The sequence below is a fragment of the Pistacia vera genome, unplaced genomic scaffold (genome assembly GCF_008641045.1).
Source record: "Pistacia vera cultivar Batoury unplaced genomic scaffold, PisVer_v2 Contig289, whole genome shotgun sequence".
NCBI lineage: Eukaryota > Viridiplantae > Streptophyta > Magnoliopsida > Sapindales > Anacardiaceae > Pistacia > Pistacia vera.
The window spans coordinates 121,073-182,020 of record NW_022196100.1 but is presented as its reverse complement, the minus strand read 5'-3'; the positions used below and the strand labels follow the sequence as shown (position 1 = coordinate 182,020).

The 60,948-nt window shown below is 33.7% G+C and overlaps 7 protein-coding genes across 19 annotated transcripts; 2 read left to right on the top strand and 5 right to left on the bottom strand.

Annotated features, from left to right (window-relative positions):
* Window positions 1–246: 246 nt before the first annotated feature.
* LOC116134475 (isocitrate dehydrogenase [NAD] regulatory subunit 1, mitochondrial) lies at window positions 247–5,184 on the bottom strand. 2 transcript variants are annotated; one of them, XM_031420164.1, is made up of 4 exons: window positions 4,522–5,184; window positions 3,252–3,479; window positions 2,308–2,386; window positions 247–873 (listed from the first exon to the last, which is right to left on the bottom strand). In XM_031420164.1, exons 1-4 carry the CDS (start codon window positions 5,041–5,043, stop codon window positions 599–601), a joined length of 1,104 nt encoding a protein of 367 aa, XP_031276024.1. In that variant the 5' UTR covers window positions 5,044–5,184; the 3' UTR covers window positions 247–598. The 2 variants fall into 2 exon arrangements, with proteins under 2 accessions (XP_031276024.1, XP_031276023.1); XM_031420163.1 differs by having other exon boundaries at window positions 3,252–3,491; window positions 4,522–5,182.
* A 2,256-nt stretch (window positions 5,185–7,440) lies between these two features.
* On the bottom strand, window positions 7,441–10,352 carry LOC116134500 (isocitrate dehydrogenase [NAD] regulatory subunit 1, mitochondrial-like). Its single transcript, XM_031420196.1, has 3 exons — window positions 9,690–10,352; window positions 8,420–8,659; window positions 7,441–7,554 (listed from the first exon to the last, which is right to left on the bottom strand). Exons 1-3 carry the CDS (start codon window positions 10,209–10,211, stop codon window positions 7,441–7,443), a joined length of 876 nt encoding a protein of 291 aa, XP_031276056.1. The 5' UTR covers window positions 10,212–10,352.
* Window positions 10,353–12,727: 2,375 nt separating this feature from the next.
* On the top strand, window positions 12,728–16,619 carry LOC116134482 (serine acetyltransferase 2-like). The gene is made up of 10 exons (XM_031420172.1): window positions 12,728–13,285; window positions 13,643–13,840; window positions 13,922–13,981; window positions 14,261–14,356; window positions 14,438–14,462; window positions 14,663–14,757; window positions 15,361–15,527; window positions 15,619–15,695; window positions 16,196–16,255; window positions 16,352–16,619. The coding sequence occupies exons 1-10, from the start codon at window positions 13,022–13,024 to the stop codon at window positions 16,384–16,386; spliced, it is 1,077 nt and encodes a 358-aa protein (XP_031276032.1). The 5' UTR covers window positions 12,728–13,021; the 3' UTR covers window positions 16,387–16,619.
* Window positions 16,620–17,689: 1,070 nt separating this feature from the next.
* LOC116134485 (protein GRIP) lies at window positions 17,690–27,611 on the top strand. Of its 8 annotated transcripts, none has more exons than XR_004128746.1 (23): window positions 17,690–17,851; window positions 18,186–18,680; window positions 18,937–19,052; window positions 19,929–20,098; window positions 20,697–20,790; window positions 21,378–21,464; window positions 21,579–21,659; window positions 21,930–22,055; window positions 22,970–23,078; window positions 23,160–23,239; window positions 23,494–23,622; window positions 23,722–23,822; window positions 24,018–24,151; window positions 24,247–24,344; window positions 24,430–24,549; window positions 24,664–24,697; window positions 24,788–24,846; window positions 25,108–25,179; window positions 25,251–25,298; window positions 25,821–25,926; window positions 26,023–26,081; window positions 26,949–27,168; window positions 27,251–27,611. XR_004128746.1 is itself a non-coding variant. In XM_031420181.1 (23 exons), exons 2-23 carry the CDS (start codon window positions 18,209–18,211, stop codon window positions 27,057–27,059), a joined length of 2,376 nt encoding a protein of 791 aa, XP_031276041.1. In that variant the 5' UTR covers window positions 17,691–17,851; window positions 18,186–18,208; the 3' UTR covers window positions 27,060–27,609. The 8 variants fall into 8 exon arrangements, 6 of the variants coding, with proteins under 6 accessions (XP_031276040.1, XP_031276039.1, XP_031276038.1 ...); XR_004128745.1 differs by having other exon boundaries at window positions 27,236–27,611; XM_031420181.1 differs by having other exon boundaries at window positions 17,691–17,851; window positions 18,186–18,435; window positions 18,466–18,680; window positions 26,949–27,609.
* Window positions 27,612–28,265: 654 nt separating this feature from the next.
* LOC116134487 (phosphoserine aminotransferase 1, chloroplastic-like) lies at window positions 28,266–29,889 on the bottom strand. The gene has a single exon (XM_031420184.1). The coding sequence runs from the start codon at window positions 29,808–29,810 to the stop codon at window positions 28,527–28,529; it is 1,284 nt and encodes a 427-aa protein (XP_031276044.1). The 5' UTR covers window positions 29,811–29,889; the 3' UTR covers window positions 28,266–28,526.
* Window positions 29,890–32,872: 2,983 nt separating this feature from the next.
* Window positions 32,873–35,828, bottom strand: LOC116134491 (G2/mitotic-specific cyclin-2-like). Its single transcript, XM_031420186.1, has 10 exons — window positions 35,614–35,828; window positions 35,368–35,500; window positions 35,184–35,240; window positions 34,833–35,031; window positions 34,607–34,732; window positions 33,961–34,050; window positions 33,641–33,862; window positions 33,427–33,525; window positions 33,157–33,335; window positions 32,873–33,057 (listed from the first exon to the last, which is right to left on the bottom strand). Exons 1-10 carry the CDS (start codon window positions 35,666–35,668, stop codon window positions 32,913–32,915), a joined length of 1,305 nt encoding a protein of 434 aa, XP_031276046.1. The 5' UTR covers window positions 35,669–35,828; the 3' UTR covers window positions 32,873–32,912.
* A 1,318-nt stretch (window positions 35,829–37,146) lies between these two features.
* On the bottom strand, window positions 37,147–40,960 carry LOC116134460. Of its 5 annotated transcripts, none has more exons than XM_031420136.1 (7): window positions 40,802–40,960; window positions 40,436–40,553; window positions 40,142–40,333; window positions 39,848–39,938; window positions 39,141–39,201; window positions 38,439–38,710; window positions 37,147–37,668 (listed from the first exon to the last, which is right to left on the bottom strand). In XM_031420136.1, the coding sequence occupies exons 3-7, from the start codon at window positions 40,171–40,173 to the stop codon at window positions 37,612–37,614; spliced, it is 513 nt and encodes a 170-aa protein (XP_031275996.1). In that variant the 5' UTR covers window positions 40,174–40,333; window positions 40,436–40,553; window positions 40,802–40,960; the 3' UTR covers window positions 37,147–37,611. The 5 variants fall into 5 exon arrangements, with proteins under 5 accessions (XP_031275996.1, XP_031275997.1, XP_031275998.1 ...); XM_031420137.1 differs by having other exon boundaries at window positions 40,436–40,501; XM_031420138.1 differs by having other exon boundaries at window positions 40,436–40,491.
* Window positions 40,961–60,948: the final 19,988 nt, after the last annotated feature.

Below are 60,948 nucleotides of genomic sequence, written 5' to 3'. Positions count from 1 at the left end.
TTCGGCTGTGCATTGAAATCTTTGTCATGATTTTCCCTCATCGGATCTGAATGTAATGTTCATAACTTTATGTTTCAACCGTTTCAATGCATAGAATACAGATCTTGTACAGTTTGAATTCAAGATCCAAAGTGGTTTTTTACTGTCTTGCTTTGAAAGCCGGGATGTCTAGAAGAGAACAGCTTTGAGGCCCCTGCACAAAAACTTGGATAAAATTCATATCACAATAAGTTTTTAATCAAAATGTATCAAAATATTTAAGGATATACATAGCCAGATACCATAAATCAAAACCAGATTTGAATCACAGTCATCCTTTCACAAGGCGAGAGTTAATTGGACCCATTCTAGCACTGCTCAATCAGTATACAAAAAACTTGACCGCTTCCCTCCAAAGGGTTGAGTTACAAAACATTGTTTTATTCTTGAATTGGAGATTATTTAGATATGCGAGGTATTTTCAATTTTAGTTCAAGGAAAATTGAACAATAAATAAGATCGACGGGTGAAATGAAGAATATATGTGGGCATGGTTAAAATCCCACGATCAATCCAGAAGTACTCCCTTGGAAAGGAGTAAATAAAACTATGTTCTCAATCAGTCTATAGCAGCTATAACTGCATCAGTCACCTCTTGGGTGGTGCTGGTTCCTCCAAGATCTTTTGTCATGTACTTGCCTTCCAATATTACTCTTTTGACAGCGGTTTCTAACCGATCAGCAAATGACGGAAACTGGAGATGTCTCAGCATCATAGCGGATGAAAGAAGCAATGCTACCGGATTTGCTTTCTTTTGTTCAACTATTTTATCGTTGCCCACATTTCCCGCTGAAGCACCTTGCTCAAATATAGCATGATCGGCCCCAACATTGCCTGCAAACCACAATGCCAATCACTAATACATTTCAACCAGAAATCTAATTCCTAAAATGTAGTGACATATTTTTCTCTATATAAATGTTTGGAGGGAAGAAAGGAAAGGAAGATAAAAAAAACACACGATCTCCCATTACCAAAAACCAAAAGAACAAAATAATCAACTTCTCAATAACTAGTATATATGTTATAAGCAAAATGAAAGAAGAGAAACAGTATCAACCTCTTGAAGATGAGGCATAATAAAATCTGTTAGTGAAGCTTGATATCATAATTTTACGATGATTGCAGTAGGGTTGATTAAAGGGAACTGCATTTTGTACACTAAATACCACTATACCAGTTAGACAACTTCATATGCAAAGTTTATTCATAACTTGGATTCTTCCCAGGATGTTTCCAAGAGGTGGCACATTACAATGCAGACTATCTTTTATTCTTTAAAGAAGCAAAGTGAGCAATAGCAAGCAAGCAAGGAGACTTGTCCAGTTTTGAACATTGAGAATTGTGTTAGTCTTTGACAAAAGAGAGGCCAAGAGAGATGTCGTCTACTCTTTGAGCATAAAATCTCTGCGACAGGGAATCAAAGCCTCTAGGATCGGCTACAGTTTTCAGTCATTGCCAAGACTCAGACAAAGTTTCTCTTCACATATCTTTCTACAGGAGGTAACTTATGGTATGATACTAACATATAAGTGAAATTTTGAACCAACAAATTGGCCAATTTTACTCTTATACTTCATATCGCCACTTTGATTTTAAACTCAATTTTACTTCTGCCATACATTGTTTAAACCATTGATCTCTATACCCAGGGACCGATGCTAATGGTTTAACAACATAGCACTCTTGATTGGATATGGTATTATGTGTAAGTTAAAGCTTTATTGCTTTGATTACTTGTATCTTATTTTTTTAATTATTGTCAATACATCTTTAGTTTCTCATAGAAGAAAACACTTGATCCCTCTAATCAAAGTAACTCCTTCTGATCTTCCATTCCTAGATAGATCTCTAGTCATGGTACAGTGAGCAAAACACTTTACATTGTTACACATACACAGACTAAACTCTATTCGCAATTCTTTAAAAGTACCCTGCGTTCTGTAATATAAATATGTACTCAATTACTTCATGAGAATTTCTCATGCCGCAAACAGTTACCAGTTATTAGAATTCCACAACACTCAATGAACCCAAAGCTTCTTCATCGAATATATTGAATTTAACCTTCTTTTTTTTTTTTTTTTTTTTTTTTTTTTTTTTACAAAATACAAGCTTAATACACATTACAATGCAATCAAATCAACTGATTTTAGATAACTTAGCTTCATGTTCCTAAGTTTCTGAGGGTCATCAATTGCCATATACTGGAAAATTAGTATGATTCACCACATTCAAATAAGAGTGGAAAAAACTCAGTTCTCTTACCTCCTGGCATGACTCCTGTACCACCAGCAATACCAGCTGCTGTATTTGCGACTAGGTTGCCATAAAGATTGGGAGTCACCTGAAAATTTGGAGATCCAATGCATCAGCTGTAGAATTGACCATTGAAATAGGAGGTAATGGAGAAAGTCAAGACAGAAAGCAGTCACTAAAGTTGCAAGAGACCACAATCAAACAACAACAACAACAAGACTCCAGGTATGGTAATTATTTTCGCACAATAATTATCAAAAGAGCCACCATTTTGAACACATTTCAGCCCAAGTTAATGACAAGCTGAATTCACAATGACAAACATATATTATTCATTTCTAATCTTCTACGGTCTTAGCAAAATAGTGATCCATTATTCACAGTTCAGAAATGGATATAAGGTGTCCTAAGATAACAAGACTAACCCTCCACTCTTAAGGTTCTGATGTTGAGAATATCTAATTTTTACAGCTATCAATAAATCACACTTCATAGAAGATTCTTTCTTCAAATGCTCTGCCAAAGAAATACTACAACCCACATTTTTTGAAGTACTAGAGCGTCGAATCATAATTCAATATCCAATCCCACCAATATGAAGTATCTCTCTTACTCATTTTCACCAATACCTATTTCTTGGTTGGTTTCTCTTACATGGATGTATACTTCAACATACTTATAAATTGTTAATTATTACGAGTTAGTTAAAAATGAAACACTATTGATCTAATAATTCAAGCAACTTGGTCTCATCACCAAAAAATAGATTAAAAAAGACATGAAATTTATAAATGACAAACAGAAAGCAAAACCAAATTTGCAGTATATCTTAGAATTCAAATAAATGTTGGGCAGAAACTAGCCACGCAAGCTGATATCACCATTGGCATTATTACCCATCAAAACAAACAAAAATGTTCCATTTATAGTATCATTTGAATGTAACTGCATACCATGACATCAAATTGCTCAGGCTTGGATACAAGCTGCATGCAGCAATTGTCCACAATAACTTCGTTGTACTTGATCCCAGGATATTTTGTGGCAACTTCTCGACAAGATTCCAAGAATAGACCATCAGCAAGCTTCATAATGTTTGCTTTATGCACGGCAGTCACCTTCTTTCTGTTGTTCAGGTATGCATACTCAAAAGCGTACTTTGCAATACGCTCCGAACAAAACTTTGTTATCACCTAGCAAAAAGGGTAGTATGAGATACAAACAAAATCACGGTCTATGCACCACTAACAAGAGAAATCAAGGAATTGGCAGTAAATAAACCAAAGAACAATGTTTACATTTACCAACCAACAATTTTTTGCTAAAAACTCTACTTTCTAAAAATTTACTTGAAGATATCACACGACACAGGTCATATTCTATTTAAGGCACTTCTAACAATACCAAAAGTACTTCCACAGGTCCCATTATTTATGTTTGTTCAAAACAGGCAAACCAAACTAATGTTAACCATTTTGGTAACCACCATCATCTTAATGATACGAAATGAGAAATCCTTAAATGGGACAAGCATGCCACATTATCCAAAATTCGTACACTCATCTACTAAAAGGAAAAAACTTATACATGGAACAAGCATATCACATCATTCATATGTCCATTTAATGAAAACATGTCACATTCACTTAAATATATTAATTTCCTTTCATCAATAACCACTACCACGATGTGTGATTTTAGAAACTAACACCTAACAACGTGTTGCATCCGTCCCATCTAAAACTTTCGATTATGTTATAGAGGAACAAGAAAATATAAAGCAAATGTGGTAGACTGTTTCTAAAGGGACATATGAGTGACTTGATATGCCAGTACCACCTAAAGTTTTTTCGAAAGGTAATATTACTAACATTCAGCTAAAAGCAATATAGTAAACATAACTATTTCAATAAAAATAATATCTAGACCAATACACTTGTATCTTGTTGCCTCAGTTCCATGTAAGACTTTCTCTTAATTATGTAAAGAAAATATAAAGCATAAGCGATATATTTTCCGAACTGGCATACGAATGAATGACTTCATACGCCGGTCCCGCCAAGTTTTTTCGAAATGCAATATCAATGACAGTACACGCAACACTAGTAACATTCAGCTAATAGCAATATTGTAAACATAATCATTTCAATAACCTAAATTTCTGAACCAATCACCTAATTTGATAAACAGACAATGAAATAAACAGAGCTTAACAATATATACCTTAAGGCTTTCAACAACTCCAGGAACCACCTCGTGTTCGAGACCGGCGTACTCACCCTCAGTATTCTCTCTAATTACGACAATATCCACGTTCTCATGGCGCGTAGGCAATCCCGGCAAATTAAAACAATTAACCAAGGACGCGTACAAATCCAACTCCTTTCTTAACTGCACGTTCAACGAACTCACACCACCGCCCATGGGCGTTGCCAAACCTCCCTTCAAACAAACCTTGTTCTTCTTAATCGAATCCATCACTTCTTCCGGAACTTTCTTCATGTCCCCGTGCACTTCATACTTTTCAAAGTACACCGGCGCGTGCATCGCTTCCATTACTTGCTCGACGGCGCCGGTTACCAGTGGACCGATCCCGTCTCCTGGAACTAGAGTTACCGGGCGTGGAGCGCCGTCGCCGGGTCGCGGCATGTAGGTTACGGATCGAGTCGAGATGAGCGATCCGGAACATTGGTTTGTGGATTTCTTAAGGAGTTCTTTGAGGGCCGGTAAGGAACACCGAGCCATCGGGTCGGGTTACAAGGTTTTGGATTGACGAATATGAAAAGTGAGAGGCGCTTGCGTTGTGCGTTTACGCGATCAGAGCGGCAGCCATGAAAGAGCTGGTAGAAGAGAAAAGAACGAATAATTGTGTGAGTGGTGATTGAGTGCGGTCGGCATCATGGAAAGGGTTTTGACTAGTGGAACTGAAACGCGGCGTTTCGATTTTATTCTAGAAAAAATTTTATATACCTCCCTTGGTTCTGCATGAATAGCTATAGTCCCCATAATTTTTAAAATCATTACCAAATAACCTGATTTAATTGTTAAATTAAACATACTACAATCGTGAATTACTATTGAATTCAAGTAAAGCAGACATAATCAAAATTATATTTAGCTAATAATCACTTACAACTGGTATTGAAGTTGATACAAAAGCAAACCCGTTAAAGAAAATGAAAGCAAATTTGCAGTAAAGTCATATGATTTAACATAGACTATCAGCATAATCTAACATGCTTTAATTAACTGTCAAACTATAATATTAAATGTTAGACTATTGAGTCTCACATTATATATTAATAATATAACATTTATTATTTTATTAAGGGTATAATTGTTAAATCCTTGAATTTTAAGACTAGATTTATACTTTAAATAAAACCAACACATTTTAAAGATTATAATTATTGAGTTATTTATATATGTCCAAACCCCTAAATTAATTAGTTCATATATATGATATTCATGTCATATTATATCTTCAAATTATGATCAATCAATTTATTGGATTTAAGTAAAAAAACTTGGAAGTTCTTTTAATATTCAATAATATTTTACTTATAACTGAGTCATAAAAACAGATAAAAATTATATAAAATTTATGTAAAATGATTACTCTATCTTTTATTTTTTTATCTATTTGTATGATACAATTGTAAATATAACATTGCTTTTTAACATTAGTAATATAACATTTATTATTTGTATAATTCGCAAGTTATTGAATTTTAAGGTTGAATTTGTACTTTAAATTCCAGCCTCAAACATTGCGGATTCCTGGATCATTTTTAAAATTATAGGGATCTTAAAAGTTATGATGTAATTATATGTCTGCGTTCTTTAGCCGTCAACGCGGCGCCGGAACAGTAATCAGACACGTGTAAATTTTTATTGGGTAGAAAAGTCAATGATAGCTCTAAACAGTTTTGAGTAATCATTGACTTCAAACTACTATTCCATTTCAAATTTTTAAATTTTTTTTTTTAAAAAATATTTTTTTTATTAATGTATTAATACAATTTTTTAATATAATAAACCTTGAAAATAAATATCGTGGTAATACAATTTAATTTTTTTTAACTATAATTTTAACTGTCCAATATAGATTCTTTGATTTATTATTCAATAAATTTTAAATTTGATTTTTTTAATTACTAATAAAAATAATAGTTAAATAAAGTTATCTAATTGTTAACTTTATTCAACTGTGTGTATTGTGATAAGATCGAGTTTGTCGTATATATTTGCACATGAGATTTGTTGGCAGACAACAACTGAAAAGGAAAACAATTTATACATTAACAAAAAAGCAAAAAAACAAAAAAAAATGGGTGCATGATTTTAGGAACAAATGATTCGATGAAGAAATTTTATAAAATAAGTGAGAATGTCCCTGGCCGTTTAATTGGCCATATTCAATTGGATCTGTCTTCACTCTTTTTACATAATAAAACAAATGCTCTTCAACTTTATACTTAATATTTATATATCTTAAAAAGCATATGTTAAAAAAAATATTATTATTATCAATTTAATAAAACTAATCTTTACTTATGAAACTGTTTTTGTTCATTTACTACTTTAATTATTTCTGTTTAAATATTCTAAAAATGAACCTTCTGTAAATATTGGTTAATGGTTGCAGCATGTTGGCAAATTGCACTAACTGTTTTTCTGTCAATTTTTTTTTTTACATTTATATAAATAATGGATATAGATATTATTATTTGTAGGCCTGGATCCACTTATATTTTTTTAAATGGTAATAAATTTATTAATTTTCTTTAAATGACAGGATATTGTTGATTCCTTTCCATATTTATAAAGTAATCTTGATCTGGCTACATATCCAAAATTAGCTAAACTAGGTTAAGAAATTAATATCACAAACATAATATTGTATTAATTCTTTAAAAATATTCTCAACAAGAGTTAGTTTAATTTCCTTTAAAGCTCTAAAAATAACAAGTTACCCCCTTTAGGTATTTTAAATAACAAATTACTGCATTTTGTCAGTGTTCCATTAAATATAAGAGTAAAAATTTTGGAAGTAATTAATTATTTTTTTAGCTGCATCCCGGAACTTTCTCATGTCCCCGGGCACTTCATACTTTCAAAGTACACCGCGCGTGCATCGCTTCATTCTGCTCGACGGCGCCGGTTACCACTCTTACCTCCTGGCATGACTCCTGTACCACCAGCAATACCAGCTGCTGTATTTGCGACTAGGTTGCCATAAAGATTGGGAGTCACCTGAAAATTTGGAGATCCAATGCATCAGCTGTAGAATTGACCATTGAAATAGGAGGTAATGGAGAAAGTCAAGACAGAAAGCAGTCACTAAAGTTGCAAGAGACCACAATCAAACAACAACAACAACAAGACTCCAGGTATGGTAATTATTTTCGCACAATAATTATCAAAAGAGCCACCATTTTGAACACATTTCAGCCCAAGTTAATGACAAGCTGAATTCACAATGACAAACATATATTATTCATTTCTAATCTTCTACGGTCTTAGCAAAATAGTGATCCATTATTCACAGTTCAGAAATGGATATAAGGTGTCCTAAGATAACAAGACTAACCCTCCACTCTTAAGGTTCTGATGTTGAGAATATCTAATTTTTACAGCTATCAATAAATCACACTTCATAGAAGATTCTTTCTTCAAATGCTCTGCCAAAGAAATACTACAACCCACATTTTTTGAAGTACTAGAGCGTCGAATCATAATTCAATATCCAATCCCACCAATATGAAGTATCTCTCTTACTCATTTTCACCAATACCTATTTCTTGGTTGGTTTCTCTTACATGGATGTATACTTCAACATACTTATAAATTGTTAATTATTACGAGTTAGTTAAAAATGAAACACTATTGATCTAATAATTCAAGCAACTTGGTCTCATCACCAAAAAATAGATTAAAAAAGACATGAAATTTATAAATGACAAACAGAAAGCAAAACCAAATTTGCAGTATATCTTAGAATTCAAATAAATGTTGGGCAGAAACTAGCCACGCAAGCTGATATCACCATTGGCATTATTACCCATCAAAACAAACAAAAATGTTCCATTTATAGTATCATTTGAATGTAACTGCATACCATGACATCAAATTGCTCAGGCTTGGATACAAGCTGCATGCAGCAATTGTCCACAATAACTTCGTTGTACTTGATCCCAGGATATTTTGTGGCAACTTCTCGACAAGATTCCAAGAATAGACCATCAGCAAGCTTCATAATGTTTGCTTTATGCACGGCAGTCACCTTCTTTCTGTTGTTCAGGTATGCATACTCAAAAGCGTACTTTGCAATACGCTCCGAACAAAACTTTGTTATCACCTAGCAAAAAGGGTAGTATGAGATACAAACAAAATCACGGTCTATGCACCACTAACAAGAGAAATCAAGGAATTGGCAGTAAATAAACCAAAGAACAATGTTTACATTTACCAACCAACAATTTTTTGCTAAAAACTCTACTTTCTAAAAATTTACTTGAAGATATCACACGACACAGGTCATATTCTATTTAAGGCACTTCTAACAATACCAAAAGTACTTCCACAGGTCCCATTATTTATGTTTGTTCAAAACAGGCAAACCAAACTAATGTTAACCATTTTGGTAACCACCATCATCTTAATGATACGAAATGAGAAATCCTTAAATGGGACAAGCATGCCACATTATCCAAAATTCGTACACTCATCTACTAAAAGGAAAAAACTTATACATGGAACAAGCATATCACATCATTCATATGTCCATTTAATGAAAACATGTCACATTCACTTAAATATATTAATTTCCTTTCATCAATAACCACTACCACGATGTGTGATTTTAGAAACTAACACCTAACAACGTGTTGCATCCGTCCCATCTAAAACTTTCGATTATGTTATAGAGGAACAAGAAAATATAAAGCAAATGTGGTAGACTGTTTCTAAAGGGACATATGAGTGACTTGATATGCCAGTACCACCTAAAGTTTTTTCGAAAGGTAATATTACTAACATTCAGCTAAAAGCAATATAGTAAACATAACTATTTCAATAAAAATAATATCTAGACCAATACACTTGTATCTTGTTGCCTCAGTTCCATGTAAGACTTTCTCTTAATTATGTAAAGAAAATATAAAGCATAAGCGATATATTTTCCGAACTGGCATACGAATGAATGACTTCATACGCCGGTCCCGCCAAGTTTTTTCGAAATGCAATATCAATGACAGTACACGCAACACTAGTAACATTCAGCTAATAGCAATATTGTAAACATAATCATTTCAATAACCTAAATTTCTGAACCAATCACCTAATTTGATAAACAGACAATGAAATAAACAGAGCTTAACAATATATACCTTAAGGCTTTCAACAACTCCAGGAACCACCTCGTGTTCGAGACCGGCGTACTCACCCTCAGTATTCTCTCTAATTACGACAATATCCACGTTCTCATGGCGCGTAGGCAATCCCGGCAAATTAAAACAATTAACCAAGGACGCGTACAAATCCAACTCCTTTCTTAACTGCACGTTCAACGAACTCACACCACCGCCCATGGGCGTTGCCAAACCTCCCTTCAAACAAACCTTGTTCTTCTTAATCGAATCCATCACTTCTTCCGGAACTTTCTTCATGTCCCCGTGCACTTCATACTTTTCAAAGTACACCGGCGCGTGCATCGCTTCCATTACTTGCTCGACGGCGCCGGTTACCAGTGGACCGATCCCGTCTCCTGGAACTAGAGTTACCGGGCGTGGAGCGCCGTCGCCGGGTCGCGGCATGTAGGTTACGGATCGAGTCGAGATGAGCGATCCGGAACATTGGTTTGTGGATTTCTTAAGGAGTTCTTTGAGGGCCGGTAAGGAACACCGAGCCATCGGGTCGGGTTACAAGGTTTTGGATTGACGAATATGAAAAGTGAGAGGCGCTTGCGTTGTGCGTTTACGCGATCAGAGCGGCAGCCATGAAAGAGCTGGTAGAAGAGAAAAGAACGAATAATTGTGTGAGTGGTGATTGAGTGCGGTCGGCATCATGGAAAGGGTTTTGACTAGTGGAACTGAAACGCGGCGTTTCGATTTTATTCTAGAAAAAATTTTATATACCTCCCTTGGTTCTGCATGAATAGCTATAGTCCCCATAATTTTTAAAATCATTACCAAATAACCTGATTTAATTGTTAAATTAAACATACTACAATCGTGAATTACTATTGAATTCAAGTAAAGCAGACATAATCAAAATTATATTTAGCTAATAATCACTTACAACTGGTATTGAAGTTGACAAAAAAGCAAACCCGTTAAAGAAAATGAAAGCAAATTTGCTATAAAATCATATGATTTAACCTAGACTATCAAGTCTAATATAATCTAACATGTTTTAATTAACTGTCAAACTATAATATTAAATATTAGACTATTGAGTCTCACGTTATATATTAATAATATAACATTTATTATTTTATTAAGGGTATAATTGATAAATCCTTGAATTTTAAGACTAGATTTGTACTTTAAATAAAACCAACACATTTTAAAAATTATAATTATTGAGTTGTTTATATATGCCCAAACCCCTAAATTAATTGGTTCATATTATATGGTATTCATGTCATATTATATCTTCAAAATATGACCTATCAATTTATTGGGTTTAAGTAAGAAAACTTGAATTTTTTTTAACATTCAATAATATTTTGCCTATAACTGATACAAATAGATAAAAATTACACAAAATTTATATAAAATAACTATTTTATCTTTTATTTTTTGTTTTTTTGTATGACTTGGTTGTACAATTCAGTTGTAAGTATAACATTGCTTTTTAACATTAGTAATATAATATTTATTATTTCATTAAGGGTATAATTGGCAAGTTATTGAATTTCAAGGTTGAATTTGTACTTTAAATTCTAGCCTCAAACATTGCGGATTCTTGTGATAATTTTTAAAATTATAGGGATCTTAAAATGATCTGATGTAAGTGAAATTATCCTTTATTCTAATATTATATGTCTGCGTTCTTTAGCCGTCAACGCGGCCCCGGAACAGAAATCATACACGTGTAAATTTTTGATTGGGTAGCAAGTCAATGATGGCTCTAAACAGTTTTGACTTTTGAGTAGCCAAATCATTGACTTCAAAATACTATTCCATTTATATATTTTTCTTAAAAAATTATATATATTTTTATTAATGTATTAATACAATTTTTTAATATAATAAACCTTGAAAATAAATATTGTGATAATACAATTTACTGTTTTTTAACTATAATTTTAACCGCCCCAGTTGTGTACGTGATCGAATACAGACTCTTTAATTTATTATTCAATAAATTCTAAATTTGATTCTTCTCAATTACTAATAAAAATAATAATTAAATAAAATTATCTAATCATTAACTTTATTGAATCGTGTATTGTGATAAGATCGAGTTTGTCGTATATATTTGCACGTGAGATTTGTTGGCAGACAACAACTGAAAAGGAAACAACATATACATTAACAAAAAAGCGAAAAAACAAAAAAATTGGGTGCATGATTTTAGGAACAAATGATTCGATGAAGAAATTTTATAAAATAAGTGAGAATGTCTCTGGCCGTTTAATTGGCCATATTCAATTGGATCTGTCTTCACTCTTTTTACATAATAAAACAAATGCTCTTCAACTTTATACTTAATATTTATATATCTTAAAAAGCATATGTTAAAAAAAAAAAATATTATTAATTTAATAAAACTAATCTTTACTTATGAAACTGTTTTTTGTTCATTTACTACTTTAATTGTTTCTGTTTTAATTTTCTAAAAATGAACCTTCTGTAAATATTGGTTAATGGTTGCAGCATGTTGGCAAATTGCACTTACTGTTTTTCTGTCAATTTTTTTTTTACATTTATATAAATAATGGATATAGCTATTATTATTTGTAGGCCTGGATCCACTTATATATTTTTAAATGGTAATAAATTTATTAATTTTCTTTAAATGGCAGGATATTGTTGATTCCTTTCCATATTTATAAAGTAATCTTGATTTGGCTACATATCCAAAATTAGCTAAACTAGGTTAAGAAATTAATATCACAAACATAATGCTGTATTAATTCTTTAAAAATATTCTCAACAAGAGTTAGTTTAATTTCCTTTAAAGCTCTAAAAATAACAAGTTACCCCCTTTAGGTATTTTAAATAACAAATTACTACATTTTGTCAGTGTTCCATTAAATATAAGAGTAAAAAATTTGGAAGTAATTAATTATTTTTTTAGCTGCAAAATATTATCCAAAGAAAGTGAAAAAAAAAAATAAAAAAAATAAGGAGAGAGAGAAAGGGCGGAATCAGAACCGCTCAAAGTGAATAGACCCACTGGAGCCACATGTGATGTGAGGCATTCATAAACTGTCTTCGACTCCTGTTCGAAGACGAGTTTCATTATCATCAGTATCAACTTTTTTGTTTATCGACGAAGAAGAAGAAGAAGAACGATGGAAGAAAGGGAATAAGAGCGTCTATAAATACACTCACTAAGGACCACATCCATTATTTATCTCTCTCTCTCTCTCTGTCTGTCTTTATATTAATGAAGACACCTCTCACTTCTTCTTCTTCTTCTCTGTCTCTCTCTTCTTTATCTCCCTCTCAATCAAACAAACACTTTCTTTCTTCTTCTTATTCTTTCTTTCATGGCTTGTTTGAGAGATGAGCCCCGGGGTTCACTCTCCAATATGCTCTCTAGACGTCTCTCTATCACTGAAGAGGAACAAAAACAAGAAGATGCAGAGCAACCCAAGCAACCCAATACTCTCTTTGTTCAATTCCCTTTCGAGAAGGTCTTTCCCGTTTACGCAATGGGGTTTCTCAGCTCCGACTTTGACCCGCTTTTGTCCTTCCCCTATTCCCGTGCTGACCCGATTTGGGACGCTGTTCGACAAGAAGCCAAGTTGGAGGTCCCACTTTGTTGTTATCTCTTTATTATTTTACTGCTTTTGTCTTTTGTTACTTAGAGTTTACAAGTTTAATGATGATTTCTCTATTTGATTTCTTAGTAATTGTCTAGCATGCATGAAAGTTACAACAGTTTTTTCAATCATTGGTATGTTAAATCAAATGTGGAATTTTGTTTGTTTCTTTCTTGCTGTTGTGGAGGATAAACAAAGAGAATAATTTAAACATTGCTATTTGTTTGCTCCAAAAATTCTCTTTTCAAGTGATGAATTATGGGCATTTTAATATGTTGTTAATGGGAGTTTGGAATGTTTTTGGATTTAATAGGTGCTAATAAACTGCCACAATGCATATTGCAGGCAGAGAAGGAGCCGATTTTAAGTAGCTTCTTGTATGCTAGTATTTTGTCACATACTTGTTTAGAGCAAGCTTTGGGGTTTGTTCTTGCCAACCGACTCCAAAATCCCACACTCTTGGCGACTCAACTTATGGATATATTTTCTAATGTAATGATGCATGATAAAGATATTCAATGTTCCATTCGGTTAGATGTGCAGGTACTAACTCTAATTTATAGAATCCACTGCTTGACATCGTATTGTATGGGTTTTAATGTTACCACTCATCCTCTTCCACAGGCATTTAAAGACAGAGATCCTGCTTGTTTGTCATATAACTCAGCTCTTTTGTATCTCAAGGTAATGTGTTTGCATTTGTGAAGGGAATGTGTTTTGGGCTCAACTTTTCGAAACTACTTTTGTGGCATTATATATGAGTGATGTTGTGCCTTTTTTTTCAATTCATTTGATTGGGTATGATCATGTCATACTTCGTTAAAACAATTATGCCTCACATTCAATGAAAAAGAAAAAGAGATTTATTTGTCTTCGCCAATTTTTTTCCTTTTCTTACAATATGCAGTGAAAACAATATTCAGAAATGCACCCATAAGGTCATCAGTTCTTTCATTTTTGCAGGGTTACCATGCTCTACAATCATATCGAGTAGCACATTCATTGTGGAAGCAAGGACGTAAAGTGTTAGCATTTGCATTGCAAAGCCGTATCAGTGAGGTAATCTTTTACTTGGACGTCCCTTGTTCTGGTTTTTGCCTTCTAATTTTCTCCTTGTAATATCGATTCCTTGTATCTCAGGTATTTGGAATTGACATACATCCAGGTATGTTCATTTTCTTTTTGTGTTTTATACTTTTCACAGCTTATAAACATCTCATTGTTGAGGTTAGCAAAAGAACAAAAGTGGCATTTTGCACATGTAAAGGGGGATTTACCATTTTGAAAAATGTCATATAGAGCAGCTAAAAGAAATACAACTGTAGTTGCTATGTCTTTTAAATAAATAATTTTGATTTTTTACAGCTGCAAGTATTGGAGATGGGATATTATTGGATCACGGCACTGGTGTTGTTATTGGTGAAACCTCTGTTATAGGAAACCGAGTTTCTTTGATGCATGTAAGCCACTTTATTTTATCTGTCTTTTCCCATTATATTTCTGTATTGCAATATTGCCTGGTTTCGACAGTACTTAACTATATTTTTTCTTTTTAATCATTTTATTGCGAGTTCTTGTATAAATGAAGATATAATGGCTATAAGAAACCGGTTAACTTTTACTTCCAGAATGATTTGGATTAGTGACTTCTTTGTGCATTTAGATAGTGGAGTTTATTACAAACCATACAATCAAACTGAAAATTATTCCTTTCATAAAGTTATAAATTTACTTGTTTGGTATTACACATAAGTGGCTGGTGGCAAGATACCATTTTGTACTAGGGAATAAATATATCTTTACATAATACAGAGGGTGAAGAATGATTAGTTTTTCCCGAGTTCTTATGATTAAAGGCTTTGTTAACTTTATTTAGTGTTCTTGTTATGGAATTTCCTGGAAAAGTAGTTTCACTTTTTAGTTCTATAATTTCTTATTGATGTTCCTCTTTTCTTATACGTTGCAGTCTTTTTCTTCAATTGTGAACTGTCTTTTACTTCTGTTTAGCATGAAGCTTCCTGAATTATCGCAATTGCATTATTATCATTACAAATGTTCTGCAGGGTGTGACTCTAGGTGGGACTGGGAAAGAAATCGGTGATCGCCATCCAAAAGTAGGTGAAGGTGCACTGATTGGAGCCTGTGTGAATATACTTGGGAATATAAAAGTAGGTGAAGGGGCAATGATAGCTGCTGGCTCCCTTGTTTTGAAGGAAGTTCCTCCGCATAGGTGCAAAAATTTATTTTTTAAATTGCTGTAATTAGGATATTAGTTATCATAATAATATAATGTTCATAAATCTTTCTTTGTCGTTCTTAAGCATGGTGGCAGGAACACCAGCAAAGGTGTTAGGATACATAGTAGATGAGCAAGACCCATCTCTGACAATGAATCATGGTAAGTCATGTCAATGAGCACTAATGTTATAGAAATTATTCTCTCCCTGCAAAATTTTATATATGTCAAAGATATGCTACTATACTGATCTCATGGCAACTGCTGTAATTGCTTGCTGGTCTTCTGGAAGAGCTCTGATTAAACATTCTGGGTAACGAACGGTTACATTGATCTGAATTGATGGTCACCTGGTGCAAAAACTGTGTTTGATTAATGGTGGTTCTTTATTCATCTGCAGAGCCATATTTGGAACTCACAGTTATATTGATGTTATATGTGTGAAATCTATTAGAAAAATAAGTCGAATGTTGCTGAAGATATCTGTTATTGAACTGCATGGATAGTGTTCTTGAAAATATGTTATGTTCTCTGAAAATTTCATATTGTAATTATCTTCAGCTTTCTACTATTGATCTTATGTTGGCAATTTCTGGCTTCATTGTCATTTTGATCCCTGTCTCATTTATCTAACTGTGATTCTTGATACGATGAATTTGCAGATGCCACCAAAATATTTTTCAAACGTGTGGCTGTCGCTTTTAGAAAGGCAAGGTCCACCGGTAAGTGTCGATTGATACTCTGAGTTTATAGTATAGAGTAATGAAGGAAATTTTCATATTGCTAATCATGATTAAACCTGTTTGCAACATTTTTAGGGCCTTCGGATACCGAAAATAAGGAAGGCAAGTGAGCGATGTGCAACAGTGCAAAGGCGAAGGCATAGATCTCCGTTGCTGATGCAGTTAGCTTTATTAGTCAGTAGATGTATGACATGCAGCAGCATGATACATGATAGGACCATTGAAGAAATAATGTTACTGTAGTTTATACAGATCATCTGATATCTATAGTTCCTTTCGTCGATGTTTCGAGACATTTTTTGGCAATGTTCAACAAATTTTGACTCAAGTATTTGTTGCCCAATGTTCAATACTCGCTTGTAAATAGATTAAATTTACTGTTGTGGTTTTAGTTAGAAATAACATTTATTAAACATCTTTATATGCTGCCAGAAAACCAAGCTATCTTACAAAGCTTTCTAAGTGCCCCCACTTGCATAGAACATTTGGTCAATTTCTGGTGTCGATGTTGATAATATATATTTTTTTTCAAGTTTCATAATTTATTATATTCGTATTTTTCTTAATTTTTACGATTTTTCAGTTTTTTTCCTTTTTCTGGGAAATTATATTTTTATATAATTTAATAAAAGATATACAATTTTAATTAAATATGTTTGTTGTTTTATAAATATTTAATTGATAGATATTATTATAATTAAAAAAAGTAATATATAAAATTTTAAATTTTTTCAAACACACATACTTTAAAAGTGAAACTTCCATTCTAATTATAAAAATAGAAATTGAAGATTCGGGTTTAAATGATTAATTTTCAAAGTTGGTGAAGGTAATATTATGTGTTTGTAATTTAGGGGTGTAAATAAAATTAACCCTATAATATATATTGTATGAATTGACAATAATGCCCTTTCACTGTTAAAACTATCGTCTGAATCTAACGATGGGTGGGAAAATGCAATTACGGAAAACTATGGGTGGGAAAATATCATTCACTTTTTTATTCTATGGGAAAAAAAATGAAAATCAAAGTGTATGTATGATACTTAATTGTTTTGTGAAATACAATTTTTGTCTCTAATTCATAATTGTTATTAGATAATTTTCCTTGATTTAATTGAATAAATCAAAATTATGTTTAGTTAAAACTAAGTAAGAAGCCAAGCTATTATAAATTAAATAAGGGCATCCAATTAAATAATTAAAGTATTTTTTCTCGTAATAAATCAATGAGATAAAGAAAAAAAATTAATTACTTTAAAAATAAATAAAAATATTTAGAAAAAAAAATAATGTTATTACTCTTAATAAACACTTGTGTTGGACTTAAAACTTAAAAAGAAAATTGAAGTCCACAAGAAGTTGGCCCAAATAAGCAGAACAGAACAGAAGCAACGTGGACTCCACAGGAACGACAGCGTTTCTCTGTTCTGGCTCTTGCGTTTCTTGCATGGGTAGCTTGAGATCCTATCATTTCCGGTGATCTCACCTTCTCTTTAACTCAAAATTTGACAATTCAGATCTTCTAATTGAGAAACGATTTCCTTGCTCTTTGTTCATAGAGACAGTATTAAGGTACGCGCATTTTGTGTAATTTAGTATTTAATTTTAAAATAATTTGGATTACTTGGATCTGATGTTATTCTAAGGTTTGAAGGAGATCCATTCGAATTTATTTATTTGAATTTTTTTTGTTAATTATCAATTCGTGTTTAATTCTATAATTAGAACTGTGAGAATTGCAAAATCTGGCTTGAATATGTGTACACTTGCAACAAATTTGATTTCGTTTGTTTAATTGATTAGTGTGTTATTAGTATTGTAGTAGTTACTAGTGATTAGAGTTTTTATTATTTATTTTTTTCATGAATTTCAATAATGTTGATACTTTGGAAATGGCTAATTGTAGTTCAGTAGTAGGTTGATGTGATAATGTCAGAAGAGGGACAGAATGTTAGTGTAATATCTGAAAGTGGCATGGAAGATTCTCTAAAGACTGAGAAACAGTTGTCTGATGCCAATGGTGGAAGCAATGGGAGTCTTGTGAAGGAAAATGGGACGCATGATGACAGAAACGATTATTTGAATGTTGATCATGATCAGCTTTTGGAAATAGTCTTGGAACTGAAATTTCAGAATGAAATCTTGAAATCTCAGTTTGAGGGGTTGAAAACTCTTAGATCAGAGGATGATGGGTTGTGCCAGCAAAGAGAAGGAAGTGTGCAGGAAAGTAGGGAATCTGTAGATGTAAAAGAGCTGCATGAAAGAATTAACTCTTTGAGTAAAGAACTCCATGAAGAGAAAGAAACTCGTGGTGCTGCAGAGAAGGCTTTGGAGCATCTGCGAGTAGCATATTCAGAGGCAGATGCAAAAGCGCAAGAATTCTCTACCAAGCTTGCTGAAGGTCAGATACTATATGTTTATGCCTATGAATTGGTGTTTGTCAATTAGTGATGAAGCAGATGTGTATATAACATTTGGCTTCACATTCCAATTTCGGCTTTCTTGATATATAGAGATTATGGTGGCATACTTGTTTGCTTTTACCACTAATTTTATGTTTACCACTTTATAATGTTCTAACAATAAGCTATATAGTTCTTGAAGTGTTGTTTGTTTCTCTTTTAACCTGAATATATATAATTTGTTTCAATTCGTAGCTCAACAGAAGTTGGATCATGAAATTAAAGAGCGTGAGGAGAAGTACACTGAACTTGATTCCAAATTTAGCAGGCTCCATAAACGAGCAAAACAACGTATTCAAGAGGTTCAAAAGGTGAATTCTGTAGCTGGATCCTTTTCCCTTTGGTTTGTTGCTTTATGAGACTGCTGCATCTGCTATATGCTATATCCTGCTCTGCTTGAGATCAAATTGATGTGTTGCTCACATTTTTAGCAATCATGAAATTTTCTCAGTCATCTGGTTTTCAATTCCTTATTTGAGATATCTGCATGTTTATGAAGGGTTGTGGTTTATTTTATATTAGGCTGAGATCAGCTCAGAGGGAAGTTTATAATAATTGTGCTTGCTCTTGAGCGGCCAATAAACACTGTATCTTCTTTATCCTTTCTTTCCTTTGTGAGTCTGTGCATTTAGCTATTCAGTTTCCCTGTTGAAGTGGTATCATTTTTGGTGCATAACCAGTTTGCTTGTCTTCTAAGTTTATGAATGCAATCATTGTTTGTTGACTTTGCCCTTCTATAATTATCAAGGAGTTCAGTGTCTAATTTTTGGCATATCACATATGTAGGTTTAAAAAAAGAAAAATTAAGTCTATTTGCTCTGGTGAAGAACAGTTCATATGTTGTTTCTTTTAGGGAGAAGGGGGTTTTTGTTGTGGCTCCAATTTTCTTAATGGTCTCTTTATAATTATTTGCTTATAATCTTTGTCATGCTTATTACATGTAATTATGCCTAAATTTATAAGCTAAGGCTATTTACTCTTCTCTTTGTCAAGTGAAAATGATGAACTAATAATTAAAAGAAAAGAGGATATATGATGCTTGGATGTTCTCATTTGGAGTTTTAATTTCTTTTATTTATTTACTTTTTACTTATGTTGTTACAATTGTGTGTTGAATAAAATTAATAGAATGAATACCTTTCCTGTAGAAACTAAGTTAAATTGGTCTTTGGAGATCTTCATTTCAGGAAAAGGATGATCTTGAGGCCCGACTTCGTGATGTGACAGAAACAGCTGACCGAACATCATCCCAACACTCAGCATTGCAGCAAGAGTTGGAGCGCACTAGGCAACAAGCAAATGATGCATTGAAAGCAATGGATGCGGAGAGGCAACAATTGAGGAGTACAAATAATAAGTAATTCTCTAATCAATTGCTTATTAAGATCAATGTTTTACATGATTTGAGAAACTTTATGCCTGAGTGTGAATCTTTGCATACGTATATGTGATATGCAAGAAGCCATATGTATAATTTCTGGTAAAAGGAAATTTGTGTGAATGATTTTATTTATGCTTATTTTGCGTCAAGCGTAAGTTTTTGAAATCCCTATTAACTTTTTTACAATTTCTGCCTTGTGAAGAATCTGTGTGTTTCTGTGTTTATCCAATTTCATAAGTAGGTGGAGTTAAAACTTTCATGACTCGAGTATATGGTCTAGTCTATCTCTGTAGGATCAGAAATTCTTCTGATATATTGTTCCTTTTTCTTGACTTGTACAAAGTATTTATTTTTCAAGCTCTCTGGATAGGTGTAATGGTGTGAATAATCTTTAGTTGTTTAATAATTAGAAAATTTATTCATTTTTCCAACATGAACATGTTTCACTTAGCATGCTACCATGGTTTGGTGAAACAATATCAAAATTTTGTTTTTGAACTGGGATTTCCTTGCGGAATACTTTTTATTTTTGACTTTGTTTCCTTTGTATTTCTAATTTTCCATTGACATCCAGACTCCGAGACAACATTGAGGAGTTGCGCCGTTCATTGCAACCTAAAGAAAATGCTCTTGAGGCATTGCAACAGTCACTTCTGGAGAAAGAGCAGGTAATTATGGTCGCCTCTATTTTTGAAGAGACTAGGTTTACTTTCTTGTTGTAAATGTTACAATTTCTGAAGTAGAGTTGACACTTCAATTTTCTGTTATGATGTCCCCTACATTTTTTTGTGTGTTTATGCATACAAATGAACCTATCAATTTTCTTCACTGTTTGTGCCTAGTCAGATGTATTCCTTGTTTCCTATTCCTTTAGAAGAAAGAAAAAATTTAAGGATTTATTCTGTGTAACAAAATTTTGCCCCATTAATTTTATTTTGCAACTGCAACTGCTTCATATCACCCTGCTATTGCAGACTTTCTTAGTTTATTTTATATATTTGATCACCAAAGGCGCAATTCCCTTTGGATTCGGTTTCAAGCTGCTAGGTGTTATTTGAATCATAGTCAACTATCCAGGGTTGATTTTCCACGTGCATTTAAAAGCTACAATCCATGGACAGTGCCTATCTTGTCCAACTTCAGGAGCTGATTTTTTTAATGCATTATTTTGTTCCTCTGCTTAATTTCTCTGATATTTTTATGTCTGCACAGTTTAAATCAAGAATTTAAGTATGATAGCTTGTTCATTTTTTAGATGTTGGAAGACATGAGAGCCTCGATACAAGCTGCAGAAGAGAAAAGGCAAGCTTCAATAGCTGAGCTCTCTGCTAAACATCAAAAGGTAAATTCACATTTTAATGCATCAAATGTTTCCTTTCTTAGATGTTAATTTTATTCATGTTTCTCTCCTTCCTGTTACTTATCTAATGATGCTTGTTTCTTGTTTTCATCATAGAATTTAGAAAGTTTGGAAGCCCAACTTGCTGATGCTTTATCCGATAGAAACAAAGCAACCGAAACAATTTCTTCTTTGCAGGTGAGAGAATATTATAAGATTTTGAAATTAAAAGAGAAAAGTGGTTGAATGACTTACATAGCTATCACACCTGTAAAAACGGAAATAGTAATGCAATTTATGTAGCATTGATATGTTATTCCTGAGAAAGAATGCAAAAAGGGCTGAACTACGGTTGGTTCCCTTTCATTTCTTTACTTTCTAGGCATGTTTTACCACCTGAATCATTCTGCAGGTGCATGTTACTGGATTATCGTAATCGGATTACTCTAAGCTCTAATATTTTCTCAGGTACTAGTTGCAGAGAAAGAGTCTAAGATTGCTGAGATGGAAGCAGCTTCTACGGGTAAAGCAGCAAGGCTTAGAGCTGCTGTGGAAACTGTTAAAGGAGAGATTGCCCATCTGAAACATGAGCATGTATGAATCAAAGTTCTAGCAAGCTTTATGATGTAATTTTTTTTTGGTTGTAAATGTTTTAATTGCTTATTCTATGCTTAACCAGTATGTTTTGGGTTATTAAGCACCTAAACATTGAGTTAACTTTATAAAGCTTGGTGAAGTTTTATGGGTTTCAGGGGAATGCCATTTGTGTCATCACCTAAAGTTGAACCACTATGAATCAAACTTTAGCATGCACAAAAAAGAATAAAAAGATACCTTCTTTTCTTCTTCATTTACATACAGGGCTTTGATTCTGTGGATCTTTTCATAAATGTTTAATTGCATATGAGGTGCTTAACCCCTATGTGTCAAGGTGTTAAGTCTCTCATATGCTGATTCACATTTATAAACTTTGGTGAATTTTATTGACCTAGAGGATATCGTCTGTGTCATCACAAAAATCAATGTTTGCCGTTATTCCCTTTTGAAGTCTTGATTACCGTTCTCCAATTCTTTGCTTACTTTTGTTTTATCTTATTTGGAATATTTCATTAAAAATATGCTTGTTAGTTCTTATCAATTATATTGACCACAATATTATCCACTTTAAATTGTTTTCACCGGAAACCTATAAATTTTACTTAAATAAGTGATCACCGAAATTAATACACCTAGGATTTGACATATAGGCCCTTCTTATCTTGCCTAAGACAGTGTAAACCTCGTTCTTAGGTTAAGCAAAATGAGCAGTTTTTTGCTCTTCAGTATGTTCTTTAGAAGTTGAAGCATCAAATTGTGTAAATTGTATGTGAAATCCTTATAATTTTCACATTTGATGTTGGGATAGTTTGATTGATTGATAACATCTTATACTCATTACTTATTTATTTAGCAAGTTGAACTGTGTATTATTTTTAATTCTTGTTGTATGATCCATGTTGTGAATACAGGAGAAGGAAAAGGAGAGCTGGGAAGCTGCCTCCCAGGCACTGAAAAAGAAACTTGAAGTTGCTGAGAGTAACTGCATACGAGCTGAAATTGAAGCAGCTAAGATGAGAAGTATGCATGCATTTCTCATAAAACATTTACCTGCTGACATTGACATGCTGGGATGAACACTTATGCATTCTTTTTGGGCAGGTCAGCTGGAATCTGAAATGTCTGTGCAAACCCAGACGCTGAGTAGTAGAGATGCTGAACTTATGGCTCTCAAAGAGGAGGTATAAAAATGTCTGTAGAATTGTTTAGATAAGTATCTTTCGTTGCTTGATAAACTATATTTCATTTTTAAAAATTTCAGTGAGTAAGGAGTTTAATTAATGGGTTAGAACATATAGACTGCATCTTGTCATTAAATCCCTCGGCCCCTTGTTGTGGTACATCATTTCTCTTAAATGTGAAGTTCTGAATTTTTAAATGTTTCCTTATGTATGGTCTGCACTCTTATTTTCCTTCTCTAATTTATACCTTGCAGATCAGCCGCGTTGAAAGTGAATTTTCTTCTTACAAGATTCGTGCTCATGCACTGCTCCAGAAAAAAGATGCAGAACTAGCTGCTGCTAATGACTCTGAACAGCTCAAAGCTCTTGAGGAAGCACTGAAAGTATGATAGCCTGGTTCTTATCTCTTATATTGTTAAGAAAAACATCTAATTGTAATATTAGTATATTATGATTATTTATTTGGGGTATTGGTCATGCAGGAGGCTGAAAAAGAAGTGTCACTGGTATCTGAAGAAAGGGATAAGGCACTTCAAGAACTTCAAGATGCTTTGGCTAATCATGATAAAGAGCTTGCAGAAAGGTAGTGTTTATCTTGTCTTTTTGTGAAGGAAACATTGTGCTTATGAACTTTTGTCCTGTAGGAGTTTGAGAAAAAGTAGTACTGCATCTGCATAAATGTTCTTGTGTCTGAGGATTGCACTATGCATGAAAAGCCGTAACTCAGATTTTTCAAATGCATATTCTTAAGAATTCTCATTTTCAACATTTATCTCAGAGATGCAGTCCTAGACAATGCCAAGCAGCAGATAAAGAACTTGGAGATAAAGCTTGATTCTCTTAATGCTCAACACCTATTAGAGAAAGAAACATGGGGGAGAACCCTTCAAAATGTGGAAGAATCATGGCAAGGTAACAAATCAATGCTTAGTCCGATAATGTTTTGTAAAACTTCATATTGATTGTATTATAAAATACAGTTAAAACTTGCAATTATGATTTTACAGTCAGATGTGAGTTATTGAAATCTCAAAATGAAGCATCCTCTGGGCAAGATGTACAAAAGGAATTAGAAGAGCTTAAACTTCAGTATAAACGACTGAAGGTATCTTTGCATTTGGTTGTTTTATTGGCTTGTATAATGTTAAACATCATTTTTTTTTTCTCTTAATTGGATTCATAACTTGTAGGGAGAACATGATTCATTCCGTGATCTGGCTGATAGAATGCTCGAGGAAAGAGACAATGAAATTTCTAGACTTCTGGACGAGAATAAGAATCTTCAAAGATCTCTGGAGTCGAAACCAACAGTATTTTTCTTCCCTTTTTCATTTCATTTATTTGTAAAAATTGGCTTGATATTTAATATGTTAATAAAGTAGTCTTCCACTTCTGTAATTGTGGGCTGACAATGTGATAAATAGTACCAGGCCAATCACAATGATAATTACAACGCAGGTATGGGGTTTTTCACTACCATTTTACAAATTGATTTATATAGAGTGGCTGTCTGGTTTCTAATATGTCCTTTCAAACTGTTATGATCAGCTTCACGAAAACAGGATGCTCTGAATTCTGACACCTCGGTAGCAGAGCAGCAGATTCTGGTATAATCATAGTCTCTCCAGTGAAATCTTGTCAAACATTTATTTCACCGAGTATATTTGTGAGATGATCATAGCACTACTAATCTAAATATCAGTGGATGGTAATTTATACCGAGTATTATAATCCAATTTGAGGTTTTTAGGTACTGTACTTTTAGGCTTGTGTACATAGGATTCATGTATTGCACATCAGCGGTTTGTTTATTTTGCGTATATATTCTTTCCCTAAGACTTTCTTGTGTATTTTTTGTGTCACATCAGCTTTTGGCTAGGCAACAAGCTCAGAGAGAGGAAGAACTAGCACAGTCCCAGCGGCACATTTTAGCACTTCAAGTATGTCAATCCCAATCTGCTCCTCTCTTACTCTTTTACAGTTCAGTTTCTGATGTTTGCTTCCACTTCAGGAGGAAATTGAGGAGCTTGAACATGAAAATCGTCTCCATAGCCAACAGGTATTAATACTGGAAATTGAGTCAGCTGTAGATGCATGTAGAACACAGGGACTAGCATTTAATATAAGAAGAATTGTAGAAGACATTACTGCCTTGAAGAAAAGTTTGAGATAATCCCAATTGAGGACAAAATTAATAGAAAGTTGCATGAGACTTTTTGCCCATATTCCGCAAAAGACCTTGTTGAATGGACATCTATATAAAGTGAACTTGTAGTCACTTCAGTTTTGGTGTTTTGTCCTGCTGGAGTTAAACATGCCTTTATCTGAAGTAAGATAATATTCAAGGTAGAACATGAGTACAACAGGTATCAATATATTGTATTTTGTCTTTGGTCTTGCAATTACTCACGTTTCTTCCAATTTAGTATCTTGTTTCTTTTTATTTTTATGTTCACGATCTAATTAAGGAGTGAACCATACTCTAATTTACAAATATAGAGTTGGGGGTGTCTGCTTTGTGAATTATTGGTTGTCATTTGCTGTTACCTGTTGGCACTAATTTTGATCTATCATAATGCAGGAAGCAATGTTGAAGGAAGAGCTTCGCAACATGGAAAGAAAGCAGAAGCGAGAAGGGGTTGATATGACATATCTGAAAAATGTTGTCGTAAAGCTTCTTGAAACGGGTACCTTTCCTGGAGTGACTAACGATCACATTAGTAGAACTTCTGTTAATTTCTCCTATCTAGAGTTTTAATTTCTGATAAATTTCTACTTCGCAGGAGAAGTGGAGGCCCTGCTACCTGTAATAGCAATGCTTCTTCAATTCAGTCCTGAAGAGGTCAGATCCTCAACTTTTACTTGAAAATCCATTTTATGATCTGTATTTATTTTATACTAAGCTGATGCCCTAGGAATCATCCTGAAAAGAAAGCAAACAACAGATACCTAAGCAATGCATGAGACTGCCTAGATATGCCCTAGGAATCATCCTGAAAAGAAAGCGAACAACAGATACCTAAGCAATGCATGAGACTGCCTAGATGGCCATTACTATTAATCTAACATATATTAACTATGTTTCTTTGGGATGGCAAATATGGAAAATCAGAAGCTTATGAGATTGTGGAAATCAGATGGGGGGAATTAGATGGTCCATTTATCACCACCCTTTCTGATGTTATTGCTAGTATGATACATCAGGGGTCAGCCACTCTCACAATAACTTACTGATCCAAAATCTTACACTGATGTGGCATATTTTGTGCCAATGCCATGTGAAAAAGTTTCAATGCTATATCATTGTGATTCTATGCTGATTGAATGACCTGTTTCAGGTCTACGGAAGCTACACCTTTCTGTGGTTAGCTTGCCCTCTTTTGTATGCTCTATTAGTTGTAATACCGTTCTTCTTGTTGCTATAAAAAAAAATAATAATAATAACGGTTGCAATGCTATATCATTGTGATGGAATATTTAAATTTCATAATCTTCTGAGACACACTTACAACTCCAAATTCATGGTTAATTGTCAACTTGATATGCACAAAGTAGAGTGACATCGGATGTAGTATATTCCTATCTGGCCCACTTCTTTTCAGGGGAAGTTCTTAGTATCAAACGTTCCCCTAAGGTGTTTCTCTGACATCAACTCTTGTCTTGGCAAATTAGCTGTGTGCTTATTGCTACATCGTTTATGCGAATGCAGATGCAGAAGTGTCAACAAGCCTACCGCACCTCCACAGATGTTCCTCCCACTCCGGCAAGTGATGCTTCAGGATCTGGTGTCTCACTTTTCTCAAGATTCTCATTTTCATAGTAGCTAAATGATGAGCAAATGGGAGTTCTTTTATTGCATGAGAATCATCGTCAAACGCCAACCAGCTGCAAAAATTGTTGGCTGCCTGGCTGCAGATTCAAAATCAGAGGTCTGTCGTCACAGTAAATCTTGTATTTTTTTGTAACAATTGAACATTACCTCACTAAATTCTTCAGATAATATAAACACAGAATAGTTACGAGTGATAGTGATATACAACGAATAGCAGGAGAGTATGAAGATTCCGGCCGCATTCAGCTATGCTACACTATCTGGAAAAAATCTTGAAGCTGGACAGGCTATTGTTTTATCTTTTCTTTTTCTTTTTCACAAGTCTCTGTAGAGTATGAAAGAAATTATGTTCAAAGAACTTTATGCAAAAATCAAATTTATTCAGAAACAAAAATCCACCAAGTCTCAATCTGGTGTTAAACATGGAGTCAACCGGTGTGTGACCAGCTTTATGGCCAGGGTAGCCATGGCTACCTAGGTTATATAATTTTTTTTAATTTCATTATAATTAAATTTTATCCTTTAAGCTTAATATATTTACACTTTGGCCCCCCTTACTTAATCATCAAACCTCACTTTGTGATTCTTTGAATGCAATTTTTTTATGAGTTGGTTCCCTGCAAGAATGATTCTTTCTTGATGCAGATATATTCTATATTAATCCTCTGCTTAAGGCAAACGATATAACAGAATTATTTGACAAAATTCTGTCTTTGTAAAGTAGGAATCGATCATGTTCATGTCTATATTATATGCCTAGATGAGCACCGATAGGTCTAGTAGTAAGACGAATTTTGAGATGGATAACTAAGGCATATCTTATATTCGGATCCCCTAAATCCTAAGATAGCTGGCCCTTTTTAAAAAAAAAAAATAAATAAATAAATTATATGCCTGGAGTATAATATATTTCTTCACGTGATGCATTCAATTTTAGAGATTTACTGAGAGAAATACAAGTGATATATCATTTTCAAAATGAAGAGGTTCTGCAAGTTGAAGTTGGTGTGAGCTGGTCGGGTTGGTGGGTGAAGTGATGACTTGCTGTCCAATTTTATTAATTAAAACGGTCAAACATCAGTAAAACTTGTCATATAAAATATACATGTATACATACAAGTCAAGCACTGGTATTATACCAATTTTGATTAGAATACAAGAATAATTAAAAGCTTGAGACAAACAAGATACTTGGAAGTTGGAACCATTGATGTGTGAATTGGACTACAGTAACATTAACGATCTATTCAAAATTCCTTCTCATTTTCTTCTGAGAGAATTACATAATAAGCAAAATACTCAACTAATCACCAAACCCATATAGAACAACAATCATGAAAAATGAGATCACAAAACCAACCATGGAAAACAAAAATCCTACAAAATTATTAATATTATTATTATTATTATTTCTACTAAGATAAAGACTCTCTTCATGCCATTGCAATGAATGAATCAAGCATGCTTTGCCTGGAAATCCTTCATGAAAAGAACCAATTTCTCCACTCCAGCCAAAGGCATAGCATTGTAAATTGAAGCTCTCATCCCACCAACTGACCTATGCCCCTTCAATTGCACCATATTTTCCTTGGCAGCTTCCTTCACAAACTCACCTTCCAACTCAGATTTCTCCAAAGTAAACGGCACATTCATCAGTGACCTCACTGACTTCTCAACTGGACACCTGTAAAACCCATTGCTCCCATCAATGGCATCATACAACAACTTCGCCTTGTTTTCGTTCATCTTCTCCACCTCCTTCAACCCGCCCAATTCCAATAAGTACTCAAACACCAACCCGCACATGTAAATGCAATAACAAGGAGGTGTATTGTAAAGTGAATTGTTCTCATTATGAATCTTATAATCCAACATTATTGGAGTCGTTGTTTGTGCATTACCAATCAAATCCTTTCTGACAATCACAATTGTAACCCCAGATGGACCCACATTCTTCTGGGCTCCAGCATATATAACTCCAAACTTGGAAACATCAACAGGCTTAGAACAAAAATTTGAAGACATATCAGCTACCAGAATCCCTGTTTTATTCTTTGGTGTTGGATAATCCTTGAACTCAACTCCATGAATTGTTTCATTAGCACAAATATGCAAGTACTTAGCATCTGGGTTCTGTTCCAAACCCTCAAAAGCTGGAATCTTTGTATACTTCTCAGCTTTCCCAGACCAAATGACATTAGTTTTGCAATACTTTTGTGATTCTTTGACAGCTTTATCACCCCACGACCCCGTTACCAAATAGTCCACCGAGTCATCGGGTGTACACAAATTCAAGGGCACCGCCGCGAACTGCGTCGTGGCGCCGCCTTGTAAGAACAAAACGGAATATTCTTCCGGTATATTCAAAAGGGTTCTTAGATCCGACTCAGCTTTTTCAATAATTGATTTAAACTCCTTACCTCTGTGACTCATTTCCGTCACGCTCATGCCGCAGCCGCGCCAGTTGTAGAGCTCCGATTGCGCCTTTAGCAAGACCTTTTCCGGCAGGGTGGCGGGGCCAGCAGCGAAGTTGAAGACCCGGTCGGGTTGTTGAGCATGGATCTGAGTGGACGGGTGGGTTTGAGTTTGGGAGACCGAAGACGAGCACGTGATAGAAACAGGTCTGGCTTTGGTGGGAGAGGCGAGTTTGAAGTTTGGAGATTGCGTGAAGTTGTTGTTGGTTTTGAGAATAGGGTTTTTGAGGAAGAGAGAGTTTGGGGATGAAGTGATGGACGACATGTCGACTGTTTCTTCTCCTTTTGAGTTTGAGAAAAGAAGAAGAAAGCGAAATTGTTTTTGATGGCAGTGAGATCTGAATCTGGGTGGCCTTTTATAAAGAGGGAGATGCTCTGTGACTGTGAGGTTGGTGAGATGCTGACTGGACGCAACGTTGTCGTTTTAAACTTTCCTTGTTATTTGCTATACCATCTAAATTCTCGGAAAATTTTAAGAGCAAACATTGTTTCCACCCAAGGTTTAGCGAAATTCAAGGTTCCACCCGTGGTTTCATAAATTCCAATTTTCATCCTTAAATTAACGGAAATTGTTTTGATATAACGGTTCAAAGGTACAGTAGCCATTTTACTTATAAACTTTCAAAATAATTCTGTTTCCACCTTGGTTTTCTACCCCTCCTTCACCCATATTCATGCATACCCCTCCTTCACCCATATTCATGCATAGTAATGTTAAATTTATATCACTTTTTTATATTATTTTTATTATATTATAATATAGTATATGTACCACACAAATTTTATTATAATATTAAAAATTTAAAATAATTAAAAATTTATGTGATTATAATTATGCTACGTAATAATGTAATAAATATAGTATAAAAGAGTGGTGTAAACGTAGTATTACTCATTCACGCAGGCTGCACAGGAGGAAAGGATGGGCGTTGGGTTGGCTGGGCTGGTTGCGGCAAATGGTCGAATAGGTGGTGGGCGACAATGGAGCAGCAAAGTTAGAGTGGTAGAGGGATTGCCGGCGACCAGAAATCAACACAATGGCAACACAAGGTGATTTTCGGTGTGAGTTTCGGCCGGGATCTGGCCGGAAAAATGAGAAAAAAACGCGAAAGTGCAGTGGCTGTCGGCCGGCGTAAAATTACAAGGGTTATACGGCGTCGTTTGGAAAGTTTGTGTTATACCAGGGGACAAGTTTGTGTTGCCTGGAAAGTTTGGTACATGGTCTGTTGTGCAATTTGCCTTTCACAGTTTAACTGGAGAAGTTGAAAATATTTGTAAATTTGTTGAAACCTTCGTTAATGTGTATATCAAAGAGCTTGTTTTCTTGTGAATCTGTGACCAAGTTTCTCTTTTTGACCAATGTTCAATTTGGAAAACCATTCACAATTATTTTTGCTTAGACCTGGTAGGTGATGCAGTTCTATTCGTGAAGGCAAAATATATCTTCAATTTTATCATGTTTTTTGTTTCATGATCATGGAGAATCATATAAAATTATCACCAGAGAATTTAGATAATGGTAATAACAATAATAATAGCGGCTAAATGCGTGTGAAAATGGTGGGTTGTTTTCAGGAATATAAATAATGTGGACAAGACCATGGATGAGATCTACCAGCAGAATGAGAACGTGAAACAGATCCAGGAGACAAACGTCGGCTGTACGGAGGAGGAGAAAGAAGGAGAACGGCAGTTTGGTAATTGCACTTATCCATACTGTGTTAGAATCCAAAAAATTGCAAACGGTGTTAATTTTTAAGGGTAAGAATCTGAAATTTATGAAACCAGGGGTAAGAACTGGATTTCGCTAAACCTTGGGCGGGAACATGTCGTTTACTCAAATTTTAGTGTCTTAAATTCTTTGAAAAATTTAAAATTTCTGTTGGGCATTTGGTTGATTTAAGAAAAACATTTTGCAAAAGGTTGTCGTTTTGAAGTTAGGTGATGGGAAAACTGAATCTGAAGATAATAGTTGAACATGCCTTTTAGTTTTTGTTGTAACTATATGACAGTTCTTTTTTCTAAGTCCAGTTTTCAACATCACATTTTAAGGTCCATTTTTGGATTTGCTAATAAAAGAATCTAATAAATAACCTTTACCAATTTTAGTTCGATAATGAATTCTCGGTTTGATTGAATTTTTTTTTTTTTTAAATGATTAGGGTGTTCGACACCTCAACTAATCTTTATGGTTTATTAAACACCTTACAAGCTCAATGGATCAAGTAAGTCACAAATATAATAGAATCTGTTTTGTTTGTTATTTTGGATAGAATTTTAGAAATAGTATTGGGGAGTTAAGTAGGGTGATTATTACAAGATAAAATTTAAAAATTAACAAAAAAACCCCTTAGGTTTGCTAATTTAACTTAACACCCCAATATATAAAATTTTTATAAAATGACAAAAACACCCCCACCCACCCACAGTGCCAGATTCCGGCCACCACCATCGAAATTTGGCGTTACGATGTACACCAGTTGAATCTGACCGATCGTGCGTCGATCTAGCCTTTTTCGGTCAGATCCACCACGAATTTGGCCGAAAAAGGCCAGATCCACGGCCAAATCTAGCCATCGACGACTGCAAAAGGCTAGATCTGGCTGTCAGCAATGGCAAAAAATATGGCCATCGTTGTCGGTCAACGACGACCATTTCTTTGGCTGTCGTTGACGGTCAGATCGGCGAATTACCGACCAGTTTTGGTCGTTTGTACGCCGTTGTGACAGATTCCGACTACCACAGACGGTGGTTGCCAGAATCTGGCAACTATGGATGGGTGGAGGTGTTTTTGCTAATTTTTAAACCTTTTTTTTCTGGGGGTGTTAAATTAAATTAATAAACTTAAGGGGTATAAAAGAATTGAATAAAATATAATAATATTTCCTAAATAATGAAACAAACAGTTATTTTGAAAATAAGATTGAGACTAAGGTATGAAATAATAAATCAAACAGACCCATAAATGATCACTTTGTGGGACTCGAACACAAGACCGAGTAACCCACTCAAATGAATAAAGTTTTGTCATTTGACCACAAGCCAAATAATTTTAATTGAACATCCTTAGTTTCCATTGTCGAAGAGAAATAAATAAAATTATTGTATGATGTTCATTAATTAAAATTATTGTTTGAATGGAACATAGTTCAAAAAGTTACAATGAGAAAATATGCTCAATTAGAACATATGAAAGCAACAGTGGTTGTAAAGTAAAAAAGCTATAAAAAACTGGGGCTGCAGGCCTAAAAAATTCAAGAGTATAAAATTTCCCAGGTGCAACTCTAGTTGCTTTGTTATTTTTCTTTCTGGGTCCTTCATCCCCAACCCAATTAAGTAAAAGTTAGTAGCTATACATTATTCCATGTTATAGCTGAGTCCCCAATACAAAATGTGCTGGTTCTGATTTTGATGTGTGCCCAAACTTAGATGTGCAGTACTTCCTGTGTACCCCAGTGAGTTTCCCTGTTGCTGCTCTCTGGTGGAACGCAATCATAAGTCTTGCACATTCTCTGTCAGCAAAAAGGAAGCAATGAATGAGTTTCGGTACTGCATTTTCATGAATTTGTATTGAATTTTATGTTTAAAAGATGGTTAAAGAAATGACTCACAAGAGTTGATCTTCTGAGTAGCCGCTATGCCACTGACATGTCTTACTCCACTGCTTGAAGCCAAAAACAGTACATTGAGCTGCATAGATTGCAGCAGCTGCTAACAAAGATGGTGGGAACTTGAGCATCTCGTATTCCACAAGCGAAAGCTCGATTAAGAAGAAGGAGAGCAGCTCCAGCTGTTTTAAGGTTGTAGTTTAATTAGTATAACTATACAAACATAAAAGGTTTTGAATAAGTTTTTGAAGAAATACTACTACTAATATTAACCTTCTTGTCTGATTGAGCAGCCTTGAGGAACCTTCGGATGAAAACATATGGTGTTGGGACTGACATGTTAAATTGCAATGTGTTAAGCATCAAGGATTCCTGCATGTTTGCGAAGAAAAAAAATAAGTGTCCGATAATTTGCTGTGTGGATTGAGGAGTTGAGTACTCAAAGGCATCACTAAATACTATTATGGTGACAATAAAAGAAAATTACCATTTCAAGAACTTCTTTTCTATTGTAAGCTTTATCAGATATAAGAATTAAATCCCCAACGACAGGGACCGAAACCTCCTCATACTTGCAAGCTAATAGCATAGCAACTAAACCAACCAATTGAAGCTTCTTTCTAACTACTGTTTGCTGGGATAGAAATCTGTCAATGAGGTTAATTGTAAGAAACAATGTTTCGTGCATGAGATCGAACTTGTCGTGCACCTGCAGATTTGAACAAGGGAGATACAATTATTAAGAGTTGAGAACCATAAATCCCAAATACCATTGAGGCATTGGTTAAGTTGAGAGTGACTCTCTACCTCTATAAGCCAGTCAATCAGTATAGCCCTCATCCTCTCGTTAATGTCGATTTGTTGCGCCATGTAGTTCGGCAAGACACAACCAACACACTGCATATTTTGAGTGAAATCAACAGTCCTCGTTAGGTATGACATTTGCAATCAAAATAGGAATTAAATTTGACAGGTAATGTACTGATTAAGGCATTTGAAATAAATGCATCCCATATATGTATAAAATATAGGACAATGATAAACATTAGATTTACTTTTCATCTGTAAATGATGGAAATCCAATTTGAAAGTTTCACTTATGGTAATAAAGATGGAAAACTACTGTCATTCTCAATCTGTGTACCCTAAGTGGTTGGCCATGAGTTGTACAGATTATAATATGCATACATAAATGAACTTTTAATAATTAGTTACAAAATTGTCGTCAAATTTCCTGCGTAAAGAAGATGTGTGTGGAGGATTAGATCGAAAAGAAATCATAGGATTAAGAATCAGTAGTCAGAGGCGGGGATCCCTAGGAGCTGATTTACCAATAAAAAAAGAATTTGAACTTACACATACAATGTACTATAGAATGCATTTCAAATTATCAGATCAAACTTCAAAATCGAAAATTCAAGCATAAGCAGCAAGCAAGCATTTAGCCTCTGACCTCCATTTTTTTATAATAGGCATACAGATCTTCAACATATTCAACAACTGCTAATGGGTTCTTTGCATCACAGCCATCAATGTCCACAACAGGCTCTTCATCTATATCCTCCATTTCAACCTCCTCCTGGTGAATTTTTAGCAAACAAATTGTGGTTAATTTGACAAATCAATTAACAAATTTCAAAAAATTAAAAGTTGTTTCAATAATAATGTTAGATAAATACCATCTGCTCCATTTCGTTCGGGCTTGCTTCTTCTGTTTCCTCTAAAAACATTGGTTCTGGTTGATCTAAGGCTGCCTTGTTCTCCTCCACATCTATGAATATACAATCTCCAAATTCATTTGTGTTTTGAACTGAAGTTTTTGGCTTCTTAGGTTCTTGCATCGACTCTGGAGGGTATGCAATTTGAGCGGCAAACTTTCTGAACAGTAGCAATTTAAGAAAGGGTTATGTTTTGCTTGTTCTCCGGTAAGCAAAGCAAGATCCAACTTTCAAATTTTAAATTTCTTTCCTTTCCCTACCTTTTGTCACAAGCCAAAAAGCAAATAGAAAACTAAAGAGACAAAATCTAACCTTGTAATGGGTCGATGCACTGGATCAAGCTCCTTTTTTTCACAGATTGCATGGTTTCTGAGACAAAAAAACAAACACCAACTAAATTTACTTCCAATTCCAAGTGAACAGAAAGTGACAACCAACAAACAGAGCAAAACCAGCTCATACTAAATGAAATGTTAAAAAAAAAAAAAATTATTACCCTGATAAGCCTCTCTTGTTAACAATACAAGGGTAAGCTTGAGCTCCCACTAAATTCTGATTAATAACACTCAAAGCTCTTCTGTTGTGCTTAATCTCCTGCCCAAACTTTCTTCCTCCCATCTCCAATCCCCCTTTAAAAAATTAATTAAAAAAAAAAAACAGAAATTCATATTAGATCATGGAATCTACCATCGATATTCAATCCTATAACACGCAAAACTTACTATAAACTCCATAGATTTACCTTGAACATTAGTCGGTTTAGTAATGTTAAGATTGTTCTCACCAGATATAACCATTTTGTTCAATTTTTTTTTTCCCAGAAAACAATCACAAAACCCACTACTAAACCAACCCGAAACTCCCACCTTCAAGAATGAAAAATGCCCTAAAATCTATCTACACTAAGAACATTTAAAGAGAGCTCAAGACAAATGAAGCTACTAAAAAAGTAGCGACACAGTAGAGGAATAAAAAGGGAGGAAACAATGGGCTCTTGTCTGGCTTTGAGCCCTTTTTTTTTTCAAAAAAAAAAAAAACCAACGGCTAGTGAAATGTGACCGTTGGATTAGAGGCGATGACTTTGTGCACAACGGTCACTTTAGGTGGCATGTGGCGTGCCGCATCAGATTTCAAAATTAATTAGAGTGAGACTGTGTGAACAAATGATTGGTCCCTCAAGTTTTGATCCGGTTCGGTTGGTTTTTTTTACGGTTTGTCAGGTGCGCTCTTCTGTAGGGTCTACAGCATTAGGCTGATAGGCTCCCCACTGCTTTGGGCCAATTAAATCATCAGCTTTTTATTATTTTAAATGTTTTTTTAATCCCTTTTCTGTTATTCCTATCTTAAACATGTCTTAATTTTTTTTTTAATTTCCAAATTCGTAATTAAAACAAAAATGAATCAATTAGTATAGTAAGTATTAAATTAATATTAATGTCATAAAACACATAAATGTTTCGCATCCCATATATACTACAAGACGCACACGTAATAAACCCAGATGGTTGAGACGAATTGGGGATTATAGACGCACGGTTTAAGATTCGATTTCTTCCCCGAAGATTAATCGAGGTGCACGTAAACTGACCCGGACATCTTGGTTACCAAAAAAAAAAAAAAAAAAAAAAATCTCATAATACAAGCCATTGCATGAACAAAATTTCGAAGTCTCAAGCAAACTCCATTGTTTTGTGAATTTCAGCTATGCTTTAACTGTGCATTAAAAAGGCTGTATAAATGAAAGGTGGATCAGCAAGCCATTGTGGTGGTCTCACTTGCTGCCTTAGGTGAAATATTGTATAGTTGAAATTTGCTGGCAAATAACTGAGAATTGTTTGTTCCAGAATGGTAACAACTGCTAAAAAATGGAAGCTACTCGACACAACTTGGTGAATGGTTGGTGGTTTTACACTTTCTTTACAAACTAAAATGCAGCAGCCCAGAAATGGAGACATGTCGGTGCCTCTAAATTAGTACATCTGCTCAGTACATATTGAAAGCATAAAAAGAGAATGAGAAGTTTAATAATGAATAAATCAAACGGGCATATTCATAAAAACAAGATTAAGGGAGAAGGTAATTTACCAATCAGTTGTCAATTATGTAGTAACACTGTGTCAAGGAGTCTTACAGACATTATACAACAAACAAAAGCAGTCACTAGACAGAGGTAGCAGATTGCTATTCTCCTTAAACATGTTCTCGTGTTTGTTAATCTTCCTTGCGATCACCTCCTCTAACAATGAATGGCATTCTTTCTTCTCTGCTAAGTCATCGTTATTTCTTCTGTACACAATTGGCAAGTCTCTACAACCTTCTTGTGTTTCTAACCTTTCTGCTGCCTCTCCTCTTTCGGAACCACTTTCTGCTTGTTTATAGTTAGGTCCTGCTCAGAAAGTCTGCATTTCTTCACAACTAACTTCTGCTTTTTGGTTATCCCTATATTTGATTCACAGTCAAGAACTGCTAGACTATGTTTTCTATATATCTTGACCAATAACTCATTTTTCGTCAAATCAGAGGGCCTCAGATGGCAACTTAGCTCAATGACCTCCAGCAGTAAAAGATTTTTCTTCCCCTTGTCAACCACACTCTCTCATCCAACAAGCCCACCGCTAAATGTTTTCATAATAGTTTTTCAATGAACAGGTCTGGCCTCTTCTCATGTATATTCCCTTTCCAAGCAAGTGATAGTCAATCATGAAATTCTCTCTTTCTTTGTTGTAAGATTCAATAGAAGTTACCAGTGCATCAAAAAATTTGACCAACATCCATCCCATTTCATTGAAACATACACCTGGAGAACCACACATTTTCATTCATAAACACATATCTAAAAATTTACAACATATGGGTATTTATTCCAAAGAAGACAAAAAATAAAAATGTATGGTAGATAGATACACAATTAATAGGTTGTTTGCAGAATTACAACCATCTCAAACAGGGCTGCAGTGTTAAACTTAGTATTATGTTACCTACCATAATGGGAAAAGAAGATCTACTTAAGTTACCCTAAGTCTCAGTAATCACCTGGATTACATCTAGGTCAAATTGCTGAATACTTATTGCAAAAAGGTTTTAAGTCAATTTCTGAGGCTAGGTAAGTCACAATAGAGTTAGGTGACGCTTTCACTACAGTAAATACCAACAGTCCTTTGGCCTTCAAATATGACAAGTTACAACTGTGAACATAGTTGTTTCACGCAACAAATAGACCCTTGCATAGTTGGGCAATTCCTAACATAACATGCGTGCCCATTTGAAGGCATCAGCATGAACTATGGAAGGCAAAGATGATCACAAAATAAATACCATGGGTATGCATAATGATTATGTCTTACTATCCTACAAAAAAAAACTGCACATGAAACAGAGGGTTCGGAAAATCAGGTATTGTGCAGCAGTCATCTATTAATGCAAATGTGCTATAAGGCACCATCTGATACTAGATTCAGATGATCATAAATATGCAATTGGAAACACAATCTGTCAGATCCTTTTATAAGTTGCAACTTTGACGAAGTTATTAGCAGTACATATTATATCAAAATTAAATTCACTTACCATACCAGAGTCATTTACCATACCAGAGTGTGTCTCATTCAAAGCATTGACACAATCTTGAACTAAAGACGCCAACTCACTCAAGTTCTTCATCTGATTCAATTTCAGAAAACCAGAGATCTCAGGAGCAAAATTAACTTGATCTTTAGCACGTTCTCTTGCAATTTTAACAACTTCCTCCCATTTTCCATTATACAGAACAGAAACAAAAACCCAGATCACAAAAGCATCTTGGGGGTTACTGACTAATGCCTGGTGAAATGCCAACAGTCCTACCCCATAAAAAACACAAAATAAGATTATCAATTGCACACAGAATCTTGATTGCAAAAAATGAAAAAAATACAAAATTGTATGACCACTGTCCAAATAGATTAACAAATCCCAGTTTACTTTAGAACATAAACTGCACAACAATTGAATAAGTAAGAATGATCCATATGCTTTTCACAAAGCCACTGATTCTGACACCTTAACACCAGTGGTTGTTCCGTTATCTGCAGTGAGTTACTACAGAATAGATTATAATCATGCAGTCAAAGTTTAACTGGAGAATCGTGAAACCTCCGTAAATTAAAAAATTAAAAAAGTTCAACAGAGGCAATCCACTGATTCTGATAACAAAGTTTATAATGACACTTGTGATGAGTATCATATCATGATTATGAATAAATAAATAAATAAAGCAAACAGTTGGCTTACCACAAAATGCAATCAGCCAGCCGATCACAGAAACCAGCTTATCAAAATTAAATAACATTTTCTGAACCCAAAAAAAAAAAAAAAAAAAAAAAAGAAAGAAAAACAACCAGAAGTAAAACCATCAGTAAACCACTGCCTTAGAAAATTAAACATTGGATTTAGCTCAAAACAAGCCAGAGTTAAACAATCCAAAGGAAAACATAAGTTATTCCAATGCAAATACGGGCATATTAGTAACATGGAAATCAGATCTTATTAGAAACAACTAACAGATTTCGTTCTATATTTCTCATTGAATGTCCTAGTGTTTTTTACTACCAAACTTCATAAATTACTACCAAATATATCAATTTTAGTTTTAAGCTGACTAACCCATTTAATCCAAGCTTGATATTTCGAAGTTTTTTATTTTTTATTTATTTATCCTAATAGATACTGTAACTCCCAAATTGCTTGCAATTTCTAGAATAAATCAGCTTATTGTCCAACAACAACAAATCCTGAAATCTTTATGAACAAGCATTACTATTCTGCACCACAAAATAGTCTCCGAAGAATTCCAATTTTACTTCCGGAAATATATCAATTTTAGTTTTAAGCAGGTTGATGCATCTAACCCATACTTGATATTTCAAAGTATTATTTTTCATTTTTCTGACAGACATGCCAACCCATAAATTACTAGCAAATTTCTAGAAAAAACCAACTTCTTGTTCACCAACATATCCTTCCATCTTTATGAAAAGACGTATTATTCTCCAACACAGAGCAATAATCACAATATCTCCCCATCTTACTCTGCAATTCCAAATAATTCACGGTCAATGGTTACCATGCTTGATACAGAAGCTTACCATTAGCATCATGGAGTTCTAGGTTATCAGAAAAAATGAAAATAAAACAACTAGTTCACCCAATGGAATTAAATATAACCATTGACATTATTTGAGCTTTGAACTCAATAAAAGCAAAAATCAAATTAACAGCATAACAATATCTACCTTTGTTTCTCAGAACTTTCAAGACAATCCATGGAGGCAGTGGAATCACAGAACTAGTTACTCTAAAACTCCTCAAATCCACTTTTATCCATTTTGACAACTTCACATGATACATTGCTTTGTGAGTGACAAAATCAGAAGTTCAAAACCCAATTCGCGGCAAATTTGAGGTTGCAAAAAATGGTTGAATCTCTGTCCATTAATAATAAGTATGTAAACGATTACAAAGCATCTGAACAAAAGCCTCAGACCAAAAAAAGAAAAAGAAAATTAAATAAATGAAAGATTAGTTACCATTAACTCCTGTCTCTCTTCTTAGCGAGAATTTGTCGCGGAAGTGATAATAGCACCTTCTTCAAGCTTTGTTTGATAAAAATGCATTCGAAAATTTTATAACAAAATTTCCAAATTTCTAACAAAAATGCATGAATACATTTTTACTCACTAGAGCTTACAGAAAAAAAATGACAACAATCAAGAGCGTAGTGCTGCCAAAAAATCATTAAAGAGAGAGAGAGAGAGAGAGAGAGAGAGAGAGAGAGAGAAAAGAAACAGAGAAAGAAGCCGAAAAGGCTTCGTTCTTTTGAACACTATAAATATTATGGTTTCACAACAAATAAGCAAAAGCCAAATTAACAACATAACGATATGTACCCTTACTTCTCAGAATATTCAGGACAATCCACAAAGGCTGTCGAATCACAGGAACAATTATTCCGAAATTCCTCGCATTCACTTTTTTTCTTTTCACTTTTTTTATTTTATCGCATTCACAAAGGCCATCGAATCACAGAGCCAATTATTCAAGAAATGCCTCGGTAAAAGAGAGAGAGAGAGAGAGAGAGAGAGAGAGGAAAATTATATGTGCCATTGACAGCTCCTAAGCGAGAAGCAGTCGCGGACGGAACAGCACCTTCTTCAACCTTTTTGTGTATTTTTATTTTATATTTTATTTTGTCGTAAAAGAGCGGTTTGTTTGGGTCAAAGGCTCATAGAAAAGCCCAATACTTTGGTCCAAGCCCAATCGTAAGCATACAAATAGACAAGTAAATCCATAGATGTGGTCCAATTCTCGAGCAAATTGCTTATTTAACCGTTTTTAAAAATTAAAGTGTGATCTTAAATAAACTATTCAAAAAATGGCACAAAAAACAATTTATTGCTGAAAGAAAATACAAAAGAGACACGTGGGGCTACAGAAAACACATAAAAATTACAACAGGCAAGGGAGTACCTGTACTTCTTCACTGAAAAATAAAAAACAGAGAAATAACGAATCCGAAAAGGCTTCATTATTTTGAACACTCAACACATACGTAGCATGCAGACGTGAGAACGAACCTAAGCTTAAGCTTCATCCACATGAACCCACATTACGTTTTGACCGAATAACTTAAAATCGGTCTTTCTAAACACCTCAATTCTGTATTCACCGTGTTCCAGCTGAGTAAAGATGAGTCGATCCTTACGTTGGAGACGCTTAGCTCGAGCAAATCTAGCCCAATCACCAATAAAAACAGGCCTGGGATGGCCTCTGTTCCTAATGGAAAAACGAAAATTCCATTCTTGTTCAGTCCAGTCTCTAACCAGCAAATCACGTCCTCCAAACTTCTGAAAATACGGCAGCATGTTGGTTGGTATTGCTAGCCTGTTAGTCGAATCAGTCTTTGATAAAAGCTTAGAGAAAGCCTCCGTATATAATATAACTAACAAAAACACCAAAGAATTATCAGAGAGAGTTAGCTATTACGTATATGGATATGGTAAGTTTGCTTTCCTGATCTGCTGCTTAAGTGCGCATATATATAGTACGAAGGTTACAATGTTGGTGCAAGGTATCTATCGCGAGTCACTTCGCTTTCGAAGTTTATTGTCAAATTCTGAAGTTAGGATAAAATTATATCCACAACATCTCGACACTTGTCAAAAAAAAACAGCGTCAAGTCTTGACTTTTTATGACGGGGCTTTTATTGAAACTTCAAACTTAGAGTAAATAACTTTTTACTCCCAATCTATTACATAAGAACATCTTTCCCCTTGGTTTTAAAAACACTCATGTTACCCTCATTTTTAGCATTCAAGTGTCAAAAGCTAGGCGTAAACGGGCACTCTTATCCATGCACCATAATGTTATATATGTTAAGTGAATTGAAAAAATTGCTTCTTTATAATTAAATTTCAATGTTTGAATTTAGAAAATAGAGATAACAATGAGTGTTTCGGAAATCAAGGGTGGAAGTGTGATATCATGATAGATTGGGGGTCAAAAATTATTCAGTCTTGAAACTTGTAAACTTAGCTAAGGGAAACCTCTTTAACACCACTTCTATTTAAAAAAACGCAGGGTTTATATTAAAAGCTTGTGACCGATTGTGACACTGGCACAATTGTTACGGGGTTTTATTTTAAAAGATTGGAGTAAACAACTTTTTCCCATCCAAGGTTTGCCTTAATGATACTTTTCCACTAAAAAAATTTTAAAATACCATTTTCCTCCCAAAATTAATATTCTGTTGCTATCCAAAGCAATTTTAGAGGCAAAAATTTTCTCGATCATCATTGTTTAAACCTGAGGTCTCCTCTTTGTAAAACCCCTTTCACTCCAATACTTGATTTTTTTGTCGATTGTCAGCCATCGCAAAACTAGGATTTCTTATTCTTAGTTGATTTTCAGCTAATTTTAACAACGAATATTTAATCGGTTACCACTTTTTGATCTAGCAATCTCTACTCTACAAAACCCCTTTTATCTTGGTTTCTAGTAACTCGTCCAATGTCGGTTGACAAAGTGAAGTATATTTTGGATATTAATGAATATAAACTTTAGGTGAGAAAGTGATATTTTTGAAATTTTTTGGGTAAAAAAGTGTCATTAAGACAAACCTTGGATGGGAACAAGTAGTTTACCCAAAACATTGTGACCGATTGGCCAACAGGCAACACCACCCACTCTGGTCATCAAAGTGCGATTTTTTTCTCACCTTTATAAACACCGTGTAGCGAATTTATATTGCTTTCAATCATTTTCATCTTTATTCACAAGTTGATTAATATTTCATTAAATCTCTAGAGTATTCTCTCACCTACGTCGTCCCTTAACGAGATTCTGAAATTGAGGGGCTTGGCCTTGGCCCATTAAGGTGTCAGTATTGCTAAGAATATGCATTTCTTACGAACCTTTCTTACGATCCTTGTCTTAATAAGGTATCATTATGAATTTGTCTTAATAATTTCTACCAAATTAAAAATTTGTCACATCATATAAGTGATTTAATGTCTTCAACTTCTTGCTTTAAGTTTTGTGGGTTGTAACAAATGCATGCATGACTTTTTGTGTTTATTTGGTCGATACGCACACGGAAGTGGGACTAGATTAGACCTTTGTTTTTCTTTTTCTATATATTTTCGTTGCTATGATGTTACGTATATTTTTCCAGTAGAAATATTCCCAATTCCAAGATTATGTTTGATCATTTATGAATACTAAGAGTTGTTTGTCTAAGCTTATAAGCTGGTCAAACTTGCTTATAAGCTCTAAAATTTAACTGACCCGTTTGTTTATAACTTTTTTGAACTTATAAGTCGAGCTTATAAGAAAAAAAAATAAGTTGGGGGGACCAACTTTTTTTTTTTTTTTTTTTTGCTTATAAGCACTCTGCTTGTAAGCTAGTTTGACCAAGTATATTACCATCTATCCTTGTTAATTTTAAAATTCCATAGTAACCATTGTTTTTATATTTGAAATAGGTCATATTACTATGATTATTTTACCAATGGTAAAAATATTGCTTATTGGATGGCTATGCGTAATTTGTTGCCATGAAATTTGTACCGTAAGTATTTTCAATGTAATTGAATGGATTAATATGATTCAATTGAGACATGAAAAGAATATTTGATTGAATTTTTTTTTAAATAATTTAATTCATTATATTTGTTCAATAGTTTATTGGTATAAAGAATCAAAAAGTTGGGATTATACTCATTTATTTTAATAATATTCAGTAAAAAATTAAGTTTATATAGTTTATTTTGATAAAATAATACATAACCCTTTAGTCATTTTATAATAAAATGTACTTATAAGCTACATTTACACAAACACGTCAACTATTTATCAGTCACTTATAAGTATTAACCAAACACGTAATTGCTTAAATTTTAAATGCTTATAAGCTAAAACTAGCTATAAGCAAATTTTCATAAGTTAGACAAACACCCTAAAAAGTATCCTCAGAACTAGTTACCTTCAAAATGTGCAACTTTTGTTCTTCTAATGTTGTCAATTCACTCAATTTTGCATCCTCATGGCAAGAACAATATTGGATAGAGTTAGTGGTTGAATGAAGGTGAGTTAACTTTTTTTTTTTTTTTTTTTTTTTTAATGATCAGGTTATCCGAACAACTTATGTATGCCTCAACTAATTTTCGGAATTTATAAACATCCTGCAAACCCAATGTATAAGGTAAATCACAATGTGTTAGGTGGTTCGAATCTAATTACCTTTTTTTTTATTTTTTTATTTTTGCTTCTTCTTTGTATCTTAGTGGGAAAAAAATTTATGTGTTGAATGCACCAACATGGATATTCCTGACACGTCGAAATATTCAAGGCCAAATAACTGAGTCCCAAATTCACAGAATCAAGGAAAATTACACAATTTACCCCCCAACAAAATAATTGTGCATTAGAAATAAAGAAAACGTTTGAAGAGACAAAATTGACAAGATTTATGATCACAAATAACCACACTTGAGAAAGATGATGGAAATTTTCGGGCCAAAAGTTGATCATTTTCATATAATGAATAAAACTTAACTTACAAGGATTGTTGGACTGCCTACTTTTCTTTTATATGAATTAACTAATTTCCGATATTCTTCTTGTAATTAAGTTGCATCATAAGTTAACTAAAGTTAAATAAAGTATGAACATATAATTTCAAGTGTTCACATTACAATACAATTTGCAGCCAACACTCCAGTGCTTCATAAATTGACTTAAATTAATCTTGAAGAGGATATACCCATATGAAATCCGAAATACCCACCTATCTAACTTTGAATTGGATAATAAAGCCAATGAAATCAAAACTTAACAACAAAAATCTTTTCTATATTTTTAAAATAAGATAAATTCACCTACTTTAAGTTTTAAATAGGCCGAACGACATGCACCTACCTATAGTTTGTGATAATGATAATTGGTACCCAAAAGGTTTGAAAATGAAATATCCACTTCTGTCAAAATCTGTTAATAAAATTCTGTTAAGGAGGGTAATATAGTAATTTTATCTATTAATTAAATTCATCAATATATCCCTAAACTTTTTTTATCATATTTTTTTATTCATTTTTCTCTTCTCTCTCTTATCTTCTTCTTACTCTCCTTCTCTTTCTTTCTTTTTCTCCGTCTTTTGAATTTCCTCCTCCCCTTCTCTTTTTTACTTTTTCTCTCCTCTTTTCCCTTCTCTCTTTCCTTCTCTCCAGTTCTTCGTCTTTTCCCTCCCCCCTTCTCTTTTTTCCTTTTCTTCTCCCTCTTTTCCCTTCTCTTTCTTTCCTTTCTTCTCCGTCTTTTCCCTCCTCCCTTCTATTTTCTTCCTTTCTTCTCGGTCAGGACCTCCACCAGCTCCAAACTCGCCACCAGAACCACCAAATACAACCATCACCACCACCACAAACCACCACAAATTTCAAACACTTCCAGCCCAAACCGTAAAAAGTTATAAAAATTTGAAAAAAAATTAAAAATTAAAAAACTGAAGAGGAAAAGACCACCAAATACAACCATCACCATCACCACCGCCACAAACCACCACAAGTTTCAGACACTTCCAACCCAAACTATAAAAAATTATAAAAATTTTAAAAATTTTAAAAACTGGAGGAAAAGACGGGTTCTTGCCTAGCGACCAAAGGGAAAAGAGGGAGAAGAAAAGTTAAACAGAGAAGGGGAAGAGGGAAAAGACAGAGAAGACAAAGAAAAAAAAGAACGAGAGGAGGGAAAAGATGGAGAAGAAAGGAAAGAAAGAGAAGGGAAAAGAGGGAGAAGAAAAGGAAAAAAGAGAAGGGGAGGAGGGAAAAGAGGGAGAACTGGAGAAGAAAGGGAAGAAAGAGAAGGGAAAAGACGGAGAAGAAAAGTAAAAAAAGAGAAGGGGAGGAGGGAAAAGACGGAGGAAAAGAAAGAAAGAGAAGGGAGAGATGAAGAAGAAGATGAGAAAGGGGAGAAAAATGAAATAAAAAACTATGATAAAAAAATTTTAGGGATTTATTGATTAATTTAAAATTAATGGGTATAAAATTACTATATTATCCTTACTTAAATATATTTTATTAACAAAAAAGTGGATAATTATCGTTTTCAAACTTTTTGGCATCAAATATCGTTATGACAAACTATGGGTAGATGTCGTTCGGCCTTTAAATATTAAAATGAATAGTAGAAATGTCCATTCTTCTTCAGCGCAATCTCTAACCAGCAAGTCACGTCCTCTAAGATTCTGAAAATTTGACAGTGAAGTAGTTGGTATTGCAAGCCTGACAGTCGTATCAGTCTCTGATAAAAACTTCGAGAAGATCTCCATATATAACTAACAAGAACGGCAGAGAACTACCGGAGAGCTAGCTATTGCGTATATGGCTATGGTCTGTACTGGTCAGCTACTTTACAGTACTTATAGGAATGAAAAGTTACAGAGTGTTCATGAAGGATTGTGACACTTTCATCATAATGAAATGTCAAGAACAAGAAGTAACCATCATTTTCACCTGCAACACGAATTTCCACCTCAGAGATAATGCCAATTGCACTCCCACCTATTACAATTTACAAAAGAACTATTTTTCCGCTTGGTTTTAAGAACACCCAGGGCCGGCCTAAGGGGTAGGCAGGTGAGGCACCTGCCTAGGGCCCAAAAAAAGACCAAAATTATTTTAAGATTTTTTTAAATGGATTTAAAGAAATAACATTAAGCATAAAAAAGTTTATAATTTTTTATAAAAACTAATCCAAAAGGAAACAAAAAAACCAAAAAGGCCCAAATTCATTATAATTTTTTTACAAAAAAGCCATGTTTAATATTTTCCATTCACACACCTAAATTAACTAAAATAGTTATTTAAATGTCTAAAATTTCAAAACACCCATTCAATCCCTAAAATGATGAAAACATTGCATCTCTACCCCTCTACACTGTCATAGTGCCGCTGTCGACGTTAAAGTGATGATTCTAGTCAATTTTCTTACCAAAATCGACTGGATTCATCACTTAATTATTTCCCAAATGTTTTTCCAGTCTTGATAACCCCCAATTTGGCCAATTTTTGCTGATTTTCGCAACACATTTTCATTCTTTACCGCATGCGATAGCCATTTCCGGCACATATCCGCTGTCGTTGACCTTCCCCGAAACCACCATCTTCGCCCCTCAGCCCTCTCTCCAAAATCCCTCACTTACCTGATCCTAGTAGCCTGTCGGTCGCCGTCCACCTCTCGTCCTCATAAGAAAGATTAGGTAATTTGAATATATTATCAATTGAAAAAGATTTGGTTTCTAAACTTAAATATAAAAATTTAATTAATGATTCTGCATCTCAAAAGGTAAGAAAAATAAATTTGAAATAATTATTTAATATATACTTATATTATTAAAAAGATTTTAAAATAACTCTTACCTAGATCACAAATATTTATATTATTAAAAATATTCTAAAATAACTCTTACCTAGATCACAAATCTTTTTGAGACCGCCTTGACAACACCATGGAATATTTCGAATGAAAAACATCAGTCATGACGTTTCTTTTGTGATGCTCTGTATATGTGCAGGAGATATTTTGTGCATGTGAAAGCGACCTATTCCCGTTATTTCCCACTCTTTTGCACCAACGTGGACCAATATTTATTCTTCTTTTAAGACGATTAATTGTTAACACTTTCACTTTGAATCCAAGCTTGATATTTCAAAAATTATTTTTGACCCCTAACAGATATTGTAATTCCCAAATTGCTCGCAATTTCTAGAATAAACCAACTCATCGTTTAACAACAACAAATCCTGCAAGAATTATGAACAAGCATTACTATTCCGCACCACAAAATAGGGCTTGGGGTGGCAAACTCCCTCTCTCCTCAAACAAGCCCACACTAATGGTTTTCAAAATAATATCGCCAAGAACAAATCTCACCTCAGTCTTATTCTGTCCTTCGATAAAAACTTAGAGAACACCTCCTGAAGGTTATTTTATTAACTTATGATTCTAACGGTATAATACTAGTCATGGTATGAATACTTCAATTCACTTGATAGATTTGGATAAACATAACATTCTTCCGCAGGTGAAGGTTGGAATCAAATTATTCCGCCTTTGGGAAGATTCTGATCAAATTGCAACACTCCAGTCTCGCCAAGTACACAAATTAAGTGCACAATCTTATCCAAAATTAACACTACTAGTACTTGTTTTTTTACCGGATTATTAATAATAATTACACCAAGATCAGTAAGTGTGGGAGCAATAATACTCTTAATCAGATAGAAATTTCTGAATTTTACTTGATTTAAAAGATATTCTAATAAAAAATTTATAATGTCATTGTGTGTACCACAGGAATGGCATAAACTCAACATTAGTAATTGACTTAAACATATTACATTAATTTTAATATCTTATTTATTATTATTACTTAAAAAATAATTGTTATGGGAAATCTTTAACACCCACTTTTATTATCAAAGGCGATTATATAATAACAGCAGACTTTTTTTTCTTTTTTTTTTTCTTTTTTTTCGCATTAAAGACTTGGAAATTATGCTTTAGATATTTGAGTTGACTCAATTAGGACGGGATCTAGATGATCTTCATAATAAACACGTTTGTTATTACAAGATTGTTTATATTTAAAATACTAAAATATTTGTGTCGATTGTGACATTAAAAAGTTGTACTGAAATCCTTTTTTTTTTTTTTTATGACATTAATTGTGTCGATTTTAACATTAAAAAGTTGTACTGAATTTTTTTTTTTTAAATGAAATTAAAATATTGTGTCCATGTGATTTTTTTTTTCTTTTTTTAATCGAAAATGTTCAGATTATTTTGCATACATCTTAGTTAATCATTTAGAATTCTAAAATTACTGATTGAGTAAGAGCTCTAGTGACCACCTCTATTAACGATGGTGGAGACTTAAACTCGACCATGTTACATCATTTTCTTGTTCTTTCACTATTAAGAGGACTTAAACTTGGGAATATATTAGATTCTCCTCTTACTCTTTTTACAATTAAGTCACCCAATAATGGTTTTATATAGGGGTGTACAAAAGACCCAACCGAAATCAGAATCAACGAGTACTCAGGGTTTGGTTCTGATTCCTACTCGGAACCAATAGTGACAGGGTCGATTCTAGTTCCAAAAAACTGGAACCGACACTGTGCGGTTCTGTTTTCGGTTCCACCAGGTAGGAACTGACGGGTACCTAGGAATCGAGACTTAAATAAATTATATATAAATCTGGGGGGTTATATGATATTTTACACTAAAATTTTAAATTAGTGCAGACTAAAATTCCCAATTCGACTCTTTAACCCTAAACGCCAAATTGAAAAAAATCCATTCACACTTTGCTTTGGTTTTTCATCGCAACAACAACAAAGCCCTGTTTGGTTAAGGATCGCTACTTCTCCCTCAGCTAAAGTGGGATTCCTGCAGCTCTAGGTATCTTGTTTTCGTTTCTCTTTCTAAGACCCACTTGAACTCTCTTTTTCTAAGACCCACTTGAACTCTCTTTTTCTAAGACCTTGTTGTGTTGACGGTGTGAAGTGAGGTTTTTCACAAATACTTTATAGGCATCATTCTTGTGTTTAAAAGTTGTGAAATGCAAGACCCATGTGCTTACTGCTTCCCACTATGTTGCCTTACTTCCCCATCCTGTTAAGTGTTGACAAATCTTTATTATCAAATTAAATTCGAAAAACAAAATAGATAGAGAAGGGAATAACACAATTGGACCCACAAAATGATACTTGCAGCTAAATTTGACTTTGTGGTTGCATAAGAGACAAATATAATTGATAGATTCTTCGATGTGTTGGCCTGTTGGGGGCTTGGAGCACAAAGTCACAAAGTTAAGGCATTACTGCATTAGGGCCCCAATGGTCCACCATTTATTAATTAAAAAGGATAGCTTGCACCAATTTTTATGTCATTGATATTGTTCATTGTTGGATAGAAAAGTGATCGCATCTGATGGTAATGATTTAAAAAGTAGAAAATATTTACATACTAAAAAGGTTAGGAAAGCAAACGTAGTGGTGGCAAATGGAAAAGTAAAATTAATGAAATTAGGTTTAAGGCTTTATAATGTATTTGTAATTTTATTTTTTGTTAACAAGTGTTAGGTGGGGGGTATTTGTAGGTTTTTAAGGGTTTTTTTGTCATTTTATATACTTTAGGGGGTAAAAGTAATTTTAAAGGGTACCCGGATGGGAACCGGAGGTCGGTTCCAGTTTTGGTTTTGGTTCTTTCAAAAAATACAGGATACCCAGAACTGAACACCCCTAATTTTATACTTAAATTGATGGCTATTCTTTCTCATTTTTATACTTGACTGGACTTATTTTACATCATATTTATTCAGATAAGAGGACAAAGTTTTATAAACTAAATTTTAAACTTGTTTAAATTAGCTAATGATGTGAGACGTGATAAAAACTACAATAAAGAGGTGATAATTATATTCCAATGAACACCACTGTTTGTTAAGAATATTATATGATAAAATGGATTGTATTGGAAACCAATTAAAGTTGAGAAATTATGTTTTTTTTTTTTTTTTAAAAATATCAGGTGCGTATGAGCTAGCTTACTTAACTACTTTCCTGACCTCAAACAAGGCTTTTGACACAGGACAAACTCTATAGTCTATGACCAACAATATTAATAATTGTTGTTATGATTCAAACCTAAGACCATTGAGAGAGCAAACCCCTTGGCTGTAATTATTTATTACTGAGCCAATCCATTGTTGGTTAAATTATGCTAATTTTATTGACTTCATTTCATCTTTTACATATTATTATATGAAACCTCACCCTGGGGGGGAACGTAAGATAGGGGTTGAAGAATTGTTAACTGATTTTAAGTTTAAATCATTTGCATAAAGTTAGAATCTTATCCAACACATGATAATTCTCAACCACAATTTACATTTGAAAAGCAAAAACAACAACAACAACAATTAATTTGTGTTCTGGTTGGTTAATATGTTGAAAAAGAAATAACGTTGGTAGAGATATTTAAATACGATTATAATTCATTTGTCACATCATATAAATGACTTAATGTCTTCTTCATAAACGTTAATAAGTTTGTACAAGAAAGTTTAAGTTGTTGGGATAACTTAGTGGGTTGAATGTTATAAGGTCATGCATGCCATTTTGTATTTCTTTTCTCGCCATACGGAAGTGGGATTACTAATAGCTTTAGACAATTGGATAAATTTTGCATCTGTTTAATCATGGCAATAATATTTGGGTTTGAAATGGAGGTCACTTTAGTTATCCTTTTTTTTTTTTTTTTCTTTTCTTTTCTTCTTCTTCTTCATACTTTAGTTTGGAAAAAAGGCATTCAAATAAACAAAGAAATAAAATCCAAATTAATTTTTAAAAAATATATATCTTAACTGTTGGCTCTAAATAAAATACAAAAAACACATAGAAAACTTAAACGGTCCCAAAACAAGCCGAAACAGTAGATTTTGGCCTTGAAAACGACCCCAACGGGATACCCAGTTGATCACGACCCTAAGATAAAATACATACATTGCCTTTTACCGTTCATTCCTCATGTATAAATAGCCCTTGTACAAATAATATCATATATACAAATACAATATACAAACTTACCTTGAGAGATATCGGGCCCATTGCTATCTCTACACAAAAGCCATGGAAGTGACTATTTTTATATTTTTGTTTATTATTCTATATTGACTATGAATGTTTTACGTGTCAACTTAATAGATGTGTTGATGACGTAGTGAGTTAGCATACAAACAAGACTAACACACGGTTATATCTTTAGGGTTGATAAAACAAGTCTAAATTACATAAATTTAATTTGTAAAGTTTGAGGGAAAATCTGAAAAATCATTTTATATCTCCTAAAGAAACAAAAAACATGTTTATATAGGGTGGTGACAGCCAACCCTACTTTTGTGAAGTACGGTAATTAGTAAGAGTATCTCCTCATATAAATAAAGAGCATCTTCATTGATTTTTAAATATAAAGAACAAAATTTTTATTTAAATCAAATAGACTCTTTAAATTTTAAGAAAGAGAATATTTTTTTTAAGAAGAAAACTTAATAGGAAAGATAAATCATAAATAAAATATATAAAAACTTATAATTTATTATCTAAAATTAAGATAAAGAGTAAAATTTTACGCTTTAAATGTAACGAGTCAACACATTTTTTAATTAATATTTAAAAAATAAAGAATCTATTAAACTTTTATTTTTATCAATCAACTCATTCTTTAATTTATATTTAAAGAATAAAGAATCTATTAAACTTTTATTTTATATTGATAAATCATATAAACATTCCTTTAAAAATACTGTAGCGTGGATGAACTTTCGCTTGTTTAAGTTAAGCGCCGCCTTGCAGACACCCTTTTCGCACATCGCAATCGTCTTGTATTACAATTTTGAATTTACAATAACCACGCAAAGACTAAAAGACAAACGCCTTTCCAGAAAGAAAAAGAAGCCGCGCGTGGAGGCCACACCCTCCATTTAGTTACAACCGTTCCAGTTCCACTTCTCTCTCTTTGCTCTTCACTCCAGTCCAGCCTATCTCTATCATGTCTCATCCACAATGGGCAAGACACCCTGGCCTCGATTCTTTTACATAGACCGGGGGCCGGCCGCAGCTGAACAGCGGGGCAAGGCGGCGCCCTCGCCTGGCGCCATTCCCGAACCTAGCAGCAGAGAGGCGGGCCGGATCTGAATTCAGACGGGAGAACCTTGTCTATCTTTTTTCTTACTTTGTCGGTTTGTCCTAAAAGAATATAAAGCCCAATACTTTGCTCCAAGCCCAATCGTCAGCATATAAATAGAGAAGTATTTAACCCTTTTTAATATTGTTAAGAGAAAACATATAAAAAATCACAATTTCTAAAACATTAAAACTGAGCTCAGATAGAATTCAGTCCAAAAAACTAAGCGAGGAGCACAATTATATATATAGTCCCAAAAACCAAGGACTATATATATAAAATAAACTTGTACAAGATCATTCAACCACTTAACCATATATATATGTATACCGTAACAAACCCAAACCAAAACAAACGTGGTTTTATTCTTTTGAACTCAAAGACGTACACAGCATCCATACGTGAGGAACTGAGGATAAATCTAAGTTTAAGCTTTATCTACATGAATCCAGTACTTTATGTTTTGACCGAATAACTTAAAATTGGTCCCTCTAAACACATCAATTTTGTATTCACCGTGTTCTAGCTGGGTAAAAATGAGTAAATCATTAACTTGGAGACGTTTAGCTTGAGCAAAGCTAACCCAATCACCAGTAAAAACAGGCCTGGCATGGCCTACATTCCTAACAGAGAAACGAAATTTCCATTTTTGGTCACCCCAGTCTGTAACCGGCAAATCACATCCTACCAAATTCTCGAAATGCGGCAACGCACTGGATGGTATCGCCAGCCTGACAGTCGAATCAGTGTTTGATAAACGCTTAGAGAAAACCTCCATATCTAACTAACAGGAACACTAGAGAATTATCATGGAGTTAGCTATTATCTACATGGTAAGTTAGCTCAGCTGGTCTGCTACTTATAGATTATAAAGTTACTGCTCATAATCAACTCACCAATCACCATTGCTGCGAAAGTTTATCTCATTCTAAGGTACAGGACAAGATCACTTCTCTTTCTTATCGACACTACTACACGAAATTTTACAACAGCACGAAATACTTTTGACTTTGTTCTTGACATTTGCTACACGGTTTTTTATTGAAATTTAGAAGATGAATGACATTTTTACTATCAATCTATAACAAAAAGATAATTGTTCCCTTTGATCTTAGAAACACCTATGTTTTTCGCATTTAGGTGTTAAAACTTAACCTTAAATGAGCAATTTTATCTATTCATAATGTAAGATGATTTTTTGTCTGCATAATGTTTATATGTCAAGTAAATTGAAAAAGTTTGTTTTTTTTTTAAAATAATTAAGTTCTAATGCTTTGAATTTAACTAATTTCTGATACACTTCTTGTATTTAATGTTAATAAAGTATGAAAATATAGTTTTCAACTGTTGACATGACATTACAACACAGTTTGCAGACAACACTCCAAGTAGATTTCAAGTGCTTAATATTACCCAATTCATGTGTTATTAATTATAACTTTTTTTTCTGGTTGGATAAGTCTTGGACTTACAACACAGTTTGCAGATAACACTCCAAGAAGGTTAAGTTGAATAATTGAATGGACCACACGGGCATTACTCATACAAAAAGATTAAGGGAGAAGGGTATTTACCAGTCGTCAGTTGAAAGACCCATTAAAATAATTTATTTAAAAATTGTAAGTCAACCTGATTTATACCTTAGTTGTAATTACCTTCTTAATCAATACAAATATTATGAATATCTACCAAGTTGTGGTCTATAATACTTGATTGACTGCATATCAGACATTATAAGAAACGTGCTTGTGAAAAGCTCTAGACGTCTTCTTCTTTCAACCATCACTTTCTAAGTAAAAGCTAAGGCGACAATAACGTTAAGTTTCTACAAAGAAGTTTCAACATCTACGTGTGGAGCTTTAATTAGAGCTTTACATTTGACATCGGAGCAAAGAACATTAGTGGCTTAAGTTTCTGGGTTGGACGAAGTGCATGCAATTGCCTGCATGACTTTTTGTGTTTCTTTTCGACATATGATAGTGGGATTAGGTTAAGACAATTTTTTTCCTATGATTTTACTATTTATTCACAATTTAAGAGATAATTGGATTGCCTATATATTTTTCCTAAACCCTAATCAATAAAACTTATAAGGATAATGAATTGCCTATTTGTCCTTTCTATTTGAATAGCTAATTTCTGATACTCTTCTTGTAATAAAATGTTAAAATAAGTATGAACATGTAGTTCTCAGTGTTGGCATTACAATACAGTTTGCAGACAACACTCCAAGTAGAGATATCAAGTGCTCGATATTACACCACTTCACATGTTATTTATTACCATTCCGTTTCTTATCTCTTTATTTGATTTAAAACCGAGTGGCACTTGGGGTTTGGAAGCTAGCATATTTAATTACATAATTAATGAAACAGTTGAAAGACCATTAAAAATTATCCTGTCTTTTATTTAAAATTGTAAGTACTAAGTAAACCAGATTTACTCTTAGTTGTAATTACCTTCTTAATTAGTAACAATATTCACTGGAATCTACCATGTTGCGGTCTATAATAACTTGCTTCACTGCATATTTGACTTTATAAGAAGCTGCTAGACGTCTTCTTCTTTCGGCCATTACTTCATCAAGTAACGCTATATATTACAATAAAACACTCTATAGTCATAATTGTGGGATTAATTAATTTTATTACTATAAGGAGATTATAACTTAATGGAGGTATAGTTACAAAATTATTGTTTTGATTTCTTGTTTTTATATTCATGTTTTAGTATATAGTATTAGGATTTCAATTCAGTATTATAATTTAATTCAGCGTTTTAATTGCCTACTTTTGAAATGGATAGAAGATCGTGTCTTGGAACCGCAAAGATAAGTGTCTTGATGAAACTGTAAATGCAGTTGATGCATAATTAATTGATGTGAAGCCACAACAATTACCAATAATTAAGCACTGCAAAATTAGGATCCCCAGTATCGATGAATTGCAAATTACAAATGAAGTGGATGAGAGAATAAAAGAGTCATAGCAGAATTGAGTGATCTATCGATATCTTTACTACACTAATAAATTGATATTAATGTCTTCCTCGATCATCCAAATGGACAACAATCATTATACTTTAACCAAGAGGAAATATTTTACATTTAGACAAGAAGAGATAAAAATAATCCTAAGATGATATACGGAAATATAAAAATTTTTTTGCTTTGAAACTCTCTAAACATGCTTGAGAAAAATTTTTACTTCAACAAGAAATGTTCATGCTACGGTTTACGTACTCGTAAGGTAAAAGATGTAGTAACATCTCTAAAGTATAATCATTGTCTTAAATAATTTTAAATAAATATTTATTTCATCTTAAACTTTTAATGTAACATAAAATATTTATTATAATACAAATATTATTACTATGTAGAGGTAACTTTCCTTAAGGCGGAAATTAGAAAAATATAGAGTTTATTATTATATAAAGTATTATTATAAAGAAGATATATATATTGTAGTGAAGAATTGTTAAGTAAATTGTATCTATCTAGCACGTGAATGTGTTGGTAGAAATATTTAAATACGATTTCTTATGAATTATTACTTTGTCTAAATTTTCTACCAAATTAAAAATTTGTCACATCATATAAGTGAATTAATGTCTTCAAGTTCAACATCAAAGTGTACTAAATGAAGAGTAATGTATGCTTACTAATCATTTTATTATTCTGTGTAACTATAATATATAATATAAATATTATGTATATGATACTCAACTATACTGTTATATTTATCATTTAAATAGTTGGTTTAAAATTATAGTAACCGTAGTTTTATTGCTAAATGAATGCATGATTTTTCGTGTTTATTTGGTCACATACGAAGTGGGATTAGGTTTAGATCATTTTTTTTCTTTTTATAGATGTTGTCGTTCCTATGATGTTACGTATATTATTCCAGAAATATCAAATATTCCCAATTTCAAGATTATGTTTGATCATTTATGAACTAAAAAAGTATCCTCGAAACTAGCTACCTTCAAAATGTGCAACTTTTGTTCTTATAATGTTGTCATTCACTAATTTTGCATCTTATGGCAAGAACGATATTTGGATGAATAATATTTTACTTACAATTAAATTTTACAAAAATTTTATATAAAATAAAAAAAAAAGAGTTAAATTAAAGTCAAACTCATTATCATTATCCCATTCATTTTTTATCACATCACTTTGTATAGAGATTTTTGTAAAGTTTTTTTATAGTATAGCATTACTCTATTTAGATAGTGTTATTGGGCTTGAAATGGAGGTGAGTTACCTTTTTTTTTTCTTTTTTATGATCAGGGTATCCGGGTAATTTATACGTATTGTCATCTAATCTTTGGATCTATTGAACACCCTACAAATCTAATGTTCTAAAGTAAATTACAATATGTTAGGTGATTTGAATCTAATTACCCTTTTTTTTGGGCTTTTTCTTCATATCTTAGGTAGAAAAAAATTATGTGCTGGATGCACCAACATGGATATTCCCAACCATCGGAATATTCAAGGCCAAATAACTAAGTCCCAAATTCATAGAATCAAGGAAAATTACCCACAATTTACTCGAACCAACAAAGTAATTATGTATAGAAATTAAGGGAAACGTTGAAGAGACAAATTGATCAGATTTATGTTCACAACTAACCACTACTTGAGAAAGATGATGGAAATTTTGGGGCCAAAAGGTTGATCATTTTCATATAATGAATAAAACTAACTTACAAGTCTGGATTGCCTATTTTTCTTTCATATTTGAATTTAACATTTTCTGATATTCTTCTTGTACTTAAGTTGCATCATCAAGTTAATTAATGTTAAAATAAGTTAACACTCTAGTGCTCAACATTACACTTCACATGTTATTATTATAACTTTTTTTTTTTTTCGAAAATTGCTGCCTAATAAATACTTGAGGATGTTAGTTCCAGAAGGATACACCTGTGAATCTTAAAGAAGAGAGATGGATATTTCAAAAAAAATCAAGTGAAGAGTATTTTCATTCTTAGTAAACATTATTTTTACAGATGCACAGTAGCTCATCTTTATACTTGACGACTGAAGCAGATGATTCATAAGTAAAACGACATCGTGTCGTGTAAATGAAAACAAGGAAACAGGGGACAATCTTCAAAGAGACCTTACACTTTCATATTACAACTGATTGACATTCCCCCGAAACCAAGCCACGGGTTTAATCAAGGCTGACTGACATTCCCCATGGACTAAGCCACTGGTTTATTACTCATGTTTCTTTAACTTGCTTCAACATCTTTGATCTGATCTGCACTGACAACTTAAACATCTGCTTAAACTGAAATCAGCAAACTGCATCTGCATAGCTACTGCACTGCCTACTCATCTGCTTATATTCTCAAATCAGCAACTCCATCAACTTAAACTTCTGCTTAAACTGAAATCAGCAAACTGCTCTGCATAGCTACTTCACTGACTACTCATCTGCTTATATTCTCAAATCAGCAAACTCCATCTGCATACAACTGAACTGCTTCTTACATAGTACACATCAAAGCTACATTTTCACACAAAAAAATTCCACAGCTTTTAGAACTATAATAGCTGCCCATTTTTTTTTTTTGCACTCACAAAACAACACTATGCACAAATCACTTCCACAGCTTTTAGAACTATAATAGCTGCCTGCATTTTTTTTTTTTTTTTTTTCAGAACTGCATTCACAAAGCCAACTAAACTGCTACTTCCAGACCTCCGGGATTTCAGAACTACACTCACAAAACAAACATCACGCAGATTACTTCCAGACCTCCATTATCACAACTTCAGAATTGCATATGCATAGCAACCTCCTTTTCATAACAAACTGCAACTAAACTGCACCAACTAAACTGCTACTTTCCAGACCTCCAGGATTTCAGAACTACACTCACATAACAAAACATACGCAGATCACTTCCAGACCTCCATTATCACACATTTAGAATTGCATATGCATAGCAACTAAACTGCACCAACTAAACTGCTACTTCCAAGACCTCCAGGATTTCAGAACTACACTCACAAACAAACAACAGCAGATTACTTCCAGACCTCCATTATCACAACTTCAGAATTGCATATGCATACAACCTGCATTTTCATACAAAAACTGCAACTAAACTGCACCAACTAAACTGCTACTTCCAACCTCCGATTTCAGAACTAACTCACATAACAAAACATACAGCAGATCACTTCCAGACCTCCATTATCACAACTTCAGAATTGCTATGCATAGCAACCTGCATTTTCATAACAAACTGCTACACCATCATCTGATACAGCAAATACAACAACTGAGTTTCAATACTACTGCACCCCACTGTCAGTTAACATCAAGTTTTCAGTTCTACTGCAACCACTGTCAGTTTACTTTTTAACTCCTGAAACTGAGAAATGAGAGAGGCTTTGTTAAGACATCAGCTTTTGCAACTTAGATGGAACATATTGCACCAGAACTTTCTTAGCCAACACTTGGTCCCTTATATGTGTGCATCTTTTCTATATGCTTTGTTCTAGTGAAAACTGGATTGGCTGCTAAGGCTCCTGCACTCACATTATCACACAATTAAATGGGAATGAGCTTATTTTCACAATTTAATTCAGAGAAAAGACTGTCCAACCATGCCAACTCAGTTGCTGTTGTGCTAAAGCCCTATATTCAGCTTCAGTAGAAGAAAGTGCACCCCCTTTGTTTGCGGACTCCATTGAACTAGATGAGACCAAATACACACAATACCCCTTGTGGATCTTCTGTCATCCAAGTTACTGCCCCAATCAGCACCCGCATAGCATCAACACAAAGAGAGGTGGCTGGTTTGAAGATAAGCCCATGAATTTGGTACCTTGGATGTATCTCAACACACTTTTACAGGCCTGCCACTGAAGTTCTGTTGGGGCTTGAAGAAATTGCTTAGTTTGTTACCGTAAAACTAATGTCAGGCCTGTTAATGTTAAGTATTGCAATGCTCCGATGGTGCTTCGATAAAGACTAGGCTCCTAAAACTCACTATCCCCACAAACAGTTTAGTTCCGACACCATAGAGTTGGCAAGCATGGCATCTTGCATCTTTGTCTTAACAATAAATCTGTGATGTATTTAGACTGCCTCAAATGATTCCTGCATCAGTCCTTGTAGCCTCTAAACCCAAGAATAGGTACTGATCCCAAGGTTTTTAATGCAATTGATTGTTTAGATCATGAACCAACTTGGTAATAGAAGAGTTCTTGGATCGGTAATCAATATGTCATCACATAAATGACATACAAACTTGACTTGCATCCTTGAGAATAAACAGACTAGAATCAGAAACTGAATTTTGGAAACCTTTTTCCAGCAAGGCTTGTTTTAACCTGTCACCAAGCTCTTGGAGCTTGTTAAGGCCATATAAAGCTTTATAGCTTGCAAACATGTAAAGGACATGTTGAACTCTCAAACCCAGCAGGTTGTTGCATGTAAACAGTCTCACTCAACTACCATTCAAGAATGCTTGTTGACATCAATTGTTGTATGTCCCAGCCATAAGAGACTGCAAGAGTAAGATAATACGAAGGGTACAAGGTTTAATAACCGGGCTGAGGTTTCAAAGTAATCTAGCCCGGGTTTGTTGAAATCCTTTGGCTACCAACCTAGCTTTGTATTTTTGCAAAGTACCATCAGCATTGAACTTGGTTCTAAAAACCCCTTGTTACCAACAATGTTCATATCACAAGTTTTAGGAACAAGAGTCCAAGTGTTGTTCCGTATAATGCATCAAATTCATCTTGCATAGCATTCTTCCAATCAACATT

What these genes read in the sequence shown, in the direction of transcription:
- LOC116134460 (XM_031420136.1), bottom strand. Translation starts at nt 40,173, where the DNA reads ATGGATTGTCTTGAAAGTTCTGAGAAACAAAG. An exon ending in GAAAGTTCTGAGAAACAAAG is followed by an intron (nt 39,939 to 40,141) that starts GTAGATATTGTT and finishes TTGGAATTGCAG; the next exon opens with AGTAAGATGGGGAGATATTG. An exon ending in TGGTAAATGACTCTGGTATG is followed by an intron (nt 37,669 to 38,438) that starts GTAAGTGAATTT and finishes GTGGTTCTCCAG; the next exon opens with GTGTATGTTTCAATGAAATG.
- LOC116134491 (XM_031420186.1), bottom strand. Translation starts at nt 35,668, where the DNA reads ATGGTTATATCTGGTGAGAACAATCTTAACATTACTAAACCGACTAAT. An exon ending in TAAACCGACTAATGTTCAAG is followed by an intron (nt 35,501 to 35,613) that starts GTAAATCTATGG and finishes AATTTTTTAAAG; the next exon opens with GGGGATTGGAGATGGGAGGA. An exon ending in TACTCAGAAGATCAACTCTT is followed by an intron (nt 33,058 to 33,156) that starts GTGAGTCATTTC and finishes TTTTGCTGACAG; the next exon opens with AGAATGTGCAAGACTTATGA.
- LOC116134500 (XM_031420196.1), bottom strand. Translation starts at nt 10,211, where the DNA reads ATGGCTCGGTGTTCCTTACCGGCCCTCAAAGAACTCCTTAAGAAATCC. An exon ending in GAGTTGTTGAAAGCCTTAAG is followed by an intron (nt 8,660 to 9,689) that starts GTATATATTGTT and finishes CCTTTTTGCTAG; the next exon opens with GTGATAACAAAGTTTTGTTC. An exon ending in CTGAGCAATTTGATGTCATG is followed by an intron (nt 7,555 to 8,419) that starts GTATGCAGTTAC and finishes CCAAATTTTCAG; the next exon opens with GTGACTCCCAATCTTTATGG.
- LOC116134482 (XM_031420172.1), top strand. Translation starts at nt 13,022, where the DNA reads ATGGCTTGTTTGAGAGATGAGCCCCGGGGTTCACTCTCCAATATGCTC. An exon ending in TGCAAAGCCGTATCAGTGAG is followed by an intron (nt 14,357 to 14,437) that starts GTAATCTTTTAC and finishes CTTGTATCTCAG; the next exon opens with GTATTTGGAATTGACATACA. An exon ending in ATCTCTGACAATGAATCATG is followed by an intron (nt 15,696 to 16,195) that starts GTAAGTCATGTC and finishes ATGAATTTGCAG; the next exon opens with ATGCCACCAAAATATTTTTC.
- LOC116134487 (XM_031420184.1), bottom strand. Translation starts at nt 29,810, where the DNA reads ATGTCGTCCATCACTTCATCCCCAAACTCTCTCTTCCTCAAAAACCCT.
- LOC116134475 (XM_031420163.1), bottom strand. Translation starts at nt 5,043, where the DNA reads ATGGCTCGGTGTTCCTTACCGGCCCTCAAAGAACTCCTTAAGAAATCC. An exon ending in CTGAGCAATTTGATGTCATG is followed by an intron (nt 2,387 to 3,251) that starts GTATGCAGTTAC and finishes CCAAATTTTCAG; the next exon opens with GTGACTCCCAATCTTTATGG. An exon ending in TACAGGAGTCATGCCAGGAG is followed by an intron (nt 874 to 2,307) that starts GTAAGAGAACTG and finishes TGTGGTTTGCAG; the next exon opens with GCAATGTTGGGGCCGATCAT.
- LOC116134485 (XM_031420180.1), top strand. Translation starts at nt 18,209, where the DNA reads ATGTCAGAAGAGGGACAGAATGTTAGTGTAATATCTGAAAGTGGCATG. An exon ending in GATAAAGAGCTTGCAGAAAG is followed by an intron (nt 23,823 to 24,017) that starts GTAGTGTTTATC and finishes CATTTATCTCAG; the next exon opens with AGATGCAGTCCTAGACAATG. An exon ending in TTCAATTCAGTCCTGAAGAG is followed by an intron (nt 26,082 to 26,948) that starts GTCAGATCCTCA and finishes ATGCGAATGCAG; the next exon opens with ATGCAGAAGTGTCAACAAGC.